Source organism: Bos javanicus, chromosome 15 (assembly GCF_032452875.1).
Source record: "Bos javanicus breed banteng chromosome 15, ARS-OSU_banteng_1.0, whole genome shotgun sequence".
Taxonomy (NCBI): Eukaryota; Metazoa; Chordata; class Mammalia; order Artiodactyla; family Bovidae; genus Bos; species Bos javanicus.
The window spans coordinates 15,023,375-15,095,463 of NC_083882.1; the positions used below are offsets into that span (position 1 = coordinate 15,023,375).

Below are 72,089 nucleotides of genomic sequence, written 5' to 3' on the forward strand. Positions count from 1 at the left end.
GCCATACACCTGAAACTAACACAGTATAAATCAACTATATTCCAATAAAATTTTCTTAAAAATAAAAACTTAATTTCTTTAATGGTTAAAAGACTAATCAGACTATTCCATCTTGGTTGAGCTTTAGCAGTTTGTGATCAATGAGGAATTAGACCATTTCTTCTAAATTGTAGAACTTACTGTGAGTCCAATGTTGTTCATTATATTCCCTTATTATTCTTTCAGTGACTACAATATTTACAGTGATAGCCCCTTTTTCATTTTTGATAATAATGATTTGTATCTTCTCTTTTTGGAAGATTATATGTTGATATTTGTTAATTTTATTCATATTTTTGAATAACAAAGTTTTAGTTTCATTAACTTTTTCTATTGTATTCTTATTTAGCATTTGGTTAATTGTTTGCTTTATTTTATTTTTTAGATGAAACAAAGATGAATATTTTTAATGATAAAAGATACAGTTCACAAAGAAAATAGACATCATAAACCATTAGACACCTATCTACAGAAAAACAAAGATACACAGAGCAAAAATCAGAAGAAATATAAGAGAAAAGAAAAATGTATATAATCATAGTGAGACATATTAACATTTCTCTGAGAATATTTTATCAAGTGCAGAAAAAATAGGAACAAGAGCATCTTGAATGATGTCATTAGTAATTTAATATAATAGATTTATATTTAGTTAATTTATATTAATCTTATATCCTACACAAATATATTTAAAATTTTGTATCTCATGTGTTGTTGTTAGATGTCCATAGGACCGTTAGAAAAACTGGAAAAAAGATAAGCATTACTAAATTTCAAAAAGTAGAATTCCTTTTGTGTGTGTGTGATTCAGTTATACATATACACATATATTATTTTTAAAGTTATTTTCTCTTATTAGTTATTACAAGATATTGGTTATAGTTGCCTGTGCTGTGTCACTCAGTTGTGTTGGACTCTTTGTGACGCCATGGACTGCAGCCCCCGAGGCTCCTTTCTGTCCACGGGGTTTCTGCAGGCAAGAATACTAGAATGGGTTGTCACACCCTCCTCCAGGGGATCTTCCCAACCCAGGGATCAAACCCAAGTCCCCCACATTACAGGTGGATTCTTTAGCGACAGAGCCACCAGGGAAGCCCAAGAATACTGGAGTGAGTAGCCTATCCCCCTCCAGGGGTTATGCGTAACCCAAGAATCAAACCTGCATCTTCTTCACTGCAGGCAGATTGTTTATCAGTTGATCTACTGGGGAAGCGTAGTTCCTTGTACTATATAGTAAACCTTTGTTGTTTGTTGCACATCTATTTTTTTTAAGTTGAAAATCTAGCATTCTATTCATACTAAGTCGAACAAGTGGAATCAAATGTTATAAATTTTTAGTTAAGCAAAAATTCATGTTTTCTAAAATATATGTATTATACATATTATCTGTATATATGTATCAAAAGCTTTTCTACCATGCTCGATAAAGGCTTGAGAAAGAACATTAAAAAATAGAATTGATGGAGATATTGGAAAACAGACTACATGAAATGGGAGCACTGAATATGAAATAGAAAAAGTGAAACAAGCTAGGTAAAAGTAAAAGATCCTCATATAGTCCAATTGTTCTTTTTTTTTTAATTTTAAATTTTATTTTATTTTTAAACTTTACAAAATTGTATTAGTTTTGCCAAATATCAAAATGAATCCGCCACAGGTATACATGTGTTCTTAAACAAGGCTGCTGATTAGAAACATATGTGGAGCTCTGGCAAAAAAAAAAAAAAAAAGGCAGTATCTGGGCATTTGTATTTTTCAAAAATTCCAAGATAACTCTGATATGCATCTGTATTTAAAGTGATTACAGGTTTTTCTATTCAACGGTGGTTTTGGTGATATAAAATTCTATTATTTTTCTGTTGACTAATCATGATACAATGGTATTGAGTTATATAATCATAATAGTAAAAATATATTTATCAGTTTTCACAATCAACAAGAAGTTTTTTCTTCCCTTCAGGTTGCTTTGGATTTATTTTGTTCTTTATTTTCCAGTTTCTTAAAACAGGAGCTTAGATTATTGATTTGAGACTTTTCACCTTTTGTCATGTAATCATTTGGGTGCTGTAGATGTCCATTTCCACACTACTTTAGCTACATCAGACAAATTTTTGGTGTGTTGCATTTTCATTTTCATTCAGTTTATGTACTCCTTAATTTTCTTTGAGATTTTCTCTTTGACCCACAAATTGTTTAAAAGTATATAGTGTATGTGAAGATTTTCTTTTTATCTTTCTGTTATTGATTTCTAGTTTTATTCCTTTATGGTGGCAGAAGATATTCTATATGGTTGCAATTATATGAAATTGTTAGACTTATTTTCTGATTCAGAATATGGTATATTTTGGAGAATGTTCTATAGTCACTTGAAAGGAATGTGTATTCTGCTATGATTTGGTGCGGGCTTCTATGCATGTTGCTGCTGCTGCTGCTGCTAAGTCGCTTCAGTCGTGTCCGACTCTGTGCGACCCCATAGATGGCAGCCCACCAGGCTCCCCTGTCCCTGGGATTCTCCAGGCAAGAACGCTGGAGTGGGTTGCCATTTCCTTCTTCAATGCAGGAAAGTGAAAAGTGAAAGTGACGTTGCTCAGTCGTGTCCGACTCCTCGAGATCCCATGGACTGCAGCCCACCAGGCTCCTCCGTCCATGGGATTTTCCAGGCAAGAGTACTGGAGTGGGGTGCCATTGCCTTCTCCATGGATGTTAACTAGAGCCTATTGGTTAATGGTTGTTCACTTCTTCTATATCTTTAACAATTTTCTCATTAGTAGTTCTGTCCATTGCTGAGAGTAGAGGGTTGAAGTTTCCAGCTATAATTGTGGCTTTATCTATTCCTCTTTTCAGCTCTATCACTTTTTATCTCGTGTATTTTGAAGCTCTGTTGTCTGGTACATATACTTTTAGGATTACTGTCTTTCTTGGTAAATTGGTCCCTTTATCATTATGCATGTCCCTCTTTGTTCTCAGCAATCTTCTTTGCTTTGAAATCAACTTTATTTCAAGTTGAAATCAACTTCTCATTTTTCAATTAATATTAACAAGATACATCTTTTTCCATTTTTTTACTTTCATTCCAACTATGCTGTTGTATTGATATTTGAAGTGAATTTCTTATAAACAGCATAGAGCTGGTGATTTTAAAATTTCCTCTGCCAATATCTGTCTTTTAATTGGTATATTTGAATGATTTACATTTATTATAAGATAATAAATCGTTGGTATGTGATAGCTTGAATCAGCCATTTTATTAATTGTTTTCTGGGTACCCACCCGTATCCTTCTCTTTCTCTTTTCTAACTTTCCTTTGGGTTCTGTGAGCCTTCACTGGAATTCCATTAGTTTTTATTTACACTGATTTTGAGTATAATCCTTTGAATAGTTTTTCTTAATGGTTAAATATTACTATGTACACATAAAATTTTTCACTGTTTACTACTATCCATGTTTTACTGCTGCCAGTAAAATATTGTAACTTAACTTCCATTCAAATCTTTGCCCTCTTCCTGTTTTAAACACACTTTATCAACCATTTCCTCAATGTATATTGAGCGCCACAGCAGATATACAGCTTCTGTTTTAACCATCAAAGTGATTTAAGAAACTCAGGAGGAGAAGCCTCATCTATTATATTTACTCCTATTTTCCCCATTTCACTGGTCTTTTTTCCTTTCTGAAGTTTCAGGCCTTCTGTAATAATTTCCTTTCTGTTAAAAGAACTTCCTTCAGTCATTCTATAACTGTAAAGCTGCTAGTGACAGATTCTTTTAGTTTTCCTTTGTCTGAAAAAGTCTTTATTTCCCCTTCATGCCTGAAGGATAGTTTCACCAGATATAGAGTTTGCAATTGACAGTTCTTCCTTTTCAGGGCTTGAAAATGTGCTTCTTCTTTTCTGAATGAGAAATTCATTATCATTCAGATTGACATTCCTGTATAGATAATGTGTCATTCTTTGATTTTTTTAAAAAGAGTTTGTCTTTAAATTTCAAGACTTTTATGATGTATCTTGACTTGAATTTCTTTCGGTTTATCTTAATTGGAGTTTTTTCACTTTCTTTAAAGTCTTTGTTCAAATTTGAGAAATTTTTAGCCATTATTTCTCTGAATATCTTTTCAGCCCCATATTCCTGCTCCCTTAGTCTAGGATTCTGATGATATCAAGAATCCCAGGGCTCTGTAAATTTTTTTTTCCAGTCTATATTCTATTGTTCAAATTGATTAAATTCTATTGATCTGTCTTCAATTCACAGATTCTGTCTTCTCCATATTATTATTGGACCCACTCAAAAGGTTTTTTATTTTTGTTACTGCACTTTTCACTTCTGTAATTTATGTTTGACATTTTCTACTTGAGGTTTTCTATTTTTTTCAGGAGACTTGTTGGAGCATTCTTATAGTGGCTGCTTTAAAATCTTTTGTGGGAGTTTCAGCATTTGGTCAATCTCAGTTTTGACACTGATTGCCTTCTCTTTCAGGTTGAGATTTTCCTGATTTTTGTCTGGCAAATTATGTTGAGTTGTATTCTGAACACTTTAGATATTATATTAGGGGACTCTTGATCCTGTTAAATGAGCTTCTCGGGTGGCTCGGTGGTAAAGAAACCATCTGCAGTGCAGGAGCTGCAGGAGATGCAGGTTCAATTCCTGGGTTGGGAAGATCCCCAGGAGGAGGGCATGGCAACCCCCTCCAATATTCTTGCCTGGGGAATCCCATGAACAGAGGAGCCTGGTAGGCTATAGTCCATGGGCTCACACAGAGTTGAACATGACTGAAGCAACTTAGCACACACTCACAATCCTATTTAAATATTCCATTTTAGTAGGTAGTCATCCTGTTTGGGTTTAGCATATAGGTTGCATTCTGCTTTTATGGGCCATAGTTCCAAGGACAATTTCATTTTCTGGAGTTCTTGCAATTCTATCCTGCTGTTGCTGCTAAGTCGCTTCAGTCATGTCCGACTCTGTGCGACCCCATAGAGGGCAGCCCACCAGGCTCCCCCATCCCTAGGATTCTCCAGGCAAGAACACTGGAGGGGGTTGCCATTTCCTTCTCCAATGCATGAAAGTGAAAAGTGAAAGTGAAGTCGCTCAGTTGTGTCTGACTCTTAGCAACCCCATGGACTGCAGCCTACCAAGCTCCTCCATCCATGGGATTTTCCAGGCAAGAGTACTGGAGTGGGGTGCCATTGCCATTTTCTGATTCTATCCTGAACTGCTTTGTTCTTTTGGCCCAGTCTGAGCTTCCACTGGACCCCTGGAGGGGGCAGATATCACCTGGGGGCCAGAAAGTGCTTCCCTAGACTGCCTGATGGCATTAGGAGGGGGTTCGAGGATACCAGACAAATGGGATGGAGAGTTTTCTCAGATGTGGCTTGTTCTCAGATGCTGCGCTATGCCATCAGGAAAGGGATTAGCTTCCCTGAATCTTCTGGCACTGGGGGTCCAGGAGCCATCAGGAGCCACCAAATCTGAATGGCGCTCTACACCTGGTGAGGGCCAAGAGTCCAGACCTGCTGGTGCACGCCCGGTATGCCTTGCAGGAAACAGCCCCTGTATCCCTGTCTGCCACCACTGGATATGATCTCCGTGATAAGCCCCTGCTGGTCTTCCCCTTTTCTGGTCCTCTGGCTTGAGAGAGCAGGTTTTTCTTGTTTTGTTTTGCAATTTTTATTTATGCCTGTTGATTATTTGAGGTTCGGCCTCTCAGGTGCTCCGTCCAAGTTATAAGAAAAAGAAAAGGAAATCCAGTGAGTTCACTGCTGTGCCTTTCTTCAAGTCCTGAAGTCCTCAGGCAGTCTGCCTTTTTTCTACTTTCATGATTGCATATTGAACTATTTCCACTGTATTTAGTTGTATTTCGAGGAGAGAAGAGAAAAATTGAACCCAACATTTTATTTTTGAAGAACAAGTATAGTTTTTAAAGAGTTTTTCTTGTAAAAGTCCTCTTACTTTACATTATTAGGCATTTAACAAAAGAAGGTGCAATTTAATGCCTGGAAAAATTGAAAGGGCTAATCTCAGAATAAAGAAAATCTTTTAGGTTGAATACATTTAGTTTTTTGAAGAGCTCGCCATATAGTTTTTACTTGTCTCAAGTCTCCCTGGACCTGTGAAAATTGCATTCCCTACTCACACGTGTCAGCAGCAAGGTATCTGGAGATCAACGCCACTATCATCCTACTTGACTTGGAAGCAGCAGAACAGTGGGGAAGAATGAGCACAGGTTTGGAATCCACAGCTGTGGGTTCTAATCCTGAATCACCTACCAGCTGGGTGGGTGACTTCAGATAAATCATCAGGTGGGTAGTGGAAAGGGCTGAGCTTTGAGCTTTGATGTCCACAGATCTAGGAATTCCAACTCTGTTATTTAGTAGCTGCGTAACCTTAAATAGGAACCAGAGATCAAATTGCCAACATCTGCTGGATCATTGAAAAAGCAAGAGAGTTCCAGAAAAACATCTATTTCTGCTTTATTGACTATGTCAAAGCCTTTGACTGTGTGGATCACAATAAACTGTGGAAAATTCTGAAAGAGATGGAAATACCAGACCACCTGACCTGCCTCTTGAGAAATCTGTATGCAGATTAGAAAGCAACAGTTAGAACTGGACATGGAACAACAGACTGGTTCTAAATAGGAAAAGGAGTACGTCAAGGCTGTATATTGTCACCCTGCTCGTTTAACTTATATGCAGAGTGCATCATGAGAAATGCTGGGCTGGAAGAAGCACAAGCTGGAATCAAGATTGCCAAGAGAAATATCAATAACCTCAGATATGCTGATGACACCACCCTTATGGCAGAAAGTGAAGAGGAACTAAAAAGCCTCTTGATGAAAGTGAAAGTGGAGAGTGAAAAAGTTGGCTTAAAGCTCAATATTCAGAAAACGAAGATCATGGCATCTGGTCCCATCACTTCATGGCAAATAGATGGGGAAACAGTGGAAACAGTGTCAGACTTTATTTTCTTGGGCTCCAAAATCACTGCAGATGGTGATTGGAGCCATGAAATTAAAAGATGCTTACTCCTTGGAAGGAAAGTTATGATGAATCTAGACAGCATATTAAAAAACAGAGACATCACTTTGTCAACAAACGTCCATCTAGTCAAGGCTATGGTTTTTCCAGTGGTCATGTATGGATGTGAGAGTTGGACTATAAAAAAGGCTGAGCGCCAAAGAATTGATGCTTTTGAACTGTGGTGTTGGAGAAGACTCTTGAGAGTCCCTTGGACTGCAAGGAGTCCAACCAGTCCATCCTAAAGGAGATCAGTCCTGGGTGTTCATTGGAAGGACTGATGTTGAAGTTGAAACTCCAGTACTTTGGCCACCTGATGCGAAGAGCTGACGCATTTGAAAAGACCCTGATGCTGGCTTTGAGGGCAGGAGGAGAAGGGGACAACAGAGGATGAGATGGTTGGATGGTATCACCGACTCAATGGACATGGGTTTGGGTGGACTCCAGGAGTTGGTGATGGACAGAGAGGCCTGGCATGCTGTGGTTCATGGGGTCATAAAGAGTCGGACACAACTGAACAACTGAACTGAACTGAACTGAACCTTAAATAAGTTATCAAAATTCTCAGTGGCTGTTTTCTCATCAATAACATAGGAATAGTGTGACAGGCAAGGAGGTGTAACAGGAGAATGTTTATAAGACACTCAGCGGGGTGTTTCATATGAGATACAGTAAACATTCAACAGTTAGTAGATCTCTCCCCATAGGTAAATATACTCATATGGATACCCATCCTTATGTCTTAGAAAGGTTGTGAGGATTTAATGAGATGTAGAAAAGCAACTTGTAGTGCCTGGCACATAATACACACTTAAATAGCTTTGATTGCTCTTTCCCCACACCTTGCCTCAGTTTCCAAATCTGTAAACTAGATCCAGTAAGTCCTACTGCACAAAGCTGATGCACAGATTGGATGGCACAATTATAGGTAACTGCTTTATAATCTGGGGCACTCTGTACACATGTAAGTTGCAGTTATGGGCTCTGCCCATGTTTGTAATAATTGCACAGGCCTTGCAGAGGACCTGCTGAATTACTATCATGACTTATCATGCTAAAGAGTCACCTCAAAGAGCAAATTAACTCAAGGCTGAAGCCAAAACGTGAATGGTCTGGGAACCAAAAAACAAAATTAATAAATATTGAAACACGGCTCACAGCATTTGGACTGCATTCTCCCCGCCCTAGATCCCCATGCATTGTCTCACTGTGAGAAATGTTTGTGGGAAGCCAGATCTTTGCAAACTGATCGAGTCAAAAAGGAGAACGGCAGGCCCAAACTAAAAATCCATCAGCCCCCTGCCATCACTCCTCCGTGTCTCTTCTGAAGCAGACACTCCTAGCCCAGCAATGTTGGGGTTTGGCCCAGGCTCCCTGGGAACCACACTAACTGCTCAGGATATGTCGGGACAGCTGTCCTTGTTAAACTGGAATGTGACTTCTCAAAGGCCTGTACTTGCTGGCTCTTGTCCTCCTCTCCCAAAATAGCTTTCAGAAGGCATGAACACAAGAAAAAAAGTAAGAGAAGATGAGCCAGCAAGGGCAATGGGGAGAGCAGGAGTCAAGTCTGCATCTCAGGAGATGCTCCAGTGTCTTGGGATAGCTTGGTGGGCAGAGGCTGGAAGGAGGGAAGGCTGCTTAACTATTATCACAGCAACTCAGGGAGACTTCTTGCTTCAAGGTACAGATCAGGGCTGTAATTTTTCACTGACCCTGGCCTCTAGCCTTAGCTGATTAGATGTATGGCCACAATGTCTTGGAAAATACTGCTTGTTGATTCTTATAAGTACCTAATACAGTTTGATTGAGCACTGACCATGTGCAATCAAAGGAAAGGAGTTGGGAGGAAATTCAAGTCCTCACCTTCACACACTTAGCATGACCCACAGGAAGTAGCCTGAACTGTGACAAAGTAGTCAACCTTATCATAATCTTTGCTCAGTGCAGATACAAGTGTCGAGCGGCTTCTGGACAGGGTGAAAATACTTTCTATTGGTGGCTGGGGGTGGTGGTGTCTTCTGTCAGGAGAGGACAAACGAAGAGTGTCCTAGAAGAGAGGATGGCCCAATCAAGGCCATGAAACAGGGGTGCTCCCACGCGCTCTGCAGGTGGTGGGTAGACAGCTTTGCGTGGCGTGGAGGCTTTGTATTGAAGATAACCGTGAACGACAGGAAGGAAGGGGTGGGAGAGGATCTTAAATGTCAAGCAAGGGAGTTGGGGTTGTAAGTCACTGGCAGAAAAGAGCACTGAGGGTTTTAGGCGGGCTGGGGAGGGCAATACATTCAGAACACAATTTTAGGCAGATTCTTCAACAGTGTGGATTAAAAAGAGAGGCTGAAAAAGGAGGGCTGCAGAAGCACTTATTCAGTTATTTCAGGACTAAAACCGGAACCAACATGGCACCAGAAAGGGTAGGTTGGGTTACAAATAATGCAGTGAAAAAGAAGTGCCAGGATTTTGCAAGTGGACATGAGGATATTATGAGAGGAGGAGAGACTTGGGAGATGGATGACCAAAGGTGGATTGGAGGAGACTGGACAGAAGTGGTCTGTTCACCTGGATGGGCTAGGAGACAGAGTGGCTTCAGAACTCAAATACCAAATCTACCTCTCTCTACCTGCAGGAGAGTGGGCAGGTTATTTATTCTTCCTGAACCTCTATTTGCTCCTACATCAAACAGATGTCAAAGCACACACATCAAAGGGACGTTATAAGGAGTAAGTGTGAGAAGGAATATAAACTCTCTGGCAGAGTGGTTGGTCCATCATACTTGCTCAGTAACTAGGGGACCCCTTTGCCCTCTTCCCCTCCTTGGGCCCCAGGAGAATATGCACTGTACCCTCCTCTGTCACTTCCTCAGCCCCTCCGAGGGTCCCGGCAACTCGAAGTCTGCAGAGTGAACCAGAGAACTAGAGAAGACAGAAGTCATTCACACTCCAGGCCGGAATTTAAGTGAAATAATGCTTTGCTCACTGACCCCTTTGTCTAAAATATGGTCTTTGGCTGAAAAACTCAGTCACACGTATTTCACCAGTGGAGCTGAGACTTAATTTATGAAACTTCAGGCTACGGATCCCTTGGCTCTAATATCAGAAGCTAACAGAAAGAAAGCTAGTTACTAAAGAGTTTTTTTGTTAAAAAAAAAAAAAAAAGAATGTGGCAAGTCTTTCAGGCTTCACAGATCGTGATGGGAGATGAAGGAATCTAGACTTGAAATCCGAGATGCCTGCGATGGAGGAGCAGTCAGGCAGGTGGCAACAAGATACATTCCCAAAAGAAAAAAAAAAAAGAAAAGGAAGCTAAACCTGAGGCCTGAGAGTGGGGGCTGGGAGGGACGTGTGCAGGCAAGGGTCACCTGACCCTTCTTGCTGGGAGGCGGGGCTGACCCAGGTGAGTGGGAGATGGCTGGGCATGTCTGGTGCAGCTCTGTCATCGATTCTAACCCAGTAGTGAGCAGTATGATTGCCAGGGCGTTCCTTACCTGGACAGGACTGGGTGCAGGAGGAGGTAGGACCAGCCTGGCTGCAGAGGACAGCAGTCTACTTCCTCCCAGTCCCCACATTAAGTGAGGGGGGGGAGTCGGGGGTTCACCATCCCCCACCGAGCACATGGGGAGAAATGTCGCCGGCAGAGACGGGAGGGCACTGCTAATGCCCATATAGGACAGGGGATCGATCTGAGGACCAGAGCAGCTTTTCCATCTACCTCCCCCACTGAGAGCAGATTGCAGGCACCTGCCCCACAGGACCACAGAGCCACTGGACGTCAGGTTCCCCGGGGGTGGGCCTTGCGGGTCTCTGACTCCTGGAAAGAGAGCAGAAATGAGTTGGGCGCACCAGGACTCCCTGAACTGGCCAGCCTACATCTGCAAGTAACATGCTTGGGCACAGTGTGTTAGGCACTCTTCTAAGTGGTGTCTAGGTACGGGATGGAATTTCAACACCGTGAAACCCCTGCGAGGTAGGTACCCCATTCTCCCCACTTTACAGATGAAAAAATGGAGACCCAGAGAGGTTATAAGCCTGCCTGAGGACACAAAACTAGAAAGCAGAGAGGTTTGAGCTCTAATCTGTGCAGTCTGGACTCTTTACAGCCCCAGAGAGGTTAAAAGCCTGCCTAAGAGAAGGCAATGATACCCCACTCCAGTATTCTTGCCTGGAAAATCCCATGGACGATGGAGCCTGGTAGACTGCAGTCCATGGGGTCGCTAAGAGTCGGACACGACTGAGTGACTTCACTTTCACTTTTCACTTTCATGCACTGGAGAAGGAAATGGCAACTCACTCCAGTGTTCTTGCCTGGAGAATCCCAGGGACTGCGGAGCCTGGTGGGCTGCCGTCTATGGGATCACACAGAGTTGGACACGACTGAAGTGACTTAGCAGCAGCAGCAGCAAGGACACAGAACTAGACAGTAGAGAGTTTTGAGCTCTCATCTATGTAGTCTGGACCCTTTATAGACCTCCCCAAAGCGGGAAGCCCACCCTGAGGCTGGCTTACCTCATACCCCCACCCCACGCCCAGCTGGGAGCTGCCGCCTCTGTCCTGTGTAGCACTTGTCACACCATGCTATGATTCCTTAACTGGCCCCACCAGACTGTATGCTCCATGAGGCAGGGATCGTGTCTCTCTTGTTCACTCCTCTGGCCCCACTGCTTAGGACAGGGTTGTGGTGGCCATGAAAATGTACCATGCACACTTCAGCTTTGCTGCTGCAGAAGTATATTTGGCAGATGTCTCCCCCCTGGACATGCCCACCACCTTGTATCTGTGCTTCCGGTGGGCTGTCCCCAGCCAATGACAGTGTGTGCCCAACAGGGCAAATAAGGCAGCCCATTCCTGAGAGAGACAGAACTTCCTGTTGACCTTGCTAAATATTTCTTAGAACTGCTCTGAAGCCTAAGACCTTCCTCCTCCTGACTCCTTCAAGGCATCAGACTTGCATCACAGTCTAATGGCTCTCCCAACCTCCTCTAGACCCACCCGCATTTTCTCTCTGCTATTTCCTACAATAAATTTCTTGAAGAACTTTTTTAAAAATTACTGTTATCGGAGTATAGTTGATTTCCAATGTTGTGTTAGTTTCTGCTGTATTAGCAAAGTGATTCAGCTATACATATACATATATCTACTCTTTTTAGAGTATCGAGGAGAGTTCCAGTAGATTCTTATTAGTTATCTATTTTGTATACAATGGTGTATATATGTCAATCCCAATCTCCCAATTTTTCTCTCCCCTGCACTTTTCCCCTTGGTAACTATAAGTTTGTTTTCTACATCTGTGACCCTATTTCTGTTTTGTAAATCAGTTCATTTGCACCATTTTTTTTTAATTCCACATATAAGCACTATGACATGTGGACTATGATCATATGATATTTGATTTTCTCTGTCTGACTTACCTCAATCACTATGGCAATCTCTAGGTCCATTCATGTTGCTGCAAATGGCATTATTTCCACTCTTTTTTTATGACAATAATATTCCATTGTACATGCATACCACATCTTCTGTATCCATTCATGCATTAAATATCTAATTTCAGCTCAACGTCTGCGTCTAGGAAATTCTGGACTAATCCAAGCAGTAGGAAGAGTGGTGTGCTATCCCTCAGGATACAGTCTATGTGTTGTCAGAAACTTTATATGATGCCACAACTCTAGTAGGAAGAAGTGTAGGTCTGGGAACCAAGGTGTAGAAATAATAGTGACCTACTCTCAATAACCCACTTGGGGATTTTGTCCTTTACTTCCTACAGCTCTGGGCTCTACCGGATTGGAGGTCCTGGTTCCCAAAGGGGGCACACACTTGCCAGCTGACACAAGGGTCTCATTGAACTACAAGCTCCAACAGTGTGTTTCTAGACTCCTTGTGTCCAAGGACCAGCAGTAAAGGAGTCCTCATATTTCCAAGGTTAATTGACCTTGATCAGCTGGAGGAGAAAGGGCTGATTGTTTAATTGGGAAAAGGAGGAATACATGTGCAACCCGTGTAATACACTTGTGGCCTAAGGGACAAAAAATGGACAGAGATTATGGAAAACGAAGATTGGAATGGAAAGAGCTATCTATGGTTCTTTCCTAGTGCATTGTCAGCATCACTGGCCAAATAGGATGACTCTGTACTAGAGTTGGTATTCCTTGAAGTCACCATTAATTTGTTCTTGGAGGATAGATAGTGTGTCTTACAAAAAATGCCTGGCATACATGTGGTCTATTAATGCTGGTTGAATAAGTGAATGAAGGTTTTAAGAAGGATTGTATATTTTTCTCTTTTTAAAGGCTACCCAATACACTTAGAACCAGCGATTTTCAGAGAAAACTGAATTGTTTATTGACATGCGAATATCTGAGACTTGTTTTTTGTCATCACTGCTTTCAGGGGGAATGGACTCCCCTTGCTTTCCACTTTCAGGTTTCAGTTGTTTTCTGAGGCCAAGGAGCTCTCCTGCTCTTGGGTCCTCTGTCTTGGCCCTGAATCCTTCTAGTTAGGACAGCAGAGCTATGGTAGGTGGGCCTGGAGAACAGGGATAGTCCGAGAAAGGTAACTGAGTCAACCAAGGCCTGAAGGTATAAGGGGAAAGATAGTTCTCAGAAAACTGCATAAATCATATGCTTTAAACACAAGGCAATTGAAGGAATTTCATGAAACATGAGCAGCTAAAGGCCAAATTTTATAGAGACTCAGTTGCCAGCCTAAGTTTAAATTTTTCTTGTGTAGGCATTAGTAAAGGTTGCTCAGTTGTGTCCAGCTCTCTGTGACACCATGGACTGTAGCCTGCCAGTCTCCTCTGCCCATGGAATTCTCCAGGCAAGAATACTGTACTGGGTTGCCATTCCCTTCTCCAGGGGATCTTCCTGACCCAGGGATCAAACCTTGGTCTCCTGCATTGCAGGCAGATTCTTTACTATCTGAGCCACCAAGGAAGCCCATGAAAGGCATTGGGAGGCCATAAGTATTTCTGAGAAGTGGGGATCCAGTGTCAGATACTCTTTCTAGAAAGCTTTCTCTGGAGTGGAGTGGGTGATGGAGCAGAGGCCAGCAAAAATCCAGCAGGGAGAACGTTTAACTTGGACAGGACAATGGAAAGTAGGATATTCAAGAGATATTCAAGAGGAAGTAGGATATTCAAGAGATATTAATCAATGCAGTTCAGCAGCCTACAGCCTGGAGGTGGTGGTAACATTGACTAAGTTATAGAAAAATTGAGATAGCCTATGTTACTGCTAAGTCATTTCAGTCGTGTCCGACTCTGTGCGACCCCATAGACGGCAGCCCACCAGGCTCTCCCGTCCCTGGGATTCTCCAGGCAAGAACACTGGAGTGGGTTGCCATTTCCTTCTCCAGTGCATGAAGGTGAAAAGTGAAAGGTAAGTTGCTCAGTCATATCCGACCCTCAGCGACCCCATGGACTGCAGCCTACCAGGCTCCTCCATCCATGGGATTTTCCAGGCACAGTATACTGTTAAATCTCAACACGATGGGTACATAACAGGGGCATTGTCCTCTTATTTTGATGCTCATCCTCCTTCAGAACCTTTCTCTAAAGGTAAAAGTGGTTTCTACTCCTAATGGCTTTCCCCCTTCTGGTAATATCTATTTCTTTTTCTTGATATGGAGTAGAAAAGTTTGATAGAACTCTAGCTCTTTCACCCATCAAAGTGTCCACGAAGGCCAATCATTCAATTTTTTTAAAAAAAGTTAGTATACTTCTACCACACTTTTCAAATAATTGACTTTGTGCACATTTTTGTGTATTTCCTACTCATATTCAAGCTATTTTTACATTAAATTAGTTATAATTGTTCTTTTTTGTACAACACGCATTATAAACTTACCTTCTCTCCCTACTTGTAAGGCTTTAAGGGAACGTGTTGGTCCTTCCCCTCCCTTCTGTGTCTGCCACACTGCTGGTTCATGGGAAAGGCTGAACAAATACCTAACTGATAACTTAGCTCTGCCAAAAATTCCTGGCAGAGGTGGATTGACTTTTGTCCCCTCTTTAATTTTTGAAAGATTCATCTCAACATTAGTGCTCTAAAAGTGTCAGTTTGCACTGGGCAAGTAATCTCTTAGATATAGCAAGGTAGGGAGAAAATAATAAGCAGTAAAGAGATTGACCCTGATTCAAAGTGGAAATGGCATGTGAACAGAGAAACAAAGATAAGGGGAAAGAAAAAAAGAAGGAAAAGGATGACTTGGGAGCAGAAGGAATTAATTCTCTGGAGAAGTGGGAATTGAAATAAAATCACAGGATCATAGAGTCATGTAATGGTCCAGCTGTAAGGAGCTGTAGAGACCATCTTATCTGACTCCTTGTATCATTGGACCCAAGAAATTCTGGGTCTGGGAGCCAGAAAGGATAAAGAAAGTGGCTCAGATATCAGAAGACTAAAGAAATGCCCATTTTAACCTGATTTGGGGGATTTTATACCTATGGCATCATTTCTTATGTCTCCACAACCTGGCCTGGATTCATTTCTCAATATTTCCCTTCTTGGAAAACTCTTCCTCTCTTCCAGCCCTATCTCATATGCTTACTCTTTGTCCAGCCTTCTCCCTCTCCCCAGGGCTGGTCACTAATCTCCTGGGCTCCCTGAGTATTTGTACACATGTCTTATCATGTGGCTTATCATGACATGACATGCATGCGTGCTCAGTCATGTCCAGCTCTTTGCAACCCCATGGACTGTAGCCTGCCAGGCTCCTCTGTTTATGGGATTATCCTAACAAGAATACTGGAGTGGGTTGCCTTACCACTGAGGTACATGGGAAGCCCTTCCTTATCATACATTATTACAATTATAATTTCCTTGAGAGCACCTCGCTGAGAGCCTCAGCGGCAGAACTTGTGTGATGTCTTTTTTAATTCCTACTAAGGTAAGGAAGCAACAGTTAGAACTGGACATGGAATAACAGACTGGTTCCAAATAGGAAAAGGAGCACGCCAAGGCTGTATATTGTCACCCTGCTTATTTAACTTATATGCAGAATACATCATGAGAAGTGCTGGGCTGGAAGAAACACAAGCTGGAATCAAGATTGCCGGGAGAAATATCAATAACCTCAGATATGCAGACGACACCGCCCTTATGGCAGAAAGTGAAGAGGAACTAAAAAGCCTCTTGGTGAAAGTGAAAGTGGAGAGTGAAAAAGTTGGCTTAAAGCTCAACATTCAGAAAACGAAGATCATGGCATCCGGTCCCATCACTTCATGCGAAATAGATGGGGAAACAGTGGAAACAGTGTCAGGCTTTATTTTTGGGGACTCCAAAATCACTGCAGATGGTGGCTGCAGCCATGAAATTAAAAGACACTTACTCCTTGGAAGGAAAGTTATGACCAACCTAGATAGCATATTGAAAAGCAGAGACATTACTTTGCCAACAAACCTCATCTAGAGGCTATGGTTTTTCCTGTGGTCATGTATGGATGTGAGAGTTGGACTGTGAAGAAGGCTGAACGCCAAAGAATTGATGCTTTTGAACTGTGGTGTTGGAGAAGACTCTTGAGAGTCCCTCGGACTGCAAGGAGATCCAACCAGTTCATTCTGAAGGAGATCAGCCCTGGGATTTCTTTGGAAGGACTGATGCTAAAGCTGAAACTTCAGTACTTTGGCCACCTCATGCGAAGAGTTGACTCATTGGAAAAGACTCTGATGCTGGGAGGGATTGGGGGCAGGAGGAGAAGGGGACGACAGAGGATGAGATGGCTGGATGACATCACTGACTCGATGGACATGAGTCTGAGTGAACTCCAGGAGTTGGTGATGGACAGGGAGGCCTGGCATGCTGCGATTCATGGGATCGAAAAGAGTCGGACACGACTGAGAGACTGAACTGAATGTCTGGCACAGTGCCTCCTGGCTTCTCCATAACTACTGAACTAATGAGCAGATGAATGAATGAATGAGCCATTTGAAATTTTCTCTCTCCTCATGAATTATAAGATATGGGAAGAATATCAACTCATCTCTGAGTAGAGGATAGATAAGTAGCCCAATTTATATTGGTGAAAAGTTTTAATTTTCTAAAACTAAATGAATCTGTAATATGCCTACTTGTAGGCCATTTAAGCTACAAATTCCTTTTACTCTATTAACAATACTCTACTGTCTCTCTTAATGTGATTACCTTATTTAAAATTGCTACCTACCCCCATGCTGAACTCTTTGCCCCCCTTTTCCTTCTCTTTTTTCCTATAGAATCATCACCTTCAAACTCACTATCCACTAATTTATTGGGTTTATTGTTTATCCCCTTCACTAAAATGTAAGCTGCCTGAGGCCTGATATTTCTGTCTGTTCACTGCAGCATCCAGGACGCCTAGAAGAGGGACTTATTTAGCACTCATAGTTGAGTGAATTAAGGACTGGATGAAGGAATAAACATGGGAACTGTTTGGCATAGTCCACATATCCCTGAGCTTTCTCCACCATCTCCTTTTGCTCTTTTCCCGTGGTTCTCAACTGGGGCCAGGTATTCCCCCCAGAAAATGTCTTGAACTATTTTTTGTTGTCACAGAGCAGGGGAAAAGGAGTGATATCACAGTAATATCACTACTGATATTTAGTAGGTGAAGGTTGGGGATACTGCTAAACATCTGATAATGCACAGGACACCCCTCTGCCCAACAAAAAAGTACCCAGCCCCAAATTATCCAGTCCCTGGTGGCTCAGATGGTAAAGAATCTGCCTGCAATGCAGGAGACCTGGATTCAATCCCTCGGTTGGAAAGATTCTCCCTAGAGAAGGGAATGGCTACTACTCTATTATATGTCGATTGGACCCAAAATGAGAAACCTAGCTTTGTTCAATCCACTCCAACAATGCTGAATTACTTGTAGTTCCCCAAATGCTCTCAGTTTTGAAAACTTACACTACATGGCACACGCTATTTGCTCTACTTGAAATGATCTTCAGATTTTATTTCTCTGATGAATATTCATATTTCAAGCTTCAGCTCAAATAGCGCCCTTTTCTTATTTATTTATTTATTCATTTTTGGCTGCACTGGCTCTTCACTGCTGTACATGGGCTTTCTCTAGTTGTAGCAAGCAGAGGCTACTCTTCATTGAAGTGCTCAGGCTTCTCATGGAGGTAGCTTTTCTCGTTGCAAAGCACAGGCTCTAGGCAAGGGGGCTCTGTAGCTGTGGTGATGGGCTTAGTTGCTCCACAGTATGTGGGATCGTCCCAGACCAAGGATCAGACCTCTGTCCCCTGCATTGGCAGGTAGACTCTTAACCACTGGACCACCTGAGAAGTTCTCACCTTTTTCTAGAAGCTTCCCTTACCCCTCAAAGCAGAGAGAAGTGCTTCATCTTTCTCTGTGTTTTCTGGACAAAATGAATAAATAAATAAATAACATTTTGTTCATTCCTCTATTGTAGCATTTAACCATATTCCTGCATTTGTAATTTCCTTTTAATCTTTCTGTTCTAAATATGAACCACTGGAAAGCAGAAACTGATTACTTTCAAAATCCCCATTTACTATCACAAGTCCTGGTTTCCCTGGTGGCTCAGATGGTAAAGTATCCACCTGCAGTGCAGGAGACCTGGGTTAGATCACTAGGTTAGGAAGATCTCCTGGAGAAAGGAATGGCTCCCCACTCCAGTATTCTTGCCTGGAGAATTCCACAGACAAAGAAGCCTGGTGGGCTACAGCCCATGGGGCTGCAAAAAGTCTGCACAACTGAATGACTAACACTTTCACTTCTTTACTTGTTTTGGAAAATAGAAGGTATTTAATAAAGCCTTATTGAATGGATAAATGCATCATTTAGGTGATAGAGACATCAAAAAAGCTTCCCCCCTCCATGTCTCTATTTCAAATTATTTTCTCCCATCTCTAAACTACTATAAGCTCTTATCATCTGTGTCACAAGATGTGTGCATAATTACTCAGTGTTCCTATTATTTTGTTTCCCAGAAAATTACCTACTGAGATGTTGGAATATTTGAGATTATAACTTTTTATTGGTCCTCTCCTTCATAATAGTAGAATGTAGTTGACACTAAGATAGAAATCCAATAAGGCACTTGATTTGCACTCACTAACTCTAACCACACAACATCAGTAGAAGCATTAGAAATTAATCTAGTTTAACCTAGCCATGTGGGGAAACTTATCAAGCTGCCTAAAGCTGGACCTATCAGCTGGTGTCTGGTCATCTTTTCAAGTGTCTATGGCTTTATCCACCAAGGCCATGAAAGGATGGACTCCCAGCCATGGGGGATTCCTTAGTCACTTCATTAGATCAGGTATGAAATAAGTTTTTCTCACACCAGCAGCATCAGTTTAAAAAAAGAGTCCTAATTTTATTAAAATTCAATAAACGAGGTTCAAATTGAGCTTCTGAATTGAGCCTAACTCTCATTTGCATGAAATAAATGAAGCAATGAGCACTATATTGATACTTACAAAATATACATTTTTATAATGAGCAGAAATATTCATTTGCCTTTGAACTGGGCAAGGGAATTTTTCCAGCAATCAGATGCAATCAGTTAATCAACATTGACTGAAGCATACATTCAATGCAAAATGCTGTGCTAGGGACAAGAGAGAGAATGTCATTCAATTGAATCAGGTTATATTTCAATGTCTAGCTGCTGTTCAAGATATTACATTTCCAGCATCAACCTGTTTATTTCCTAAGTGACCCACATGTCTTTGTGGCAAGACAAACAGCTGGCTCTATTATCACTCATAATACAAATACATCACTTGGCCGTTGGCTACTCACTTCTCATAATGCTCTAGGTTTACTGCTGAGGGTTAGATTTGTACATTCTCTGAGCTGGTCTAGTGTGTGTTTAAATGTTCTAAATCTCGGTAGATGGCCTGGCTTGCTAAAATCTCTGGTAAGAATTGCCTGATAATAAAAATGATTGTTACTCAACACTTCCTCTGTGCCAGGCACCATGTAAGGACTATGAAGATGTGATTTCATGCAATCCTCACTTAGGTGTAAGGTCTGATTCTTCTGCTTAACATCTGTGCCACCTTAAGCAATTTATTAAAGTTGTCTATGCCTCAACTTCCTCAACTGTAAAGTGGAGCTAAAATTACTATTTCATAGATTTTTTATGAAGATAAGTGAAATAATGAATGAATGTTACCAGCACAGAATGCACTACAAATTTTTTATTCATTAACTATTATGCAAGCAGAATGCAAAAGTCTTAAGTTGTGCTCCCTGGGAAATAGATCAAGATGTCAATTTGCAAGCAGGAGCTTCAGTAACACTCTGGAGGGAGGAAGTACTTCAAAAATAAGCAGAAGGGAAGCAAAATTGCAATTCAGTTACAACAAAAGCCTCACTTCTATCCTCAGAACATTGTAGAGCAGCAATAACCTTTCAGAGTTGCTGTGGATTGAGTTAAGTTGGCTGTCTTTTGTGCCTCCATGTCAACTGGCCATTGCGTTCAGGCTGCCCACAGGAGAGCACATAAGTTTTGGATGAAGCATCTCCATTCCACCAACTGTAATTCCTCACTCGATTAGGAGCAATCAAGAGGCAACCCTCTGGCAGGGGGAATGAGTGCCATCCTGGAGGAGGAATCTTAGTGGCACACTACAGCACCCACTACAGTCAAATTCGACAGAAACCAGGAGTAGAAGAAATATTAAATTTCATGTTTTAAAAATCATATTAAATGCTTATTCATCATGTTTGTAAAGTCTTTATGGGGAGGGTTGGACTCTCTTCAATATATTAAAGTCATTGATTTTATTACTGCTTACTTTACATTTTTATAAATAAACTTGTCTACATAAGATGACTTCAGGCTAAAGGAAGCTGAGCTATCAGTTTGATTGGGCCGTTGTACTTGTCCTATTTCCTCCTCTTCTTTTGCTTAGTGGCCTAGAAACTGCTCCTTGGAAAGCATTCATCCCTTTCTTTTTCAAACTGCCAAGCTGTCCTGCTAGGTGTTCTGTCTAATTTTGGAAATAGATGTGTTCAGGAATTTCAGGAGGCTGGATTTTGAGCAGGAAATGTGTGCTGGGGAGCCACTACACAGCCCCCAGTGGATCACATTTCTCAGGGAAATATTGACATTTAGGGGATTTCCATCTGGCTCATTAAAAGGTGGCGGAAGAATTACCAACTCTTTAGGAGAATAAATTTTACAGCGAGTGCTTCTTTTTCTAAGTAGGATTTGGAGTGTGATTTGAAAAATCAGGGTGAAGGGATCTATGGCTATTCTTAAAACAATAACTGCTTTCTGCAGGCTATAAAAACGAATACAGTATGTAAAATACCTCAAGGGAAATGCAATTAGGTCGGTGACAGAAAGTGAGAAGTTAGTGACCACACGTGTTGAAGACTTAGGAAAACATTTTTAGAAATGGTGATATTTAAAATGGGGCTTAAAAAAGAGAGATCTTATCAGGTAGAGATGGAAGAAGAAAGGTGGTATCTTTTCATGTATATCCTCTCTCTCTCTTTCTCTCTCTCACACACAAATACTCTCATATCCTTTCATACATCCAGCACAAATAACAATTCAAGGTCTGATGTATACCACATGCCCGGAGAGAACTGCACTTTAAAAACAGAAAGAAAAAGGAGGAGGAGGAGAAATTGGTAAATTGTGTGGATTATGGGGGCAAAGAGAAGGGAAGGAGGAAAGAAGAATCACAGCTTCTGTTCTGCTCCTTCAGAGCTTTGCTTGCAGTGCTGTATGACATCCCATACAGCAAGTGCCTCAGAGACCAAAAGAGTTAGAATAGTCATACTGGACAGTTTCTGAGTGCCTTTTGTGTGCCAGGTACATTAAGTGCTTTTCATGCATTAACTTACTCCTCTTAATGACCCTATGTGGTAAACACTGGTGGTTTTCTCATTTTATAAATAAGGAAACTGTGTTGCAAAAAAGCTTAAGCTAAGATTGCATGGCCAGTAAGAGGCAGAACTGGGACTCTCCTCCAGGCTGTTACTCTTTAGAATACAAACACTTGTAACCACTTGCTATATTATATCCCACACAAATAAGAGAGAGCCAAAGATGGGTTGCAGCAAATTTTAAAAAATAGGAAGAAAAAGCCTCTTTTGTTCCTTTTTCAGTCCCTTGTTGCCACAAGAATTTGCCAATTAGGAGGGAGTATTTTGACCCACCTCATTCTCTTCAGTTTAGTCAGTTCAGTTCGGTCGCTTAGTCGTGTCCGACTCTTTGGGACCCCATGAATTGCAGCACACCAGGCCTCCCTGTCCTCACCATCTACCGGAGTTCACTCAAACTCATGTCCATTGAGTCAGTGATGCCATCCAGCCATCTCATCCTCTGTCGTCCCCTTCTCCTCCTGCCCCCAATCCCTCCCAGCATCAGAGTCTTTTCCAATGAGTCAACTCTTCCCATGAGGTGGCCAAAGTACTGGAGTTTCAGCTTTAGCATCATTCCTTCCAAAGAACACCCAGGGCTGATCTCCTTTAGAATGGACTGGTTGGATCTCCTTGCAGTCCAAGGGACTCTCAAGAGTCTTCTCTAACACCACAGTTCAAAAGCATCAACTCTTCGGTGCTCAGATTTCTTCACAGTCCAACTTTCACATCCATACATGACCACTGGAAATAGCCACAAGTAAATGCCAGGGATCCCTGGACAAGACTCTGGGTACCACCGATCTGATATCATAAAAGAAAATTGTGACTATGGATCCATAAATTTAAGTAGGGAAATTCAAGCTCTTCAGTCTCTGGAGGGCTTAGCCCAAGATAAACTGGACAAAACATCAATGAGGCATGAATTTACATAATTCACCTGAGATTTTACTAATATATATGTATAACTTATGATGATTTTGATGGTTCCTTGATGAACTGCCTTTGATGAAAGAGGAACAATAGCACTTCTTCCCAGCCAAATAAGTCCTTAAGTCCTTTCCCCTTTATAATTCAAGTCACTGGTGTGGGAGTCAGCTTTTAAAATGGTCCCCAGGGTGGGAGAGATTAATTGGGAGATTGGGATTGACATATATACCCTATTAAGTAGATAACTAATGAGAACCTGATGTAGAGCACAGGGAACTCTATCCCATGTCCTGCGGTGACCTAAATAGGAAGAAAAGCCAAAGAAAAGAGGATATATGTATATGTATAGCTGACTCATTTTGCTATACAGCAGAAACTAGCACAGCATTGCAAAGCAACTGTACTCCAATAAAAATTAATTTAAAAATAAGTGAGATAAAACAGAAAAAAATAAAATGGTCCCCCATGATCCTGACCTTCTGATATTCAGGTTCTTGTATAATCCCTCCCCCTTGGATGTATGGACCTGCTTCTAATGAACAGAATAAGATAGAAGTAATGAGATGTCAGGTCGATGGTTTGTTTAAGTGAATACTGCAGCTTCTCTTCTGGGTGCCTCCCACTCGCCCCTCTTTCTCCTAGGTTGCCCACTTTTGGGGAAGCCAGCTGCCCTATTGTGAGGTGGCTCTACAGAGATGCCTATGTGAGTGAGCTCAGAAGCAGATCTGAGGCCTTCCAACAACCAGGAGAACAACCTTGGAAGCAGTCGCCAAGCTTCTATGAGCCCTAGGTGAGATTATAACCCTAGACAACAGTTTGACTGCAACCCCATGAGAGACCTTGAGCCGGAAATACCCAGCTGAGCCACAAGTGGATCCCTGACCCACGAGAAACTGTAAGACAATCAATGTTTGCTGTTTTAAGGTGCCAAATTTGGAAATAATTTTTTTTATGCACCAATTGATAACTAATATAATACTCAAGAGAAATCTAGGTTAAGAATAAAGACAGATCATTACATTGGATTACCATTCAACAAAGCTGCCTTTGGTAGCTACTTCTAAGAATTCTTGACAGGTGTTTGTGACATACTAGTCATATTCCAGGAGATACCTACTTCCCAAAACTGTTCCCAACCCTGTAACCAGCTATTATTTTATTTGATCTTCAAATTAATAAACCCTAAAGTGACACAAATTCATATCCCTTTGTATTCATTTAAAAAAACTAAGATATTCAAATGAAGCAAATTACCTAAGGCCATAGCTAATTAACCACAATCTATCACTAGTCTTCAATGTCTTGAAAATCTACCAGTATCTTTGGACTTAAGGTCTGTGATCCTTCTCACTGTTCCGTGTTCTTCCTGGAGACGATGTGAATACATCTGATCTATCTTTAGAAATTGTCTTTCTCAGTGACTGATGCCACCACCTGCTTCAACACGCACACAGAAACTGAGAAGTCACCCTTAATACCTATCTCTTCCTCACAGCTCCATCTCTAAAACATCTTCAAAGCCTGTTAATATGGCTTCAAAGATGCCACTCAATCAAATCCATCCGTTCCTCTCTGTCTTCATTATCTGCTATTTATATGAATCAAAAGAAGATGATTTATGCTTTGGTAACAAATTAACTCCAAAATGTCAATGTCTTCACACATCAAAAATTTATCTCACTACTACTGAACATAAATCAAGCTTCCACCCTCCACCTTGGAGCTCTGCCATCTGGCACTCAGGCTCAGCAAGGTCACCACAGCAAGAGAAGAGAGAGACAAAGACAACTCACCCCCTGCCTCTGCCCAGAAGCAACACACAGCAATCTGCTCAGATGCCACTAGCTACAGCTAGTTACATGAGGTAATTTAACTACAGAGTACACTAAAAAACACACAGAAGCAACCACTATTTGGTCAGTACCAAGTATTCTATCCTATCACCCCAGACAGAATGACCACCATCTCTGGCTTGGACCCCACAATAACCTCTTTACTGGTATCTCATCTTGCACCCTTACCTATCTCTTAGTTCTTCTTTCTAGAACAATGTTTTTGACTGAACACCTGAAAGATCTGTGGGGTTGTTGTTGGCTTCCTGTTGTTGCTTTTAGAATAAGAACACAATCCCTCAGCACAGCACGCACAGCCCATCTGGTGTGGCCCCTGCCTGTCCCGTTTGACTGGTCTTCATTTAAACCTCCCTTCATACCCTGTGACTTCCCCCGCAAGAGCCATGCTGACCCTCTACTTCCAAATGGTGTTGCTGCCTCCTGGGGCAGGTCAGTCAATCAAGGTAGATTTGGGTTTGAAGACCAAAAAAGATGATGATGGCTTTTCTTAGTTGGGTCAGCCAATAGGCAATGGGAAGGATATATACAAGATAGCGGTAGAAGAGGCATTGTTACCCACTACCTTCTAACTCCTCATAGGAGGCACAGAAGTTAGGTTGTCGATTTAGCCACTCACAGTGAAGAATATGCTAGATCACAGAAACTCAAAGTTGAGGCTCTTGCATATCCTACCATCCAGCTGGGTGAAGACCACATTAGCACATGCTTTCCTATTACCATATAATGTCTTTTTTTTTTTTTTTTTTTTTGCTGGAGAGCAATTATATACATTCCTATTCTATGTTTTTCTATACTTTCAGGCATTCCATACCTTTCACCATGAGGTCTTTGCATAATTTCTTGTTTCTTTCCAGAATATTCTTCCTTTGTCTCTTCAGTCAATTGATAAAGCTGGCTTAAAACTAAACATTCAAAAAACTAAGATCATGGCATTCTGGTCCCATCACCTCATGGCAAATAGATGGGGAAACAATGGAAACTGTGACAGACTTTATTTTCTTGGGCTCCAAAATCACTGTGGACAGTAACTGCAGTCATGAAATTAAAAGACGCTTACTCCTTGGAAGAAAAGCTATGACAAACCTAGACAGCATATTAAAAAACAGAGACATCCTTTTGTCAGCAAAGGTCTGCATAGTCAAAGCTATGCTTTTTTCAGTAGTCAAGTACAGTTGTGAGAGTCGGACCATAAAGAAGGATGAGCGCCAAAGAATTGATGCTTTTGAACTGTGGTGTTGGAGAAGACTCTTGAGAGTCCCTTGAACACCAAAGAGATCAAACCAGTCGATCCTAAAGGAAATCAACCCTGAATATTCATTGGAAGGACTGGTGCTGAAGCTGAAGCTCCAAAACTTTGACCACCTGATGTGAAGAGCTGACTGACTTGTTGGAAAAGACCCTGATCCTGGGAAAGACTGAAGGTAGGAGGAGAAGGGGGCGACAGAGGATGACATGGTTGGATGGCATCACCAACTCAATGGACATGGGTTTGAGAAAAGTCTGGGAGATAGTGAAGGACAGGGAAGGCTGGTACACTGCCGTTCATAGGGTCACAAAGGGTCAGACATGACTGAGCCACTGAACAACAACTCCTTTTTCACCTCGCCATCCCCTAAGACATGTTCTTATGGCATCAGTGACCTCCCCTTCATAGCATCATCACATTTGCAGTTTCACAATTATTTGTGTGGTATCAGATTAGTCAATAGTCCTCTTCACAAAATTGTAAACATCCCAAAGGCAGGAATCAATTATAGTTTTGTTCCTATTGGATGCCTAACCTTTGAATAGTGCCAACACATGGCAGCTCTCAGGATTTCTTGAATAAATACATCTGGAGTATAGAGCTTTCCTTTATCTTCTCCTTTCTTGACTTCACTACACATAAAATCTATTTTAATCTCAAATGTCATCATGTTAATTCTTTTCTGAAAACCATCAATGATTTCCCACCACTCAATGAGGGAGTCTAAGCTTGCCATGACTTTCAAGTAAGGCCTCTGAGTTTACCTATTTGTACCTGTTCTATAAGTATCAGAAGTGACCTCCTTTCTTTCTCAAAAGTGTTCTAGTTCAGTTGATAAATTGTATGGTCACCTTCTACACATGACTTCCCATATCTGGTCCCCTACTGATTTCCCAAATCTCCTCACTTCACCATTAACACACAAGCAACACCTAACTGCTCATAATTCTCTATCAACTCATGTGGCTTGTTACCTCCAGGCATTTACCACCACAATTCCCTGTGGCCAAACTTCATTCCCCTTCTCTCTGACTCATCCTGTGTGATTCAGCTCATTTGCTAACTGCTGCAGAAGGCCTTCTCTGACCCAGCGACCTCAACCCAACCCCATGGCCAAGTTAGGATTCTCTTTGCTTGGATCTTGCTGGGTCCTCTAATCCTCTATACATTATCCCACCATTGCACTTTCACATTGAATTGTAAATGCTGGCCTGTGTCTGTCACCAACCTCTACCTGCACACACACACACACACACACACACACACACACACACATGCCCTCAAGAGCCCGGACTCTGTGTAATTCATCTCTGTGTACCCACTGCATGCCACACAGTCGACTCACAATAATTACTGTTTGAACAAATAAATGTTTTTGAAGATTTTATTTATTCAACAAATGCAATTTAGTAAATAGACCATTTGTTTTTCTAATTTTATTAACCCCAATCATTTATAACTTTTCATCTGATTTTCTATTCAGCATGAGCAAACCCATGATACACTCACTGAGTTAATATTATTCGAGCCAAAGCAAAGAAGTTTGATGTTTAAATACGCCCGTGTTTCTTTCTCCGTGTTAGACTTTTTAAAACAATAAAAGTAGCTTTTACACCTCCAGGGTTGCAAGCTTGAGCTAGTTTAACTACCTCTGGTTTTCTCCCTTGGCTCTAACCCTCCCCCTTCAGCCCCTACCCCACCCTTTCTGCTTTCCCTCAGTCCTGAGGTCTCCTGAGTTTTAACCGAAAAGCACATGGGGCACAATATGATTCAAATAATTTTTTTTTAATGCTTCAAACCTTTATACTAAATCTAATTCAGATGCTGGCTGCCTTGCCAAGCTTGCTGAAATAGGTTGAGAAACTCTCCGGGAAATTATTTTTAAAACCCTTAAGTTTGAATATCATTGTCCTAAGATAAGACATATAACATATGATAAATAACATTTCTGCTGAATGTGCGAAATAAAGTCTCGTTGCTAAGAAGAAGTTTCCAGGAAAGAGCTCTAGACTTTGAATCAAACCCTGGTTTGCATCTGGTCCTGTCACTTCCTGGATCTGTTCACATGGGCTGTATATTTATCTATTCAAGCCTGCATTTCTTATTCTATAAACTAGGATAAGAATGCAAGCTTCACGGGGTGGTGGGGAGGACCCAATGTGAAGCTATGTATCAGTATTTCTCTAAGTAATGTGCTTGTAAAGGGAGAGGTTTTCACGGCTGTGTTGATGTAAATTGTTTTTATTATAGTGTCGCTTAAATAGGAACAAAAATAACACTGGGTATAAATTCCTTAAGCTTGTAAAATTATAAACTAAAGTAAATGTATAAATTAAAACAAGCCAAAGAAATTGAATGCCAACAAATTTACAAATTGAACACAGGTCAAACTACCAACTAAAACCACCAAAATGATTGACCATAATTTATCGTGATCGTTGATGTTGTATACCGTCTATACTTTCATTCTTGATATAAATATTATCATCTGTATCCTGCTCCCTTTCTTTTGTAAGCTCTCTGAGTTTTCAGATATTCAACTGTAAAACAGGGATAATCAGACCACATAATAAAAGACTCAGAGATGATACCATATAACAAAGCATCAGAGGTCTGATAAAAAAGGGAAACAGAAGGCAACACGCTTCACCAAAGGAAATGTCCCAGGTTTGGGGTCAGGACGCCAGGGACGTGGGTGGACTAGAAACTCAGTTAGCTAAGATTTATAGTAGGATTTGCCCTTCCAGAAGATACATGATGACAGTTAAGGGCTTGGACTATGGAGGAAGACCTGGGCTTGAATTTTGTCATTGCCCTAATGTCTGCACAATGCACTTAGCTCTTCTCAGCCTCAGTCTCTTCGTCAATAAAATGAAGAAGGGTAACAACCCTTACCTTCCAGGGTTGTTATGAGGACTGAATCAAATCATGTATGTGAGATCCTTAATACACCGTACTGTTAGCATGGGTAACAGAAAGACTGGAGGCCCTGGACAGACATGGGAAAAAAGCAAGTCATTGTCTGCAGCCAAGCTGTCATCACAGGCTACGTGCTCTAGGGAAACTTCCTCCTGGCAGAGACTGCTGGGGAAGGGAAAATACACAGTACCACGGACATGCTGATATAAGCTCTTGGGAAAATTTGGATCTATGAATTTCACAACATTGAAGAGGATGATAGAAATAGAAGAAAACCATACTTTTAAACACCCTGTCGGTTTTTGATATCCATAATATGTAGATATTAAAATTCTCTGGGGAAGATTTATTCTATGATTTGGGAAACCCACCCAGAGAGATTTTTTTAAGTTTTTTTCTAAAGAAGCAAAATGGCTTCCTGCTGAAACACAGCTCTTTAGAGAGGCTGAGGATCCAGAGTTAAAACACAGATGAGGGACAGAAAAAGTGACATCTGGGAGAAATGATGTTCCTTTGATTTCAAAAAGAATGGATGTGAGCTAAGAGGAGAGTTTGTTTTGGCTCTGTGTCCTGTCCATCTGGGAAAGCCTGGAGTGGCGCTGGGTGAGGAGTGAAGACCAGAAGCTGAGATTCCCGTGCAGCTGTGACTTCCGGAGATTCTGAGATGGAGCGGAGCCAACTGGGACCAAGTGATGAGTTGTGGCTTGGAGTTAGGGGAGAAGCCATGCTCCCTACCTTTCATGGGACCCAGCACTACTTTGGCCCCCTGAAGAGGGACCCCTTTGGGGGTCACTAGAGATCTTAGTCTGTCAAAGGCACCATTGTACTTATCATGGGCCTTTGCCTTGGCAACAGGAAGTCTTCCCATCTCATGGAGAACAGCAAAGGAGAGCCAGAGCTTTGGGGAAGAAAGGCAGATGTTTTCTGGATACAGCAAGGACAAACAGGCCAGATAGAGAACACATATGAGTGTGTGTGAGTGACCGGGGAACCCTTAGAGAGGGGTAGGTCCTGGTGTCATGTAGGGGAGACGTCAAGCCAATACCTACAATTTAGGCATTAGAGTCAACTTGACCAACTACCCATTCACAACATCAATGAAAAGTGCATGCTCATGCTCAGTCACTTCAACCATGTCCAACTCTTTGCAACCTTACAGACTCCAGCCCACCAGGCTCCTCTGTCCATGGGATTCTCTAGGCAAGAATACTAGACTGAGTTGTCATGCCCTTCTCCAGGGGATCGTCCCAACCCAGGGACTGAACCTTTATCCATGACTGGATAAGGAAGATGTAGCATATATATACAATGGAATATCATTCATCCATAAAAAAAGAATGAAATGCTGCCATTTGCAGTGACACTGATGTACCCAGAGAACAGGTCCATCTTATTGAAATGTCAGACAGAGAAAGACAAATACTGCATAATATCACTTGTGTGTAACATCTAAAACATAATACATATGAATGTATACAGCAAAACAGTAACAGAGTCACAGATACAGAGAATAAAGTAGAAGTGACCAGTGGGAAGAAGTAAAGATAGAGAGACAAGGCAGAGATGTAGGATTAAGAGACACAAAATACTATGAATAAAAATGATAAGCAACAAGGATTTATTGTACAGCACAGGAAAGTATAGTCACTATCTTATAATAAGATTTAATGGAGTATAATCTATAAAAGTATTAACTCACTATGCTGTACAACTGAGTCTAATATGATATTACAGATCAACCATAGTTCAATTTTTAAAAGTCAAAATACCAGTGATGCCCTGAGGGAAAATTTTCTCAATGTATATAGTAGACATAGGATTAATCTCCCTAATGTACAAAAAAGTTATTTTAATTTGTTTAAAAAAAAGGAAAGAAAGGAAAATCAACAATATGAAAAATAGACAAAGGATAAAAAATTCACAGTAGAAGAAATCAAAAAGTCCATGGAAAGATGATCAACCTCAACTGTAATCAAAATATAAAATAAATTTTAAAAAAGACATCATTTTCTGCCTATCAGATTGGCAGAAATGAAAAAGGGGAGAAAATCCAAAATTGGTAAAAATTGGGGGAAATTCTCACTGTTATATATTCTGGGAAAATTTGAATTGCTACAACCTTTTGAGAACATAAACTAGAAACATCTGTTAAATTAAGAAATACACAAACCCAATAATCCACTTCTGAAAATCCATCCTATAGGAATAAAATTGCCAGCACATAAATATTTCTGTCACAGATGTTTATTGCCAATGTGTTGTTTATTGTTAAACATTCATTGATAGGGAAATGGTTCATTAAATCATGATATGTTAATATGAAATGTTATACAGCTATTAAAGTGAGATTATCAATATCTATTAATCTAAAGAGAAGCTCACATTACCTTTCTAAGTAAGAAAAGCAAACCACAGAGCAATAAAGGTAGCAGGGTCCATTTTTATAGAAACAGTTATCAATCATCTCCCTCTTCAGTATACGGGTATGCATGTTTGTATCAACAAAAGAATATGGAGACAGTATAAGGATTAGTGATCGCCAGGGTTGGGGGAAGATTGGGTGGGAGAGAAATAGGTGGAATACAGAGAATTTTTAAGACAGTGAAAATACTGTGTCTGATACTATTCAATACAATGATGATACACATAATTAGACATTTGTTCAAACCCACAGGGTGTGCAATACCAAGAATGAACCTTAATGTAAACTACAGACGTTGGGTGATGATGATGTGTCCATGCAGGTTCATTAATTGTAACAAATGCATCATTCTGGTTGGGGATGTTGATTGCAGGGTTGGTTATGCACATGTTGGGGCAGGGAATACATGGGAAATCTCAGTACCTGCCTCTTAAATTTTGCTGTGAACCTAGAAATGCTCTAAACAAGGTAAGGTATTTTTTTAAGTACGGAAAGTATATCCTAAGGGAGTGAGAAATGGAGGAAATGGTGAGGGCAGAAATCATTAATGGCCATTATGTATTTTCAGATTGTGTTATTGGATAGAATGGTCATGCAGTTTCTTTATTTAAGCACATTTATAAAGAGGACAATGTTTTCAAAGAGAAGGTGACCTCGTAGGCTAACTGGGCCTGGGCGGTGAGTCAAGTACTATTGTTCCTGTAGAGGAGCTGGGAGGAAAGTGACCAGAAGGGAGAGAAAGGGAAAAATTAGGGGTGTACTTCTCACTCATACGTGACACACATCCATTTTTCCCTCTGGAAAGCCCTCCTAGGGACCCCGAGCCCTCTCTGGCTGGCTCCATGAGCTGCGGCCTCTCATTATCCAATTCATTTCTTCCAGTGTCTAGGCTTTGCACACTGCCTTCTTCGGTGGTCTAATTTCAGCCATATGCACATTCTTGGGGTTGTCTCTGTTGCTGGTATATGACATTTTCACACTTTGATCTCTTAATAGTCTTCATTCGAACAATAGTTTAGACAAATGAAAAAGTGACCATGTTTGCATCCACATCTTTCAGCCAAAATCTACCACCCAGGAGCTAGCAGTGTCTGGGGGAACTGAACCAGGCTGGACTCCAGCAAGAACACTGCTATTCTGACCACAGCCAAGCTTTCCCAGGCCTGCCTGAGGTAAATGCACATAGAATAAAGGTTAAATGAGGAAAATACTATCAGGGATGCTTAAAAAGTATTTACATTTGTTCATCTTCAACAGTTAAATAAAGTCCTAGGGGTACAGACTCAGAGACAGCATCTTCCCATTGGAATAAAAAAAGAAGCATCCTGATTTTATTACTGTTCCCAGGTGTTCTAGAAACCTATCTGGGCTTAGAGACAATGCAGAACTACTCTTGCTTTTAAAGATTAAGTTAAGTCAATTTGGCTGCTGTTAGGGTTTGGAACTCTGAGTTTTTAGAAAGGCAGGTGAGGAAGTCAGGGCCTTCCTCAGTCATAACCAAGAAGAAATCTTGCTTTTCCTCTCTTAAGATCCAATAAAGAAAGCTTAATGGTTAATTTCTTAGTCTCAATGCCGACATGGTCAGAAGGCCATGTGTCTCAGTCACATGTCCATCCTGGAATTTAAATATCTCCTCCATTCTGGCAATAGGAGGTGGAAAGAGTTAACTGGCCACTTTGTTTTTGCCTCATCTGAAATTTGAGCTAAGTGAGGAGTACTTGATTGTCAGTGAATCTGTAGAACTCATTTCACAGAAAAATACACTTGAAAATCAAGGAAGAGTGCATCATTTTCAAATGTAGGGATTCAAATTATTGAAACATTCCAAAGATCACCAATAGTGAATGGCATAGTCAGACCCAGAATCCCTGAGTGTCCTGAATTAGCTGTGTTGACTTAAGAAATCATCACAACCTAGAGGTTGAGAGTTCTGTTTTATTTGGTGGGAATTTTTAGAATTTCAAGCCCGGGAGACAGCATCTCATGAAACCCTGGTAACCCTGACAGAACTGCTCTGAGGAGTCAGGGGCAGGAATCGGGTTATAGAGAAGTTTGCAACAAAGGGCAGGTAGTCTGAACATCAGAAGTATTTTTTGTGAATTTTCACCAGGTTATCTCAAGTAAAGAGATTTATCGCTTCTTTTTGCATGGGAAGATGCAAGAGTCTGGGCTTACTGAAATCATTCCTTTCGTATGCATCTCAGCTATCTGGAATGAGCCAGCTATCTAATATCAACTCTCTGATATCCCCTAGTATCCTACACTTTTCCTGTTCTGAGTCCTGAGTTCCTCAGTGCTCACCTGAATTCCTCACCATAGGGAGTGGCTGCAGCCTCATGGCTGCGTGATTGCAGGTATTTTTCTCCTTCCTGAGTGCCCTGGAGGGGCTGGAATTGTGATGACTGTGACATCCTTGTTTACTGATACAGCAGGAATACTCCATGTCTCAGCTTCTTCTTTCTGCTCCTTAAAATCATCTTATCTGACTTTGCCAGAGGAATGGAGAAGAGCATTCTGGGCACAAAGAACCTTGTATACATAGAAGCAAGGCTTGAAGCAGCAGGAATATTCAGAGCTCTGGAAGATTAACATGACAAGGACATGGGAATGTGAAGTGACAAGTGAGAGGTGGAAAACCGGCCATGTCAACAGGTTACAGATTTTGGAGTTGGTTATTCCAGAGAACTCTTTCAATGGCAAGTTACAGAAACTCAAGACCAAACTCAGTTAAGTAATAACAATAACAACAGTAATACTTTACAGTTACTGAGCACTTAACTTTGTCCCAGGCCATGTGCTAAGTTCTCTGTACGCATTCACTCATTCAAACCTCTTTAAAATCCTGTGAGGTAAGTATTATTGTTATTATGCCCATTTTATAGATGAGGAAATTGATGATAGAAAGTTTGTTCAAGGTCACATGGCCAGTAAGCAGCAGCACTGGCATTCTAACATAGGAAATCTATTGACTCTCATAATTGGTAGAGTCATTAGGTAAAGCTTGCTTCATGTGCTACTAAATTTAGAAACCCAAACTTTGTCCTGAGGCTCTGTCTTGGCCTTATCTTCAACTCTGCTGCCTTCAGCAGGTTACCTTCATCTTTGGAGAGACTCTCTCCATGAAGAGGAAAAGAGACAACACAGATTGCAGAGCAAGAGTGAGCCCATTGCCCTCCCAACCCCTAGACATGACATTTCTGTCTGGCCCTGGCTTGTCCATTCTGGAACGAATCCCTGGGATGGGGAGCAAGGGGTGTAGAAGAAATGGGTGGGGCAGAGTCAACTACATGGGAGAAATTTCCCAGATAGGGAGACATCGCGTCCCTCCAAGAAGTAGGGCATTGCTGGATAGGTGGCCCACCAGCAGCTGCAGAGAGGGCAGGGGCAAAACCAAGCTGCATTTTAGAAAAATTGGTGCATGATGGATTGGAGGATTGTAGAACTGGAGGTGGGGGCCAACTGGAAAGTCAATGAAGTTTTCTGGGTAAGAAGTGAACCTGAGGCTGTGGCCTTGATGAGCAGGGGAAGGAGGCAGAAAGTCTGCAGGAGACAGATTTGGACGTAGGTCTGGGGAGGAAGTCAGAAGCAAAGACAACCATAAGGCTGTATGATCAATTGAAACTGATGAGTTTGCAAATAAAGATGAGTGCATTCACTCAGTTTGGGGGCATTCATGTTTGCAATCAGGTTGTCTACCCAGCTAGATGGTAAACTCCATGAGCAGAGACCTCACCTGATGTGTTCACTATAAGATCCACAATCACCACCTAGTGCCTGGTGCACAGTAGGCACTCACTACTTAAATGAACAAAAGAAAAGTGTCTACCCAACAACCAAGTCCAGGTACCATTTGTTCAGCTGCTTCAGTCGTGTCTGACTCTTTGCGACCCCATGGACTGTAGCCCACCAGGCTCCTCTGTCCATGGGCTTTTCCAGGCAAGAATATTTGAGTGGGTTGCCATTTCCTCCTCTAGGAGATCTTCCCAACCAAGAGATCGAACCTGCATCTCTCTCATCAGCAGGCGAATTCTTTACCACTAGCACCACCGGGGAGCCCCTCTCACCTAAGGCTGCACATCTCAGTAGCCTGCAAAGGGAGTATTTGTGCTGACACTGGTCCCCAGGCTGCTCTCCCCATGACCCTCTGAACGGATGGCCTGGCTGGAGGCGGAGGGGAATGAGGCCTAGAAAGGTATTTTGTTTAAAACTCCCCCAGTCACTCTGACAAACACCCCTGCCTCAGAACTACTAGCCTTTACCATAGTTTGATGTGTAATGTAATATGGAAATGAAAAAAGAAAAAAAAAAAGATTCAAGACCTTAGTCATTGTTTCTCCCCTCGGGATCTGAATCAAATTAATTTTTTTTTCAAATGTGCTTAGAGTTGATCATTGAAAAATGTAATAAAAAGTACCAAGGGAAGCAACTCAAAAAAGTTCTTCAACAAAGAAGTCCTGGGAGAAGGCCAGGACTGGGCCCCAAACAGAAAAGAAAATGCACAGCCCGCACGTTTTCCCTGCCACCATGTAAAGCAGATGTCCATCTGTCCACACCTGTCTTCCCTCTCAGCACAGAGGAGCCCCTTGAGAGGTGTCCGCACCCCCACAGAAGTGACAGGAACCGAGACAAAGCAGGCCTGGAAAGGTAAGAAAAACACACAGACGTGACAGAGAGTTAGATCAAACTGTCTAAGCAGCTAACAGGGCATTCTCAAAAACATTAAGCTACTGTCATTCTAAGAACATGCAGAACTTTGTATTCAAAGAACGGCTAAAGTGGTACTGCTCAGAGAAGCAAAAGAAAATATTTTTACTGGAGGAAATCATGGAATCTGAAAATAGAACATTCTGGAATGGAACGGTTGCTGTCGTTGTTCATTCTTTAAGTTGTGCCCAGCTCTTTGCGACCCCATCCCTGTCTTGCACTACCTCCCGGAGTTTGCTCAAAATCATGTCCACTGAGATTAATAGATATACACTATATATGTAAAATAGATAAACAATAAGTATTTACTGTATGGCACAGGAAACTATATTCAATATCCTATAATAATCTACAATGGAAAATAAGCTGAAAAGAATATATACATTTATACTTATGTATTTTTGTATATGTATGTATAACTGAATCACTTGGCTGTCCACCTGAAATTAACACATTGTAAATCAACTATATTTCAGTTTTTAAAAAAACATAGAACATTCTGGAATAGAATGAAATTTGCTCAAGAATTCTCTGTGTGCAGCCAGCTTGCAGAGGGGTGACCTAGCTCTCCAGCTTCCTCTCCCACTGCGTGCCCTCCCACCTCCACTGCAGACATCCTACACTCCCAATGCACTGACCTTCTTACTTTCCTTCATATCTCAGTGCTTGAGAAAAGCTTCTCCCTTCTTCATGAATCAGAAGCTTACTCATCCTTCCAGACTCGCCTCCAACAAAGGCTCCTTTGGAGAGTCTTCCCTGATTCCCTAAGCAGAGAGTCACTTCCTTGCTTTTCTCTATGCTTCTGCTCCTTTGTTCAATGTGATTTTTCATGCAATTTCAAAATCAATATCATGTTATGTTGTAATGATTTGTTTATACAAGCCCATTCTCCATTAACCTGTGGCTTTTCAAGGATAAGAATTATGCATTAAGACCAAAAAAATGGAACAGGTACTGTCTATGTGCTAGAAAGCAATGGTTATTTCTATTCTGTAAAACAACCCTACAAAGCAAGCACAAGATCCTCCTTTACAGATGAGAAAACTGATGCTCTGAGTGTTCCAATATGGCTGATTAGCAGCCATGTAAGACTCCATAGTCAAGATGTAAGACTCTATCATCTAGACTCTCTCCATTAGACCACACTGCCTCTCCTTTGCCTCTGTATTTTGTGGCACATATTTGGTACTCAGTAAATGTCCAGCAAGTGTATCAGTGTTAGGCCTACTAATTATAAGTACCTTGACAGCAGAAGGGTACCTATTACTTCAAATTCATCTCTGGAGCTAGCTCCAAGTTTCCACCCTCTAACCTCTCCATAAATATTTGAATGAGATGACTCAAACTGAATAAACAGATTTCAGACTACAAAACCTATATAATTATTGTGTGCTTGCTAGAAACAAGTGGACCTGTTAGCAGATTGCTACTACAGAAAGAGCAACTCTGCATTAAATACATGGAAAGAAATCATCTTTCCTAGCCTCACCACCAAACTGCATAGTCAAAAAACCTTATCCTAAAGGCAAGCCATTCAGCATCTCATGCAGACATTTTTCAGGTATCAGATGCTGACTGGCTTGTTAGGATATGGCTCTATTTCAGATCAGGTATTCATAGGCTTTACTGGATTCAGATAGAGAGAAAATAATATTAGGTAGTACCCAGCTTAACAATTTTTCATACTAAAGTCATGTTTTTTCAGTTCAGATTAGTTCAATCACTCAGTCATGTCCAACTCTTTGCAACTCCATGGACCGCAGCACACCAGGCTGGTGGTGTGCTCCTGTGCATACCAGGCTCCATCACTATCACCTGGAGCTTGCTCAAACCCATGTCCATCGAGTCGGTGATGCCATCCAACCATCTCATCCTCTGTCATCCCCTTCTCCTCTCGCCTTCAATCTGTCCCAGCATCAGGGTCTTTTCCAATGAGTCAGTTTTTTTGCATCAGGTGGCCAAAGTATTGGAGCTTCAGCTTCAGCATCAGTCCATCCAATGAATATTTGGGGCTGATCTCCTTTAGGATGCACTGGTTTGATCTCCTTGCAGTCCAAGGGACTCTCAAGAGTCTTCTCCAACACCACAGTTCAAAAGCATCATTTCTTCGGTGCTCAGCTTTCTTTATAGTCCAAGTCTCACATCCATTCATGACTACTGGAAAAACCATAGCTTTGACTAGACTGACTTTAGTTGGCAAAGTAATGTCTCTGCTTTTTAATATGCTGTCTAGGTTTGTCATAGCTTTTCTTCCAAGGAGCAAGCGTCTTTTAATTTCATGGCTACAGTCACCATCTGCAGTGATTTTGGAGCTCAAGAAAATGAAGTCTGTCACTCTTTCCATTGTTTTCCCATCTATTTGCCATGAAGTGATGGGACTGGCTGCCATGATCTTAGTTTTTCTAATGTTGAGCTTAAAACCAGCTTTTTCTCTCTCCTTTCACTTTCATCAAGAGGCTCTTTAGTTCCTCTTTGCTTTCTGCCATAAGGGAGTCATCTGCATATTTGAGGTTATTGATATTTCTCCTGAAAATCTTGATTCCAGTTTTGCTTCACTGGAGAAGAGAATGGCAAACCACTTCCATATTCTTGCCTTGAGAACCCCATGAACAGTATGAAAAGGCATGTTTCTTAGTTGTATTGTGTAAAACAGCAGGGTCGTTTCCCAACTGCATGTGGGAGAGCGTAATAAGAGTCCTTTTGGGAGGCAAATATTGGCACTAGCTGTGATCCTCTCTGCTGGCTCCAGATGCTGAAGTTTATTTGCTGTCAATTCAGCAAACACTTGTTCAGCTCCACCTTCTATCTCTCTGGAAAAGAATATAAGCCCAACTCTTAAAATTTCAAAGCAAAATGGCAGCTTAGCTCCAATACACCTGTGTAGACTTTAGATATGTGACTTTTATGCCAAGCAAATAGCCCACCTTCCCCCAGACACCATGATCAGTTTTTAGACAATTCAGTCATTTTAATTGCCTGAGATTCTGCCCTGGCCTAACCCTCCAATAAGTCACAACTCTGAGAGCTCAGAGAAATTGTTTAATAGTCACACATGGGGTTCATTCTGAATATTCAGGTCCTATTTGTATCTTAAGTTAGAAGATCAGAAGGCAAGATTCTTGGGTCATATTAACATCCAGAATTTATCCATTCATTCATTTAGCAGATAGTTGTTGCCTAACAAGAGTCAGACCTCCATCTGTCCATCCCATAGCCACAGAGAACACCTTTGAGGTTACCAAGGCAAGAGGGAGGGGTGGGAGAGGGATGGATTGGGAGTTTGGGGTTGGTAAATACAAACTAGTGCGTTTAGAATGGATGAGCAACAAGGTCCTGCTGTAAAGCACAGGGAATTATATCCCATCTCCTGGGATAAAGCATAATGGAAAAGAATATTAAAAAAGAATATATATGGGTGTGCATAACTGAACCACTTTGCTGTACAGCAGAAATTAGCACAACACTGTAAATCGACTATATCTCAATAAAAAAAATAAAAGAACCAGACTGTCTAAGTTTACCTTCTAGCTTCTTAACATACTAGCTCTGTGACCTTGAGCAATTTATTTAACTCCAGAGTTCCACCTCTGTTCCGTCTCTGTTAAAGGTGGATAATATTAATAGCAGCCCCCACTCCAAAGGGCTATTTATTGGATATAAGTACTTGTAAGAGTTCCTGGCTTTCCATAATGTTAGTTATTATCGTTGTTATTATTATTACCATAAGTCAGGCACGATGCCAGATGCTAGGGAGACAGGAATACAGAAAGCACATACGGTTCCTGCCCTCAAGGTACTTGTGTCTAGTGAGGAAGACAGATACTCCTTGATGACACTAGCCAGGAAGGGAATGAACTACAGCAGCTGATCTAAGGTACAGGGTGCTCTGAAACCCTAGAACCAGGGGGCCTGTCTTGGCTGGGTGGAGAGAGGAAGGCTTCCCTGATGGAAATGGAAAGGATGAATGGGGTTAACAAAATGGTGCTTGGACTTCTAGGAAGACTCTTCCAGGCAAAGGGAACAGCATACGCTAAGACATATGCTGAATGAAAGGTCAGCATGGCTCCAAGGCTGAGATATTGCTGGCAGTAATTGTCCTGCATACAATTCTCTTGAGGTTGTTGAAAAGAATAATTGTATTTGAATCGCGTTTTAACTTCCCAGGTGGCTCAGTGGTAAAGAATCAGCCTGCCAATACAGGAGATGCAGAAAATGAAAACACAGCTTCTATCCCTGGGGTCGGGAAGATCCTAGAGAAGGGAACGGCAACCCACTCCAGTATTCTTGCCTGGAGAATTCCATGGACAGAGGAGCCTGGATGGGCTATAGTCCACGGGGTCACCAAAGAGTCCGACACGACTAAGCATGCACAGGCACAGCGTATTTTTAAGCTATAGCTTTAGAAAATAGTTTAGTTCCACTAATAATTTTGCACATCAATTTTTTTAAATTTCAACTGGGCAATGAGAACTAGGTAAGCAACGTGTGCTCCTTTCTAGTCTAACCGCAAAGGCAGGGCTTACTTTACTGAGAAACTGCAAGAATTAGGTCACCTCAGGTGCTTTGGAACATCTACCCCCTTACTCATTTTATGAAGTCTCTTTTTTTTTTTTTTATTGGCGATTATTTTCTTTATTTTGAAATGTTTCAGAGCCCCTTGAAACTTTTTGGAAATTGGCAGGATATACATACTAAATATGTAAAATCAAATATGTAGATTATGAACATGAGTTATGAGTTAGATAGAGACTGATTCAGGAGAGAGAATGTGAGGTAAAGTGTGGTGGGCTCCCGCCAGGAGGTAGAACATTGAAAGAGGTTGTTCACAGTCTTCTTCTGGAATTGCTTCTCCTGTGAAATTGCTAGTGCCCTACCTCGAGGTTGGGGGTGGGGATGTCATTGTGGAAGAGTGTCCAGCATAACCCATTTACTTTGACTCTCCTCATGGAATACGGCCAGATTTCAATGTAAACAGCGTATTCGTGCTTCGGAGCTTCTAGAGGAAAGAATGCGTATGCCAAGCCTCCCAGATCTGTTTGGTTTGTCATTTCTCTGGGGTTGCTTTTTCAAATAACTGATGCATTTGACTGTAAAACAAAGGAATGAAAAACACCAGTGAGTTTTGCTGGGGCAGCCCAGGAGCCCAGCCTCAGGGTTACAGCTTCCAGAACAGTCTGACAATAGACTGCCTGGAAACAGCAGTGAGAACAGCAAACTTCTGTGGCCCTACTTCTTGCTTTTCCATCATTAGTCCACACCAGCCGTTCTCTCTGCCACCAGGTCCCACAAGCATTCACTCCTACGACGCACTTCTTGTGATGCACACCAACGTTTTAACTAAGGACGGTTGGGCAGTAGGAAATCAAACCTGCCCAGCCCTGCCCCAACTCTCTCCAGCGTTCTTTCCACCTCCCCAAAATGAACCTTTAAAAACAGACATTCCCCACCATCGCCCTTCCTACTCAAGCTCAGATGAAAGTGTATTTGTCCAGCTTGAAAAGGACGGTGCTAAATGCCACCCAGTGAAATAGCACCCCACTACATAAGGGCAAGAGGAAGGTAGGGAGAAGCAGACCGGAAGTATGCTGATATCTCTAACTTTTCTTCCGATCTGGGAGGGCAGAAAAAAGAGACCTCAGGCTGAAGTGGGAAAGTGTAAATTGAGAGACTTGACTTGGAAATAATGAGATTCGTTCTAATAATGAGGAGGAACATTGGAACAGTGATTAAAATTCACAGACAGAGCTTTCATATGCCCCATTGCAGAGAACCCTCAAAACACCTCTCAAGGAGGTGTGTTAGTATTGCAGGAAGTGGGGGCCCTTTCCCAGGTCCAAGAGTTGGCTCTTGTCTAACACTCAGAAACGAATGGTCCAGGAGACACCCATGCTGACAAAGCAAGAGACTTTAAGGGTAGGGGTGCCTGAGAGGAGAGCAGGAGGATAAGAGGAACCCAGGAGAACTGCTCTGCCATGTGGCTCACAGTCTCAGGTATTACAGTGATGGGATTAGTTCCCCAGGGTCCTTCCTGGTGGTGCATGCCTTGCTTAATCAAGATGGATGCCAGCAAGGAGGAGGATTCTAGGACATGTGGTGTCTCCTTTTGACCTTTCCCAAATTCTGCTTGGCGATGGCTTGTTCTATGTTCCTTACCAGAACCTCCTGTCATAAAATAGCTCATGCAAATGGTTACTGTGGTGCGTGGCCAGGGTGGGTGGTTTTAGTCCAAGTTTCCCCTAATGTTAGGACCATCTTTTTCAAGACGAAGAAAGGAATGGGGCTCAGGAAGACGTAGTCCTACTGCTGGAAAGGAACCGACTGGAGGCTTTCATTTAGATCTTTGATGTGTGTGTGCCTGCTAAGTCCCTTCAGTCATGTTGGACTCTTTGTGAACCTATGGACCAAAGCCCACCAGGCTCCTCTGTCCATGGGATTCTCCAAGCAAGAAGACTGGAGTGGGACCTTCTCCTCCAGGGGATCTTCCAGACCCAGGGATCAAGCTCTTGTCTCTTACCTGCAATGGCAGGGGGAGTCTTTACCACTAGTGCCACCTGGGAATCCCCTAGATGATTGGTTCTCCCTATCAAATCCATTGACATTTCAGGAATCAGTGAACTAAAGTGGACTAGAATGGGTGAAATTAATTCAGATGACCATTATACCTACTGCTGTAGTCAAGAATCCCTTAGAAGAAATGGAGTAGCCCTCATAGTCAACAAAAGAGTTTGAAATGCAACACTTGGGTGCGATCTCAAAAACGACAGAATGATCTCTGTACGTTTCCAAGGCAAACCACTCAATATCACACTAATCCAAGTCTATGCCCCAACTACTAATGTAGAAGAAGCTGAACTTTAATGGTTCTATGAAGATCTACAAAACCTTCTAGAACTAACACCAAAAAAAGATGTCCTTTTCATCATAGGGAACCGGAATGCAAAAGTAGGAAGTCAAGAGATACCTGGAGTAACAGGCAAGTTTGGCCTTGGAGTACAAAATGAAGCAGGGCAAAGGCTAACAGAGTTAGGGTCATAGCAACCACCCTCTTCCAACAATGCAAGAGATGACTCTACACATAGACATTCACAGACAGTGAATACAGAGATCAGATTTATTATATTCATTGTAGCTGAAGTTGGAGAAGCTCTTTACAGTCAGTAAAAACAAAACCGGGAGCTGACTGGGGTTCAGATTATGAACTCCTTATTACAAAATTAAAACTTAAATTGAAGAAAGTAAGAAAAACCACTAGGCCATTCAGCTAAATCCCTTGAAATTATACAAGCAAGTGACAAATAGACTCAAGGGATTAGATCTGACAGAGTGTCTGAAGAACTATGGATGGAGGTTCCTAACATTGTGCAGTAGGATGTGATCAAAACCAACCCCAAGAAAAACAAATGCATAAGGGCAAAAGGGTTGTCTGAGGAGGCCTTACAAATAGCTGAGTAAAGAAGAGAAACAAAAGGCAAGAGAGAAAAGGAAAGATAAACCCATCTGAATGCAGAGTTCCAAAGAATAGCAAGGAGAGATAAGAAAGGCTTCCTAAGTGAACAATACAAAAAAATAGAGGAAAACTATAGAATGGGAAAGACTAGAGATCTCTTCAAGAACATTAAAGATACCAAGGGAATATTTCATGCAAAAATGGGCAAAATAAAAGACAGAAGCAGTATGGACCTAACAGAAGCAGAAGATATTAAGAAGAGGTGACAAGAATACACAGAAGAACTGTACAAAAAAGGTCTTAATGAACCAGATAACCACAATGGTGTGATCACCATTGTGATCACACCTAGAGCCAGACATCTTGGAGTGTGAAGTCAAGTGGGCCTTAGAAAGCATCATTATGAACAAAGAGAGTGGAGGTGATAGAATTTCAGCTGAATTATTTCAAATCCTAAAAGATGATCCCATTAAAGTGCTGCACTCAGTATGCCAGCAAATTTGGAAAACTCAGCAGTGGCCACAGAACTGGAAAATATTTGTTTTAATTACAATCCCAACGAAAGGCAATGCCAAAGAGTATTCAAACTACCACACAATTGCACTCATCTCACACACTAGCAAAGAATTGATCAAAATTCTCCAAGCCGGGCTTCAACAGTACCTGAACTGTGAACTTCCAGATGTTCAAGCTGGATTTACAAAAGACAGAAGAACCAGAGATCAAATTGCCAACATCTGTTGGGTCATCGAAAGAGCAAGAGAGTTCCAGAAAAACATCTACTTCTGCTTCATTGACTACTCTAAACCTTTGACTGTGTGGATCACAAAAAACTGTGGAAAACTCTGAAAGAGGTCGGAATACCAGACCACCTGACCTGCCTCTTGAGAAATCTGTATGCAGGTCAGGAAGCAACAGTTAGAACTGGACATAGAACAACAGACTGGTTCCAAATAGGAAAAGGAGTACATCAAGGCTGTATCTTGTCACCCTGCCGATTTAACTTATATGCAGAGTACATCATGAGAAATGCTGGGCTGGAAGAAGCACAAGTTGGAATCAAGATTGCCAGGAGAAATATCAATATCCTCAGATATGCAGATGACACCACCCTTATGGCAGAAAGTGAAGAGGAACTAAAAAGCCTCTTGATGAAAGTGAAAGTGGAGAGTGAAAAAGTTGGCTTAAAACTCAACATTCAGAAAACTAAGATTATGGCATCCAGTCCCATCACTTCATGGGAAATAGATGAGGAAACAGTAGAAACAGTGGCTGACTTTATTTTTCTGGGCTCCAAAGTCACTGCAGATGGTGATTGCAGCCATGAAATTAAAAGATGCTTACTCCTTGGGAGGAAAGTTATGACCAACCTAGACAGCATGTTAAAAAGCAGAGACATTACTTTGCCAGCAAATGTCCATCTAGTCAAGGCTATGGTTTTTCCAGTGGTCATGTATGAATGTGAGAGTTGGACTATAAAGAAGACTGAGCACTAAAGAATTGATGCTTTTGAACTGTGTTGTTGGAGAAGACTCTTGAGAGTGCCTTGGACTGCAAGGAGATCCAACCAGTCTATCCTAAAGGAGATCAGTCCTGGGTGTTCATTGGAAGGACTGATGTTGAAGCTAAAACTCTAATACTTTGGCCACTTTTCATATGAGTCAGCTCTTTGGATACAAAGAGCTGACTCATATGAAAACACCCTGATGCTGGGAAAGATTGAGGGCAGGAGGAGAAGGGGATGGCAGAGGATGAGATGGTTGGATGGCATCACAGACTCGATGGGCATGGGTTTGGGTTGACGTATCAGTATGCCTAGCTGTGTGTCCTTGGTCAAGTCAAACCTCTCCAATTCATCATCCGCAAAATGAAGAAAAGAGGATTGTAATGTGGATTAAGTAAAATACCGTGAGTGTTTGTGGTATGCATACTCTAAAACTCGACACGAGGCATCGAGGTTTCCAGGGGTCAGTGGGCTGCTGTCCACAGAAAAAAATATAGCAAAAGTACAGAAACCTGCAGACAATTGCCCTTTGTAATGGAGGAATATTGACTGAAATGAACTGGATGCTTCAGTCCTGGGTCTCCTCAAAACACCTTGGCCCTGGAGTTCAGTGGGGGTTTCAGAGTCAGGAGAAGCTCTAGGGCTGCAGGCAGACAATGATTCCTGAACCAAGTGCTAAGTGCTGAGGGTGAGAGAGAGGCCTTCCCCCTCCCCTGGGAACACGAGCTGGCTGCACTCCCAACAGCTGCTTACACTTACAAGTGCTGACATTTCAGCCTGTCCCTTAAAACTCACTTGTACAAATTCTCTGATTCCCAAGTGTGTGCGTGCTCAGTTGTGTCCAACTCTTTGCAACCCCCTGGACTGTAGCTGGCCAGGCTCCTCTGTCCATGGAATTTTCCAGGCAAGAATACTTGCGTGGAGTGCCATTTTCTTCTCCAGGAGATCTTCCCCACCCAGGGATCGAACCCGCACCTCCCAAGTCTCCTGCACTGGCAGGCAGATTCTTTACCACTGAGCCACCTGGGAAGCCCTTTTCCCATATCCACTTATTTTCCCTATGAATCCACCTGAAGATTCTGATGCATCAGGAATGAACTCACCCCTTCAACAAAATATCTCTTGAGTACCTACTGTGTGCCGGAAAAATCTAGAAGAAGGAGGGGCATGTGACACACGTTGAAACTCACAGAGGACTTACATTCTCTGAAGTGACAGAGCACCAGGCGCAGCTCTGACCCAGCTCATCTGGGTCATCTCTGCAAAAGTGTAAATAATCCTTCCCTTGGGTTTGCATATTTTACATCTGGACTGACTTGATTATTTTGCCTGGCTTTTCTTTGGTCATCAACATTCTCAACTTTCCTAAAGTCTAAATTAAGCCCTTTTCAAAGACAACATTGTTTACCTACTTCATTTTAGGGATTAGAGAGCTCTCAGGTTACTGCCCCCCCCAAAAAAATTTGGTACCTTTTTAGTATCAACATAAATACATAGAATTAAAGCACATTGGTAAAAACAATTTAACAAAGTGCATTCTATCCTGTAGGTAACTTTGTTCTTGCATTCTTCTGCTTCTTCGGATAAATTCAAAACAGGATACTCAAAATTCAATTAGGGGTTTTCATTGAGAAAAGGCCTTGCAAAGTTCAAGCTGTACAGAATGCAGCTTCGGGAGTGGTGTACTATTTGATTTTAACGGCGGTGAGTTTTGTTCCCTTGAGAATACATCTTGTACCATGTTTACTGTGCCTTCTAAGTAAACGAAAAAGGAGGAAAAAAGAATAAGCAAAAATATTCTCTTCCAGAATTAGGCCAGCTAGAACATTCCAAAATGGCCACAGATCCTTCAGTGTTTCCCCAGGGGCTGGTATCTGGACCCAGGCTCCAGCACTCCACGTGTGAACAAGTGGCCTCCTTACCTGCATCAGCTCAGGTCACTCTTACGGCTGCCCTTCCAGGCACCGGAGCAAATGCATTGTCATCCTTATTCTCAAGCTCACTGCAGACGTTTGGATCATCTCCCTCAAGAGCTGCTCTCAACAAAGGCCTTCAAAGTGCAGCTAGCCCAGTGTGATCCTCACCAGCTCTTCACTTCTCTCATTCCCTTCCCAGAGTTACTCAAATTTTGGTCCAGCTACACTGGGGAAAACGTGGAAACAGTGACAGATTTTATTTTATTTTCTTGGGCTCCAAAATCACTACAGATGGTGGCTGCAGCCATGAAATTAAAAGATGCTTACTCCTTGGAAGGAAAGGTATGACAAATCTAGACAGCGTATTAAAAAGGAGAGACATCACTTTGCCAACAAAGGTCCATATAGTCAAGGCTACAGTTTTTCCAGTAATTATATATGGATGTGAGAGTTGGACCATAAGGAAGGCTGAGTGCTGAAGAATTGATACATTTGAATTACAGTGCTGAAGAAGACTCTTGAGGGCCCCTTGTACTACAAGAAGATCAAACAAGTCCATCTTAAAAGAAATCAACCCTGAATATTCATTGGAAGGAATGATGCTGAAGCTGAAGCTCCAATACTTTGGCCACTTGGTGTGAAAGGCCAACTCATTGGAAAAGACCCTGATGCTGGGAAAGATTGAAGGCAAAAGAAGAAGAGGTGGCAGAGGATGAAATGGTTGGATGGCATCACCGACTTAATGGACTTGAGTTTGAGCAAACTGAGACAGTGAAGGACAAGAAAGCCTTGTGTGCTGCTGCCCCTGGGGTCGCAAAGAGTCAGACTCGACTTAGTGACTGAACAAAAACATTCTTCAGTGTTTCTTGACTACAAACCAAGTTTTGCTGCTTCTGATCCTTGCTCTCGATCTTCCATCTGCAGCATCCTTCTTCCACATTTCTGGTCATTGAGCCTGTAACATCCTATCCATCCTTCTGTGGCCATCTCAGTGTGCTGTTCTTCTTTTTTTTTTTTTTTTAATTTAATTTTATTTAACTTTACAATATTGTATTGGTTTTGCCAAATATCGAAATGAATCTGCCACAGGTATACATGTGTTCCCCATCCTGAACCCTCCTCCCTCCTCCCTCCCCATACCATCCCTCTGGGTCATCCCAGTGCACCAGCCCCAAGCATCCAGTATCGTGCATCAAACCTGGACTGGCGACTCATTTCATATATGATATTATACATATTTCAATGCCATTCTCCCAAATCATCCCACCCTCTCCCTCTCCCACAGAGTCCAAAAGACTGTTCTATACATCAGTGTCTCTTTTGCTGTCTTGTATACAGGGTTATTGTTACCATCTTTCTAAATTCCATATATATGCATTAGTATACTGTATTGGTGTTTTTCTTTCTGGCTTACTTCACTCCGTATAATAGGCTCCAGTTTCATCCACCTCATTAGAACTGATTCAAATGTATTCTTTTTAATGGCTGAGTAATACTCCATTGTGTATATGTACCACAGCTTTTGTTCTTTATGAAATCACTTGGAATTCCCCCAGGCTGATGAGATTTCTACATCTGTGTCGCGCCACACCTCCCACAGCATTTTTTCCTTCTTGTATATCATTTCTCATTCTGGCTAAGAGAGCCACTGTAATCTCCTTAGAGTAGAACTTGTGTCCATCCAAATGTTTAACCCCGACATGCTAGCCCGTGATAGAGGCTCAGTCCTATGAAGTCAGATGTCATACTACAGCACGTCTTTCCTTCTAGAACATATACAAGTGTTTTCTCCCTTCTTTGTTCCTGTGGGAAAACTGAAGACTTCAGCAGAGCTAAAGGAGCTAATTATATGGCCTTGGAGAAGGCAGCTTAGAGAACCGAGGGTGCCTGGAATCTGTTAGAGCCTCAGGGTAAGCTGCTGGCCATCCAGATGTCCCTGCATCTTTACAGAGAGCAGAGTCACTGAGGCATATGGTTCTGCTGGTGCTCAGTGAATGCAATACTTTCAAGATGGTCACATCCGGGTCTCTTGGCCGCACCAGGAATTTGCAATCCCTGCAGCTTCCAGGCATTTTGACCAGGAACAGAACTGGGGGAAGTGATTTAATGCCATGCTTTGCTGAGAAATTCTACCAATGGTAATGCCTAAGAATACATACAAGGTAAGACACTGAAACCAGAATAATCCTGAAAGCCAAGCCCAGAAAACAGCCTAGACTAATCAAAGGAGAAAGAAAACATGGCTCTGCCTGGATACAGCGTGTTTATTTTCTACAATACCTTCAAATCCCCAAATATCCTTGGGTACAGAGGATGGTAATCTGAACAGGAATATAGAAAACCCAGTTTCCAGCTTGGGACCTTACATGAAACAGCTAGGCGTGTGTGCATGCATGCATGTTCACTCAGTTGCTTAGTCTTGTCCGACTTTTGTGACCCCTTGGACTGTAGTTCACTATGTCCATGAAATTTTCCAGGCAAGAATTTTGGAGTGGGTTGCCACTTCCATCTCCAGGGGATCTTCCTAACCCAGGGATTGAACCTGTATCTCCTGTGTCTCTTGGACTTCCCTTGTAGCTCAGCTGGTAAAGAATCCCCCTGCAATGCAGGAGATCCTGGTTCGATTCTTGGGTTGGGAAGATCCGCTGGGGAAGGGAACGGCTACCCACTCCAGTATTCTGGCCTGGAGAATTCCATGGACTATATATTCCATGGGGTCCCAAAGAGTCGGACATGAGTGAGCGACTTTCACTTTCACTTTTCTCCTGGGTCTCCTGCACTGGTAGGAGGATTCTTTATCACTGAGCCACCTGGAAAGCCCCAACTTTGGGTAAAACACTCAACCTCCCAGGGGCCCATTTTCCTAGTTCTAAATTCTAGTGACATGAGATAAAATTTGGAAATGCTACAGTTTATCTCAGTTATATTGCCAACTCCCATGGGGCCTGACATTGTCTTCTCCTGGACACTCATTCCTCAAATACTTCCTCCCTTTGGCTTTTTCTGTGTATTCAATACCACAGCCACCCTCTTCTTATCAGTCTGCTAGAACCCTCAGACTGCCAACCCCATAAATTGTGTGCCCAGTTACAAACCCACTGAGAACCCTCATCCTTCCTGGGACTCTTCAGATTGACAGTCAGTACAGTGAAGCTGTTTCTTTGTTTCAAAGGTATAAGAAGAGAAGGGATTCCATTCCCAGGAATTGCATATGAGTGAAAAAGTCCCACCACCCTTTATTCTGAATAACAAAATACAAGGAAGCTCAGTCCCAGGAAGACACTTTTCACAGGCATCTAACAAAGGGCTAAAAATCCACCTGCTTAAATAATGTCTCACTTACCCGTGAAATGTTACCATGAAACAAAGTAAGATTTCACAACCTCAGGACATGGATGATACTATGTTTTCCAAAGGTCCACCTTGATAAATTCCATTACAGGGATGTATTTAACTTTTAGATAAAACAAATGTTAGATGGGTGTCAACAAATAACTAGAAGAAAAAAAAGAAGCACAGGGATTCACAAGAGTGAGATGTTTTCTTAAAGAAGCAATTGCTTTATTCCAGCTTTTGAATGTTACTTAAAAAAAAAAAAAAAGACAAGTACTAACATTTTTTCAAAGTCTAGTTACCTGCACAATCTTGTGATAATTGCTTTTGGTATGTCATGCTATTTAATAGCTGTAAGAACTGTATTTTAAACCCCATTTTGAAGTTGGAGAAACTAAAACTAAAATTAGCATTCAAACCCATGCCTATCTAACTTCAGAATCTCTGTTCTGTTTCCACACCATATGATAAATCCAGAATGTAACCTTGAGAGATCTTAGTTTTCAACCAAGCTTCCTCCCTCCTTAATGTTCACCCTTGCTCCGGGCATGGCTATTTTTACACCGTCATGGAGGGAGCTCTGTCCTGAGTCTAGTATCCTGCTTGGAGGACTTTCTTTTACATTTGTTGATAACTCATTTCAAGGGCTAAAAGCCTTTATGATAAACAGGCATTTTTATAAAACCTAAATCCCCTTTGGTACAAATTCAACTATTTCTTTCCTCCCAGGTGTAATTCATTTATACATTCATTCCTATCTGCTCCAAACATACTTTCCAACCTTAAATTTTACTGCTCCCTCTCATGAATGTTTTAATTAAGATTCTTTGGTCTTAAAATAACAAAAGAAACTCAAACTAGCTTCAGTGAAAAAGGGAAATGGCTCTCAGCACACAAAAGCAGGAATTGGTCAAACTTACAGAAGGTTCTGGATCCAGGCTGCAGAGTTAGCTAACTGTCTCCATTCCTTATCTCTTCCTTCTTTGTATGCATCTACTTCATTCTTCCATGTTTCTACAGACCACTGCCCGCACTCCCAAGTCCCCATAAGCCGAAAAAAGTCAAAATATCCCTGGGATCAAGTTTTGTCTTCCAGAAATGAGGTTCTAAATGGCTCAGCATGATTTCAATCAACTGTGTCCAGGTAAGCGAACCTGTTCAGATGGAGCATCTTCAGAATAATGCATGCTGGGCCCTTGGGTGGTCCAAGAAACTACCAGGAGTCACTCTGCTGTGAGGTGACGGAGGGTTGCAGTTCAAAGGGTCATTCTTTTAAAACATGCCCTCTCTAGTGTCCTCTGTGCTGTGGACAATGTAAAGAGCTCACTCAGCTTGCAGGGCCCCCACCTCTCCCTGTCCCCCTGTCTCTCCACCCCCCAACACCCCACCCACCATATGGGAATCCAGCCCTTGCAACCCTTCAGCTCCAATTATTTCAGCCTTGCAACTTCATCATTTTCCCTTGGCTCTTTCCTTTTCCCTACCAGCCTGAAGGTTCTCTGAGAACTGAATGCCAGTCTGACTCACCTGTAAGTGCCCATAAAATTCCGTGAAAATATTTAATGGATGCTAGGTGTAGAAGTAAATCATTTCTCAGGGAAGAAGATGTTTTCTCTTCTGTTAAAAAGAGAGAGAGTTTTTATTTTACTTTTCAGATTAATTGCTTTCTCTTTCCTGAGATAAACATATTCTTTCCCCTTTAACTGTCTCTCTTGAGCTCAGTTTTAAAGTAGTGTGATTATTTTCTGTGAAACTGAAGTGGCCTTATATTGTCCAAGTGGTTAGTCCTGGAGAAAAAAATTAAAAGATAGTGGGTAATTGGAGGAGACTTTAATAAAAGGAGCGCTCATGAAACTGTGGACAGAGTTTTAGGAAACACTCAGGGTTTCCCTGGTGGCTCAGATGGTAAAGAATCTGCCTGCAAGTCAAGAGACCCAGATTCAGTTCCTTGGTTAGGAAGATCCCCCCGAAGGAGGGAATGGCTACCCACTCCAGGATTCTTCCCTGGAGAATTCCATGGACAGGGGGGCCTGGCATCTACAGTCCATGGGATTTTGAAGAATCAGACATGGCTGAGGGACTTTCACACCCAAGGGGTAGTGTAGTATTCCTGGGCTTGCCTGAGTGGGAAACTTCTACTCTCCCATGCCCTGGAGGCCCAGGGATGAAGCCGCTCCCAGAGGAGACTGCTGTGTAGTGAGAACCAAGAGGAGGTGGGTGTCCAGTGAGAACTGCCTGCCAGGAGCCCTCAGAGGGTGACGCCAGCTGCTGCTGACCCACCAGAGAGGAAGCCAGAGGAACACATACCCTGATCCTAGCCTCCTCCTTCTCTCTGATCACTTGCCAAAACACGCCAGTGATCAAACCAAACCGGAAGACAGAGGACAAAGAGCACACACAGGTCAGCTCTGAAGGCCGAATGAGCAGGTGCAAGATTAGATCTGGAGGGGTACACGGACCTGCTCCAACTTCCTCATGGATACACTCTCCCATGAGCCATGGTCAGCGAGTTGGGCCAGCCCTACTCATCTCAGCCATGGAGGAAAGATCAGTACACTTCATGTGGGAACTGGATTCACGTCAAATTCTAGGAGGAGCTTCCCTGATGGTACAGCTGTAAAGAATCTGCCTGCAATGCAGGAGATGCAGATTAGACCCCTGGGTCAGGAAGATCCCCTGGAGAAGGAAATGGCAACCCACTCCAGTATTCTTGCCTGGAAAATCCCATAGTCAGGGGAGCCTGGTGGGATACAGTTCATGGGGTCGCAAGAGTCGGACACGACTTAGCAACAACAACTTCTAGGGACTCCCATGTCCTTATTCAACCAGCCTGGTTATGACTTTTCCAAATTTCAATTGTGTCACAGCTACAAGAGATCAAGGGTAGCAGAAATGCTTATGACCCCACACTTTAATGTGTATCACACGTTCAACCTCCAAGTCACAGAGGAACCATGGGGTAAATTGAGGGCCAGGAGACCTGTGTTCATGTCCTGGCTCCACAGCACACCTCCAGGGAGGTGACTCGGGATAGGTCGCTCCTCCTGCCTAGGACTCAGTGATCTTCCATCTGTAAGACTGTCGTGTCCATGGGGAACAGATTTGTAATTGCCAAGGGGAAGAAGGTGGGGGAGGAATGGACTGGGAGTTTGGGTTAGCAGATACAGGCTATTATACATACAAGATGGATAAGCAACAGGGTCCTACTGCATAGCACAGAGAACTATATTCAATATCCATGTACACCCATGGCTGATTCATGTCAATGTATGGCAAAAACCACTACAATATTGTAAAGTAATTAGCCTCCAATTAAAATGAATAAATTAAAAAATTAAAAAAAACCTTCAATGATAAAAAAAGAAAAATAATCTGCAATGATATTTACCAACTGTTTACAATTTCTGTATGCAGCATTTGGTGTGTGCATTTTAATTATTTTTCTTATCTGTATTTACTATTTTTTTCTAGCTACATCAAAAAGATTTTCAAATTCTTAAATTGCTTTTTTCTATTTTTATTCTAATTAATAAATGATTGAAACTTAAAAAAATCCTATGATAAACCATGATGGAAAAGAATATGAAAAAGAAAGTATATATATATATGTGCATAATTGAGTCACTTTGCTATATAGCAGAAATTAGTAGTGCTGTAAATCAACTATACTTCAATAAAACAGATTAAAAATAGAAGACTGTCATGCTGCTTCCAACTCCATCATCCTGTGTTTCTAAATCCTAGTCTCCTTTGCTTTAAAAGGAGACCAGACTTCACCACGTGGATAGCGACAGTAAGGTATCACAGCATCCTTCCATGCCTTCTGTTAGTACCAGAACTCTAGACTGAGAGAGTTTTTAAGGTCAGGGGTGATGGTTTTTCCCATCACTTCTCCACTCACTCAAATACAGTAGTTTGCCTATTAAAGGGAAGTGCAGTGCCAGTCACTCGGCTGTGTCCGATTCTTTGCAACCCCATGGACTGTAGCCTGCCAGGCTTCTCTGTCCATGAAATTCTCCAGGCAAGAATACTGGAGTGGGATCCTCCAGTATTCTTGCCTGGAATACTGGAATGCCCTCCTCCAGGGGATCTTCCTGACCTGCCAAGATTTAATTTTTTTAGTGTTTATTTACTTATTAATTTTTAGCTGCATTGGGTCTTAGTTGCAGCACGAAGATTTTTCATTGCAGCAAATGGGCTTCTCTCTAGTCGTGGCATATAGGATTATCAGTTGCAGTGCACAGGCTTAGTCTCCCTATAGCTTGTGGGACCTTAGTTCCCCAACCAGGAATCGAACCTACATCCCCTGCTTTAGAAGGCAAATCCTTAATCACTGGACCACTAGGGAAGTCCTTCAATTTCTTTGATTTTTGATCCTTTATTTTGATTCTTTCTCCCAGTTTCTCTGAGTGAACCACAAAAAGGAGAACAATGAACAAGGCCAATAGAGTAAAAAGTAATTGATTCTCGGGGGTGTGTTCATTGTTTTGGATGTTTTGGCACTTTTAAGCCTCACAGTAACCCATTAAGATGGGCTCAGTTTTATCCCCACTTCACCCACAAGGAAACTGAGACTCAGAGATGGTTACTTGCCCAAAGCTAGTGTTTGAACCACAGCTTAAACCTTGCTCTTGCTGAATTTAAAGCCCACACTCTTTCTCCTTCTTGACTCTGCACATGTGCTTGATTTAGCTATTTCTGGAACTAATGCTTGAACTTTCGCCTTTGTCTTGCCTGTCAGGACATCCCAGTAACTTAGTTCCAAACCGCTACCTTCCCCAACCCCCAGGGGAGCCCCTCCTACCTCCCCTGGTGCTCAGGCCCTGCCCATCCTGTGTTCGTGGTTTGCACAACACACAGGCGAGTGGATAGCTGGGCCTGGACACAGCCCTTCAGGTCTTAAAAGGGTTTTACTGGCTTTTTATTGGCATTTCCTCCCTAAACCTCAGTGCAGTAATTCACCCCTCTGATCCCCGGGGTACAGATTAGCACATGGAAGGAAGCCTAGAAAGGTTGTGACTTGCCCTTTTGTCAGAAGGTGAAGTGGTGGCCAAGCCTCCCATCAGCTTCTCCTCCCTCCCCTCCTTCCTTGTTTTTACAGGTTGAAATATGCCTGACACTGGGATGGAAATGTAGCTTGAGTGGGAAAACTAAGGCAAAAGGAAGAAAAGGTAAAGCAGGCAAGCACAGAAGACATCACTGAAAAGTGCTGGGTGATTCTTCAAAAGGAAATAGCTAAGAAGGGAGACTAAAGAGAATCTTTCAATGAAATAATCTGGAATGAACATGAAAGGAGCAGCTCAGCTCCTCTCAGCTCCTCAGCAACTGAGTGTTGCACTCAGACTTCAGAGTACAGAGTGAGGTCAACAGCACTCTGTGAACTCTGACAGTACAAGGGCTGGGATGGTTCAAGGCACAAGACTCTTAGCGCAAACATTTCTTGATTGAAAACTAAGCCATTAAGTATCCCCTGGCATGGCATATTTTATATGCCAAGTATCTTCCACTTTGATATCTACCTGCATGACCTTCTTATTCCTGAGAATCTCTGCTAGGACGCCTCACACATCCCCCGCCAGCCTGCTGGCCTCAGTGTCCACAGTGATGTTCCTCTCTATTGTCCACAAAGTCCCCAAGAGAAGCTTTTCCTATCCCTGCCCATCTTGAGAACATCAGGGCCCATGCCAAGGGGCTGCGGCTGGAGGCGCCCAAAGCCTCTAGTCTGCCAGGTGCCAGACTGCATGTCCTCATCAACATTATGCTGCATTTTGTCACCCAAGCCCCAGAGGAAGTCTGCTTGAATCACAGTCTCATCAAGGCTGTCTTGAATAGCTTCCGTTGGCTTTTATGTCTACTGGCAAACTATGAAACCAAGATCCTGTCTGCAAGAACTTACTGAAGAATACAAGGAGATTCTGGAGACTTTCCAAGAAGAAGGCATTTCTTGAAGGCATTCCACATGTTTATTTAACAAATGTTTATTTAATAACAACTGTATTCCAGCACTTAGCCCATGAAGAATGCAAAAGTTAAGAATGCAAAACCCATATATCTCAATTTTTTTCTCCACTTCAGTGCATTAAATGGCTATCTTCAAACATTCCTAGATGTAGTACTGGTTCATGATGGATGCATTGATTCTCAGCTGAAGAAACATTCCCCTCAGGAGAAAGGGAAAGGTATAAACTAAAGATGTATAACAGGCAATTCCAATAAAAAGATGTGCCCCTTTTCCAGCTTCACAGCCTCTCCAACCCTCATAAAATTGAAAATCACATTTCCCCAAATCAAAAGACCACCTTCAAAGGGAGACATTAGTTCCCCATTCATAAATAGGAAATAATGCAAAATCAGTGAGACTGGGGCATGGACAACAAAACAGAATTCCTTCTTGCTGTTGCTCTCTTCATGAGAATTATTTAGGAAAATTCCACCTCTTTCAGAGGAAGCAGGGAATTCCAGAAACATATGTGATCACCCAAGCTCAGTCCTCTGCAGTAATGCAGCACGCCCAGGTCTTTGCAGAGAGGAATGGAAGAAAGAGTGAAAGAGGCACAAATAGCCTCCCTATTCATGCTTCATTTTAGATGACTTTCAGTATTTCCAGGATGCTGACAGTGGTCATTATTAACCCGTACTCTGAGAGATTTCCAGTAGTGGCTGTGGTCTACCTGAAATAGAATCCCACCTTCTCATCCCACAACATAAAGCTCACATACAGCCATCAGGAGTGAGGGTGATGATGTACCACCACTATCAAATGAGAACACAGGCTGCTCCTCTGATCTCTTTTGGTTCTGACCTCATACACCATAACATCATAAAGCAAGTCTTGCCTACACAAGGGTCTTATCACCCAAAGCTAAATCATTACAGGCCTTTGGATTTTTTACAATAATATAACTCAAATTTCCCTTCAATTCTTAAATACATTTCAGATTGCCTTTGTTACTGTGCCGATAGTGTGCTACTGGGAAGTCAATTGTAGAGAAGAGTGGGATGGAGGCAATTTTTTCAGCCCCCCTCCAAAATAAAACATATCAGGGAAAAAGAGCAGGCTTTAGAAGTAGACAGATGTGTATTCAACCCTAGGTCACTCTCTAGTTGATGATCTTCAACAGTTTGTTTAGCTTTCCTATCACTCTGTTACCAATACCTATTTCACTGGCATACAGCAAGGACTAAATACATTTTAGTGGTTCAAGGAGACAGAGAAGGAGTAGGAGTAATGTTAATAGAGAATCAACAGCAGCAGCTTACAGTAGTGGTGGTAGTTATCATTATTATTAATCTTACAAGGCAGACAGTGTCTAGAAGAGATGAGATTTAAATGCGAAGGAAAAGCTGTATTTACCCTTAAACTTTCCAGGCTACATCCTGGAGAAGGAGAGAAATGATTCACCCAAGATTATACAGCCCAGAGTTGCATAGTGAAGATTTGAATTCAGGACTGTCTGACTCCAGAGCAAATATAGGTGCTGCCAAGTAATAAAGATGTCGAAGTAAGGGCATAGTAATGGAAAGATAGTATAGGATAGCACTCAGATCAGCTCAGGTGTCAGTCTAGTTGAGTTCAAATCCTAACTCTGCCATGAGCTGGTAGTATAACTTTGGAGAAATTACTTAGTGTCTCTAAGCATCCATTTTTTTTTCACCCCTAAAATCAGCTAAGTGACTGCTATGGACCGAATGCATGTGTTTGTCCGCAATTTATATGTAGAATTTCAAGTTTCCCATGTGATTATATTTAGAGTAAGGAAATAACAAGGTTAAATGAAGCCACAAGGGTGGGGCCCTGCTCCAATAGGATAAGTGTCCATGTAAGAAGAGACACTGAGCTGAGCTAGCAGCATCCTCTCCTCCTACGTCCCCCTTTGTCTCTCTCTGGGTCTCTCTGTATATGTGTGTGGTTCTCTGGCTCTGCCTCTCTCTCCCTCTCTTTCTCTCCCATCTTCTTGCTCCCTTTCCTCCCACCCATGTGAGGAATCAGAGAGATGGCCACTGCCTACAAGCTGAGAGACTAGGACTCAGAATGAAACCTACCTTGCTGGAGCCTTGATCTTGGACTTCCAGCCTCCAGAACTCTTAGAAATAAATTTCTGTTATTCAGGCCACCCAGCATGAGGTATTTTGTTATGACAATCCTAACAAACTGATATACTAACACATTACTCAAAGAACTTCTAAGATAATTAAACAAGATTTCATAAAGAGTTTTTCACCAGGAGTTGATGCATAGAAAGTGTACAACAAATGGCATATATTATGATCACCTCATGAGAAATAAGGTGAAGCAGCCAATCTGGTGCCTGCTAAAATAATGGTTCCATCGGGCATAAAAAGTCAATGTGGAGTTGTGAGGGCGTGACAAGCACTGTAGCTACGGGAATGGTAGGAAACGTAGAGGAAGCGAGGGTATGGGATGGCGTGTACAACCCAATTACCCCTGGAGAGGGAAACCAGTGGCTCCAGGCTGGAAGGCCCAGGTTGTTTAACCCAGGTCTGCTGAGCACACTGTGGTCAGAGGGAGAATCCTAACTGTGATCCAGGTAAGAAAGCAGAGGTCAAAACAAGAGGTCTTTGTAGGAGCTTAAGTGGAAAAACAGGACAAGGAGACAGATGGCAGGAAGATGAGGAATGAGGCAGAGAGCAGCATCTGAGGCAGATTGGGGAAGTTGTAAACCATTCAGCCCAGAGGCTCTGGCCCCTGCAGGTGTGTGAGAGCTCCATTTCCACATGTGCCTGCTCTGCAGTGAGGGGAAGGGCTGACAGCTTACAGACAGTGAGCGGACAAGGCAGGGAAGGATCCAGTCAGCAATAGTGCTGGAGGGAGCAGTGGTGCCCACAGGTCAGAAGCATATAATTCCCAGCCCACATCATTGGGAATGATCTGTGGGCACCAGGAAAAAAGGGCATTAGAGATGAGCATCAGCTGATTAGATGGGAAGGCTAGTCATTCAAGGTCAGATAGCAGGAGGCATTCCAGGGAAAGAAAGGATTTGGGAGAATTTGAGCTGTTAGCTTTTGACTTGTTTCTTTTAATTGCTCCCTCCAGGCTTCTGTGACCAGGCAAAAGAGGGTTCATCTACTTAGCTACTTAATACATCTCTATTGAATAACTTCTCTGTGCTATAGACACCAATATAAGCACTGAAGATACCACAACAAAAAGACAGACATAAAATAGTTCATTTCAAAGAGGAAACACAGATAACAAATAAGCAAACAGAAAGACAATCATTTCACATGGGGAAAAGCACTGTAAAGACAATTATGCAAGGGACTCTTAGAGCAAGTGATTAAATGGGTAGCAAGATAGCTTCTTCAGACAAAATAAGGAAACGTTGTCTGAGAAGAAGATAATGGAGTTGAACCTAAATGACCACAAACACATAGCCTTCCCTCTAAAATGCTCAAAATTAAGGTCAGGAAATGAAGCAGAAAGTAGCACCTCTGTGGCATTTCTTCCCTTCTTAGATTTTCTCCCAGCCTGAATATCCATTTGGAAACCGTCCATTTGTCTTTTTATCCATTCAACATGTATTGAGTATCTACACATGCCGGGTACTGTGTTTGGCACAGGGAATGTAATATAGGCACTGACATCTGACCACAGACCAAGGTGAGGCAGTGAATGAATCCAACTTTTAGACAAGAACAGGATTCAGTACTTACTGTTGACTCCATTTGGATCAAAATTAAACTAGGGAGACATGTGCGCATGTGTGTTATGTGTGTGTTTATCCAGATAAACGTGTGCCTGGCAGCATATGAGTCCACAGTCAATAAAGCAAAGTCTGCACGTATATTTGGCCAAAGCACACATAAGGTAAATCTTCTTTTAGCACAGAGAAAGTTACTTCCACACATTCAGCCAAAACAAGGCTTGTTACACTCTGAAAAGGAAAGGCTGGGTCTGAGACAGTCATCCTGCTGCAAGGTTCATACTGAGCTAAAAATACAGAAGAGAAAAACAATGATCTCAGCAAGGTAATTGCCAATAGGTGAACAAATGAAGCAGACAGAAAGCGAACAGCAACTTGGCCGACCTCCAGGGAAGGGATGAGCTTGCGTGAGTGGCTAGTGCCAGGGTGGCACCAGCAGTGGTTACAGTCCGGTAAAACAGATTAAAACTGGTTATCCTGCCTTTCCTGACACTTCGCACTCCTGGTCCCCAAAGGCATTCTTAGCGGGGAGGGGAAAGAGGTCAGGCTGGGAGAAAAGAGACAAGCTGACAGGAAGGGGAATAGAGGGTCTTGTTTTCCAAACCTTCAAATATCGCAATTGATCTAACTTAATCACATTTTTTCCCCCGTGTAGATTTTATGCACCAGTGGCCAGCAATGTCCAAGGAAGCAAGAAGCTTTATTTTTGTTTGCGCTTGGCCAGGATCTCTGGGCAGCCAGCTTGTTATTTTATTTTAAGAAAGCGGCTGTATTTTAGTTGGGGAGCCTGTTAGGAACATATTTGGAGCAGAGGTTTTAAAGTGCCATCTTCCAGAAAGATTTCATCCAGACTGAAAGCAGAAGGGAAATGGATGAAAGACTGGGGAGCATCGCCCCTGATTCTGGTTCCACGGAAATAATCTGGGGGTTTGTCCCTTTGGGCATTTTTCATTCTTCGCCTCCACAAGGCGAGTGCTAATACCTGAAACCGCCACATCTTGCTGGGATCCTGAATGGATCGAGTTACCATGAAAACCACACAGGTACAGGCCTGCAGGCTTGCAAAGGATTCTTCCCTCAGAAACCTCTCAGCTTGAGCCAGGAAAGAACACTACCACATTTTTCTTGGCTTTTTATAGGGTGTTGATCCAAGGATCTGTTTTTACATTAGAATGCAGCAGTCGGACTGGAGCATAATAGATTGCAGACCTTTGTGAGGAATCTCTGTGAGGCTTCGGCAGGCAACTGTGAGCTGTTGCAAAGAACTGCACTGTCAGCAGTTTAGCCCCTGGGCCCTTGGCCATGTTTTCCTTATTTTTAAAGGAGTCGTTGACCTTCCACAGGCCTGTATCAAAACGGAGCGAACAAAAATGCTGCCAGACACGGCGGGGTTGGAAGAGACTGCTTTCAGGGTCTGGAAAGGGCTTCATTTGGTCTATTTACTGTCATGGAAATTCTGAGTGTGACTTCGAGGCCTTCCTGGCTCAAAGCCAGATGGAAAGGTTTGGGAAAAAAAGAGCAGAGCCTCAGTCGGGGAGTGAGCGGGGTGGGAAAGCAGCTGCCCTGGCACGGCCCCAGAGGGATGCAAAGAGCCCCGGTGCCTATTGTGCAAAGGAGATTCAGAGGGCCCCGCGAGTGTGGACGGAGCGGGCAGCCGGTGTCACTGCTCCAGGTGGCCGGGCTTGATGAGCACGCCGGGAACTTGCTCCAAGTTGTTCTTGCCAAGGGAGGGCCCGCCAAGCATATCACTTGCTCATTCATTCATTCATTCATTCTGTGAACAGTTCTTAAGAGTCTGCTGGATTTAGGATGTGATGCTCAGCACTGAGAATATAGAAATGACCAACACAGTCTCTGCCTACTGTTCTGCAAGGGGAAAGAAAGTAAAAGTGTTAGTCACTCGGTCTTGTCCAACTCTTTGTGACCCCATGGACGGTAGCCAGGTTCCTCTGTCCATGGGATTCTCCAGGCAAGAAATCTGGAGTGGGCGACCATTCCCTTCTCCAAGCGATCTTCCTGACCCAGGGATCAAACCCGTGTCTCCTGCCTTGCGGGCAGATTCCTTACCATCTGAGCCACCAGGGAAGCCCTCCGTAAGGAGACCATCTAGCAAAAAACTCTGCCACTACAGGAAGCCAGACCAGAGTTCCATGGGAGGTTCAGATCGCTTGCCTCGGCCCTTCCCCATATGCGCCATCCCCAGGGAATCTCAATTCATTTTACTCATCACCACACGAATTCCAGAGAACCCTGGGTCAGAAAGAGCTCTGTTTTCTGCATCACGGGCCCAGAGTACCCAAGGGGGCAGGTGCACCCGCCAGGTTCAGAATCTCACTCCCCCTCAAGTGCAAAGGATGGAGAAGCTGTCCATTGTCCCTTCTCCCAGGGGATTTGCATGTTAAGGAGGATTATCACTTCAGCTAAAGGCAAGGCTCCCCAGCACAGGCTTTCAGGCCTGAGCAGGAAGGGCAGGTTGTGTCAGTAGAAGAGAGACTTCCTAGAAACACAGATGTCACTCATGGTGGGCAGGCTGCCCACTCTGAGCTTTAGGCTGATCTGGACCTGGAAGGAGGGTCGGAAACCATCTGCCAGGGGAGAAAATGGCAAGCCCGAGCTGAGCAGCCACCAGGGCCTTCTTTCTTGCTCTCTGTCTCCTGGACTGGTCTCTCTAAGCTCCCTGCAAGCATGGACTTGTTTTCTGCTGAGCTCCCAGGTTTAGTGTGTGTGTTGTGTGTTGTGTGTATGCATACATTTACAGCTTAAAGAGAAGCAGCTGATGGGAAGTATGTGAGATAAAGAGGTTAGAGAAAAGACCCAAAGCAAAGAAGAGAGTTGGGGCTGGCTAGCCTCCAGAACCGCTATTATTTTCTATGGTCTATAATCACAGAACAGAGCTGAGGATGAAGAATGTCTTCTGCGCTGGGGGAGGGGAGGGGCCTGGCTCCTTGGAAAGGGTGATTAACACCAGGCTAATGGCACTGTCATTAATCATCAGGGTGAACTTGAGCCACTGGGGTTGCTCCTCCAACCAGCAGTATAAATGAGATCTTTATTTAGGGAAATACTGAAACTTAGATGTTCTTCTCAATAGGATTCCCGTCACCACGGCTCTCTGTAATTCAAATGAAACTTCCGGAGTGACGTGACTGTAATTGTCACATTTTCCACTTTACAGTTCTATTCTAGAGATTTCTAGATCTCTTTAACTTTGATGTATCTGCTCTGATAGAGATGAAAGAATTCAAAACATTGGACAACTTACGTTATGAGTGTTGATGTAATCAGTCTGAATAGGTCTTTTTTTCCTCCCAACTGCAATACCTTTCTTATTACTGGGATAGAGTTTGCTAGAAACAATTCTCATAAAAAGGAAATCTATTACTTTACAAATATACTAATTCAGACATTTTCTGGAATGAAGTTTAGCTCTACCCTATCTATAAACAAAAGGTTTGCTAAGGACAATAAACAAAATCTCTTTCCAATTTTGTTTAGCTTCCTTGAAGAAAGACATACTTGAAGGACTGTAGCAGTACTCACTTACATGTAAACATTTTTATGCTGCTTCAAATAATTCTTATCTTAAAAGCTGATCCTTAAAGAACCTATTTGATTATCTTTTCAAAAGTCATTTTCACGACCCTACCCCCTATTTAAAATTCAAAAAACTTCTTTTCTTTGCATATATTTCCATCAGAGTTAATTTGAGTGAATGATGTTGGTATATGTAGGTCTATTAATATAATCCAGAACTGATAAATGGATGGGTGGGTAGATGAATCTAGAATAAAATCAATCTGATTTATTTATATTACGATTTCCCTCATATATAGGCCTCTGGATCTCAGGCATCCCTCTGGGATCTAGAAAGTCTGTTCATTCCTCGGAAGAGTTGTTTCTTCACCATCCAAGATTTTCTCCCACCCATGAGAGAATGCGGTAAACCACCAATTCCAGGACAACTCCGGGCCTGCTCCCTAGTCCTCTGAGCACCCTCTTTTCCGTCCCGCCATTTGTGCCAACCTTGGCTTTTTGGCCAATTATCCATTTGGATTTTGCTCTGCTTTGGGTTCGCCTCCCCAGGATTTGGCAACCAAGATTTGCAGTGAACAAATCAGCCTGTAAACTGATTCATGCTTTAAACTCATGCCTTGAATCGTAACTAACCCTTTTTGGCTTTGACAACCTCATCTTTTTCTATAACTTTTGGCAAGTCGCGCTCCTGCCTCACTCCCCCAGCCCAGCCTTTCTCTCCCCCACCTTCCACGCCAGGCCCAGACTGGTGGGAGGGGGCAAAATCAGGCAGTCTCCTCCCAAACCCTCTCAGGAGTGCCTCATCTCTGGTGCAGGTAAACTACTATCTCAGATTTGGTTAGCTTTGGATTCAGCACGGCTTTACTTTCAAAAGATGAAATTAATGCTATTTAAGAAGATAATGGTACTCTGCCATTTGGTTGTGAAAATTTCCACTCCAGAGTAAAGTGATTGATGACTTCGTACTGAAATCTTCGTGTGTTCCCATCTCGTTTTTTTCCTTTGAAATAGCAGCACTTCTTTTATTCAGCCAAGAAACTTTTTTTTTCTTCCACTTTTCAATAGACCCAAACATTCGTCGTTAATTTAATTCTGTCTTTAATACTTTCCCAAAATTTCCAAAGGTTTCTCTTAAAATATTTGTTAATTTTACTCACAAAATACACAACATATAAAAAACAAGCACCCAGATGTTACCATTTTTTAATATGAAAAAGAAGTATAACATAAATCATGCTTTTGTGTATAAAATACGATGTAATGGGACTTCTCTGGTGTCCAGTGTTTAAGACTTCACCTTCCAAATGCAAGGGGGTGTGGGTTTGATCCCCCGTCAGGGAACTAAGATCCCACATGCCTGGAACCAAAAAGCCAAAACAGAAAGCAGAAGCAATATTTTAACAAATTCAATAAAGACTTTTTAAAAATATATGAAGTAAGGCCTCTGTTCTTACCACAGCTCCAGGCAACCTCTCAGTTAAGTCTTGATAAAAGTTTAGTGCCAGACTTTTTCTAGCTTTCCACAAATGGGCGTAAGCATTTTCAAGCCAAATATCAAGTTTCCCTTGATTGCTCATTGCTTCTCACTACATATGAATTATCAAGAAATTCTGGTGACTCTTCCTCCAACACCATCTAAAATTCACTTCACACCCTGTTTTCACCTGCACTCCACGCTCAATCAAGCCGCCATCTTGCCTCACCCGCCAACTGTGAAAGCCTCTAAGAAGTCTCCCCACTCACCCCTTCCCTTTAAATGGATCAATACTCTTGATGGCAAGCAAACAACGCACACCAACTCTAGTTTAGTTGAGCACAAAGATGATTATTGGAAGTCTCTCAGGAAATTCACAGACGATGAGAAGGCAAGAGCACTAGCCTCAGAGAGATGCCGAGGAGCTGCTACAGTGAAGTCATGGTCCAGGATGAGCTTGGTCACGATGTTAAGCGGTCCCTACTGGACATAGACACCTCTCTAGCATGACCCCCTTGGGCAGTACTAGTCTCTGGACTCCACTGGGCCCCTGGCCTGGCTACCATGGCCTCTGCTGGAATAAACCTGCCTTGTCCCAGATCTTTGTCTCACTGGAACTGGATTTGCAGTGGCTGGTGGAGCACTCATGTCCAACCCTTAGCTGTTAGAGTTGGGCAAAGGGACATCCAGCCTATTCAGCTTCTGGAGGTGGAGGAGGTGGGAAAAATCACCCACCTGGGAGTGGGGTGGCGGGGCAATCCCTTGGTGGGGGAATTCCCCAAATACAGGCCGGAGGCTCAGAGGCTCATCAGCTGAAAACAATGATGTCAGGACTACAAACACCTACATTTCATTTCCACACAACAGTCTAAGAAAAGCTGTAAAACTTAAATTAGATCAGGCTACTCCTCTATTTTAAACCTTCCAGTGGTTTCTCATCACTCTGAAAATACAGTCTGAACCACATGCCCTGGGATGCCAGATGCCCTGTGGCACGTTCCCAGGGCTGGAAACCCATCGCCACCGAGGCGAGATCTATGAGGAAGTCAGACTCGTGCCCTTACTGTCCTTGATGTCACCGGGGCCTCAACACCCTTCCCAGGAGCCTCTTTGTGGGCACGGAGGTTCAGATAAGCGTATTTGGACCCTGCTGCTGCTCAGTGACTTAATTACGAACATTTTAAAACTTCAATTTAATTAACCAATTTAAATTCCAGTCAGTTTATCACATGCATACAATACACTCGCACAGGTCCAGGGTCTAATGACCGTCTTCAACAGCATCACTAACATTTGCATAGCGGTCCAGTTTGCAACATGCTCTCATATGCTTTAAATCATCTAATTCTCAAGAGACTCCTGTGACTAGGTAAGATAGACATTATTATCTCATTTTAACAGGTGAAAAAAATCAGTCTCAGAGGTCAAAAGCACCTCTCAAGTGCATGAGGAGAGGAGAGACCTAGATTAAAACCTACCTCTCCTAAAAGGGACCCTCCTGCACTGTTGCTGGGCATGTAAATTGGTGCAGTCGTTATTGGAGAACAGTTTGAAGGGTCCTAAAAAGCTAAAAATAGAGCTGCCATATGATCCAGCAATCCCACTCCTGGGCACATATCTCAACAAAATTCTAATGCAGAAAGATACATGCACCCCAGTGTTCACAGCAGCACTACTTACAAGAACCAAGACATAGAAGCCACCTAAATGTCCATCATCAACAGATGAATGGATTATAGATAGATAGATAGATATGTAATATATATTATATATATATATACAAAATGGAATATTGCTCAGCCTAAAAGAGAAAGAATGCCATTTTCAGCCACATGAATGGACCTAGAGATTATCATACTAAGCAAAGTAAGCCAGAAAGACAAATATCACATGATATCACTTATATATGGTATCTAAAGTATGACACAAATGAATTTATCTGTGAAACAGAAACAGTCTTACAAGTACAGAGAACAGACTTGAGACTGCCAAGGGGTAGGGGAATCAGGGAGGGCTGGCTTGGGAGTTTGGGATCAGCAGATGCAGACTATTATATATAGGCTGGATAAACAGCAAGACTCTACTGCATAGCACTGGGAACTATATTCAGTATCCTGTAATAAACCCATAATGGAAAAGAATATGAAAAAGAGGGCTTCCCTGGTGGTCCAGCGGTTAAGAATCTGCCAGGCAATGCAAGGGACACTGGTTCTATCCTTGGTTCGGGAAGATCTCACATGCCGTGAAGCTAGACTACTGAGCCAGTGCTCTAGAGCCCGAGAGCGGCAGCTACCAAAGCCCACACACCTGGAGCCCATGCTCTACAACAAGAGAAGCCCCTGCAGTGAGAAGCCTGCACACCACAGGAAACAGAAGCCCCTGCTTGCCTGAACTAGAAAAAGCCCACATGCAGCAACGAAGACCCGCAACAACCAAAAAATAAAACAAATAAATCTTTTTTTAAAATAACATAAAAAAGAATGTATATAAATGGATTACTGAATCACTTTGCAGTACAGCAGAAACTATATTGTAAATCAACTGTAGTTTAAAAAAAAAAAAAAAACCTCGTGCGCTGTGCTTAGTCGCTCAGTCGTGTCCGACTTTTTGTGACCCCATGAACTGCAGCTCGCCGGGTTCCTCTTTCCACAGGGATTCTCCAGGCAAGAATACTGGAGTGGGTTGCCATACCCTCCTCCAGGGGATCTTCCTGACCCAGGGATCGAACCTAGGTCTACCCACACTGCACGCAGATTCTTTAACCATCTGAACCACCAGGAGAGGTAGGGTTATTACTTTTTTTTTTTCAATTTAAAATAAGATAACCCTACCTCTACTTAACTCTAAATGTCACTCAGAACCATGGAATTCACCAGGTGTTCTGAGTAGTCAAGGTTTGATCAGATGGTGTGAGGAGGTGAATAAATGAAGGTCAAGGGATCTTGATTCAGAAGCAGGTGGGAGTTAAAAAGAAGATAGCTGAGTTTTCAGCATCTTGGGACTATTCAGCAATTAGGGATCTGCCCAAGCAAGTTCTAGGGCCCAGAGCAAGCCAATACTGGGCCACCCCCTATTAACAGCCCACCCTTCCACAGTGTCTGTGAGTAAATTAAAATAACCATCAGGGACAGCCTCAACGAGGACAGTAAATACCAAAGAGACTGAGAAAAGGAGGTGATGCAGGAGGTACTGGTGACTGTTTGAGGGCCCATGTCCTGTGAAACTGACTGGATGTATCTCCCAGCCTCGCCTGGACGTCATCACTGCAGGTGGCAGGGGGATTGGGAGGAGGCAGAGCAAGGCAAGGCTAGGTTATCACCTTCCCCACCAGCACTCCAGGGAGAAGCTGCCCCCGATCCAGTCTTGCTGCTTTGAGAACTTCTTTTGCAAATCAGAGACAACCCACAGTTCCCACACCCTTCAGTCTATCAGCGAGTTGATCTCCAGTGCTGGACTTTTCCTGAGGAGACAGACCACAGGTCCTTGCTCAGGCTAACAGGTTGGGGTGGGGAGAGGGCGTGACATTCACTGCCTCTAACCCCTCACCTGCTGTCGCCCCCCACTTTCATTGAGTCTACCAGGTCTGGCCTCAGAAGAATCCAGAGTGGCTCCTGACCAAATGCATATCACCAAGTACAATGCCTCTTTGTAGTCTAGTCACACCTTTCATCCCAGAGTTTCAAAGCACAGTGCAAATGTTAACTTGTCCTCAGACATCCGGGAGAGGCAAGTAGGTGGCATACGCTATTATCATCTCCTGTTTTATAGATGCAAACCAAGCTCTGAGCCATGACCCGTCTCGCTGGAGGCCTCATGGTGAATAATTGTACATCCCAGGGACCTACATCTAGTCATTATATCATGTTGCTGCCAGAATAACAAAATTATCAGCTCTCTAATTGATAGCCATTTTCTTCTCTCACTTTCTTCTTCCTCTGGAGTCTCTCTTACAGCTTTATAAGTAGGTCCCACAAATGGACACAACCACCAGCCAGCCTCAGCTGCCCTTCACTTAAAAGAAGCCGGAAGACGAATTAGCATAAACGATCGGTTGCCTAGGGAAATAGAGTTGGCCGGGTTAGCGTGTTATTTAGAGTGGACAGTCACAGTGACCACAAGCCCCACTGCCCTCTCCTGAGATATCTGCCACCTTGGGCTGAGAAGAACAGCCCTGGCTCTAACCTGAATGAGGAGACCGTCTTCTGTACCACATGACTGCAGCCCCAACAGGCCACACCTGATTGAACCAGGGAGCCACGTATAACTATTCCAGAGGCAGGTCTGTGACTTATAAGGGGAGCTGGTAAGACAGTTATATTCAAACTATTGGAATTGGGCAGGTGTAGGGGGGCAGAAATGGTGGGCTTCCATTAGGTGGTCAAACTGAGAGAAGTGGGCAAGTTTAGAAAGTATGATACTGTCTAGGACCATCCATACGGTTGCAAGTGGCATTATTTCATTCTTTTGTATGACTGAGTCATATTCCGTGATACGTATTTACCACGACTTCTTTACCCATTCATCTGGTGATGGACACTTAGGCTGCTTCCACGTCTTGTCGTTCTTGTTTAGTCCACAAGCCACGTCTGACTCTCTCTGACCCCATGGACTGCAGCACGCCAGGCTTCCCTGTACTTCTCTATCTGCCAGAGTCTGCTCAAACTCATGTCCATTAAATCCATGATCCTATCTAACCATCTCATCCTCTGCAGCTCCCTTTTCTTTCCCAGCATCAGGGTCTTTCCCAATGAGTCAGCTCTTTGCATCAGGTGGCCAAAGTACTGGAGCTTGAGCTTCAGTATTAGTCCTTGCAATAAATATTCAGGGCTGATTTCCTTTAAGACTGATTGGTTTGATCTCCTTACAGTCCAAGGGACATGTCTTGGCTATTGTAAATAGTGCTGCTATGATCATATGTGTGCATGTGTCTTTTAGAATTACAGTTTTCTCTAGATATATGGCCAGGAGCAGGATTGCTGGATCATATGGTAACTTGCATACTGTTTCTGCAGTGACTGCACCAATTTACATTCCCACCAACACTGTAAGAAGGTTTCCTCTTCTCCACATCCTCTCCAGCATTTATTATTTGTAGATTTTTTTGATGATGATCATTCTTACTGGTGTGAGATGATACCTCATTTTAGCTTTGATTTGCATTTCTCCAATAATTAGCAGTGTTAAGTACAGGGTCGCATTCCTTTTACATTCCTATCTCTATTGCTTTTCTTTATAATATGCTCCCATTCTTAGCCCGAGGTCAGAAATGCCTAATAAAGATTTTCATTTAAGTTCCGTGACTTACATGCTTGATTCAATATCAAGTTGAACAAGCCCCTTGTTCTTCGGGCTTCTAAGCTTTCATCAACAAAATGGGGATAATTATTTCTTAGGCCATGCCTTCAGAGTTAAGTGGACTTCCTAAATATCTAGTTGATTTGAAGTGAAGTTTTTCTGGCCACCATAACATCCAATCACTAAGCAATCAGTGAATGTCCACCTGATTTGATTATTTAGAGCTTTGGAGTAATGACTAACCTTTTTGAGCCCTGTCACCAAGTCCTATTAGGAAAAGGATGATATTTCACTGATGTATATGTTAAGAGTGGGAGCAGATACTATGAAGCCTGGGCAAACCACTCCCTGAATATCTGGCATTTCTTTGAAATTGTGTGCTTCATCTCTAAAGTTCAAGTAAATTTCATCTTCTACTTCAAAAAAAAGAAGAGGATAGTATTGGCTCTGCCACCCAACGGATCCAGCCCATCTCTAGGTGGCAGACCAATAAAGATACTCATCCTTGTGGCCTTATAATCCCAGGCTTTTAGAAATGCTGGATATAAATTGTGATGTAGAATATGGAAGACATCAATTATGCTACCTGAATGGTACAAATAAATCTCATCTAGGAGAGGGAAATTCAAATAGACACTGTGTCCTTAGGAGAAAAAGCTCAACACACATAAAACATTTTCAAGAAATGAGATAGTTGACATTTTGATCAATCAACCTAAGCTATTAAATACCACCATCTCTGCCAAGTTAATTCTCTGCAAATGAAAAGCCCAATCCTATCCAAGTGCAGTGCTGCCAACATCCAGCTCTGCAATCACATTATGGAAGGAAAAAACCCCAGAACTAAGGGAGTTAGGGCAAAGCCCAAAGACATGAAAAATGCTAGGTGTGCAGAGTGGCACTTCCCTCAGGGATCTGCCCTGAGCTGTCTCAGCAGCTTTGCTGCCTGGGGGAGAGGAGCTGCTGTTGGAAGAGCCATCACCTTCTTTTTCCATTTCCAGTGCAGGTCAGCTCATCTCTCAGACCGCCGCTGGGCAAGTGGTAGCTCCTCCAGGATCTCCCCTGCTCACACTTCACCCTGGCGGGCATCCATCCTAGGCTCTGTGGTCCGATGCTCATTTTAGGGGTAACTGCCCAGAGACCAGAGGGCTCTGCTGAGACTCAGAAGCTGTTCCTCGCAGGAAATTGAGGGGGTGGGGTCCATTCCATGTAGATGGCAGCAGGCAAGCAGGGCAAAGGAATAAATTCTGGTTTCACCGGGGGCTCGGTGGTCAGGTGTTTCATTTAGGCGGACTTTGGAGAGGTTGACTATGCCAAAGCCTTTGACTGTGTGGATAACAATAAACTGGAAAATTCTGAAAGAGATAGGAATACCAGACCACCTGACCTGCCTCTTGAGAAACCTATATGCAGGTCAGGAAGCAACAGTTAGAACTGGACATGGAACAACAGACTGGTTCCAAATAGGAAAAGGAGTATGTCAAGGCTGTATCTGGTCACCCTGCTTATTTAACTTATATGCAGAGTACATCATGAAAAATGCTGGGCTGGAAGAAGCACAAGCTGGAATCAAGATTGCCGGGAGAAGTATCAGTAGCCTCAAATATACAGATGACACCACCCTTATGGCAGAAAGTGAAGAGGAACTAAAAAGCCTCTTGATGAAAGTGAAAGAAGAGAGTGAAAAAGTTGGCTTAAAGCTCAACATTCAGAAAGCAAAGATCATGGCATCTGGTCCCATCAGTTCATGGGAAATAGATGGGGAAACAGTGGAAACAGTGTCAGACTTTATGTTTTTGGTCTCCAAAATCACTGCAGATGGTGATTGCAGCCATGAAATTAAAAGACACTTACTCCTTGGAAGGAAAGTTATGACCAACCTCAGTTCAGTTCAGTCACTCAGTCGTGTCTGACTCTTTGCGACCCCATGAATTGCAGCACGCCAGGCCTCTCTGTCCATCACCAACTCCCA

The 72,089-nt window shown here is 42.5% G+C and overlaps 1 long non-coding RNA gene across 1 annotated transcript; it reads left to right on the forward strand.

Moving 5' to 3' along the window:
* Positions 1–22,719: 22,719 nt before the first annotated feature.
* LOC133261665 (uncharacterized) lies at positions 22,720–55,452 on the forward strand. Its single transcript, XR_009741072.1, has 6 exons — positions 22,720–23,700; positions 32,306–32,417; positions 33,741–33,971; positions 35,628–35,889; positions 51,170–51,293; positions 55,251–55,452. It is a non-coding gene; the product is annotated as an uncharacterized LOC133261665 (long non-coding RNA).
* Positions 55,453–72,089: the final 16,637 nt, after the last annotated feature.